The sequence below is a fragment of the Anopheles bellator genome, chromosome 2, assembly GCF_943735745.2.
Source record: "Anopheles bellator chromosome 2, idAnoBellAS_SP24_06.2, whole genome shotgun sequence".
NCBI classification, from domain to species: domain Eukaryota; kingdom Metazoa; phylum Arthropoda; class Insecta; order Diptera; family Culicidae; genus Anopheles; species Anopheles bellator.
In genome coordinates this window covers 71,156,136-71,223,116 of record NC_071286.1, presented here as the reverse complement: position 1 = coordinate 71,223,116, position 66,981 = coordinate 71,156,136, and the positions used below count along the sequence as shown (strand labels likewise).

General features: G+C 52.3%; 3 protein-coding genes across 3 annotated transcripts; 1 reads left to right on the top strand and 2 right to left on the bottom strand.

Annotated features, from left to right (window-relative positions):
- Positions 1-6,640: 6,640 nt before the first annotated feature.
- Positions 6,641-8,256, bottom strand: LOC131211605 (odorant receptor Or2). Its single transcript, XM_058205155.1, has 7 exons — positions 8,041-8,256; positions 7,818-7,901; positions 7,309-7,712; positions 7,146-7,245; positions 6,974-7,075; positions 6,803-6,910; positions 6,641-6,742 (listed from the first exon to the last, which is right to left on the bottom strand). Exons 1-7 carry the CDS (start codon positions 8,254-8,256, stop codon positions 6,641-6,643), a joined length of 1,116 nt encoding a protein of 371 aa, XP_058061138.1.
- An 18,098-nt stretch (positions 8,257-26,354) lies between these two features.
- Positions 26,355-27,833, top strand: LOC131211655 (odorant receptor Or2-like). Its single transcript, XM_058205226.1, has 6 exons — positions 26,355-26,567; positions 26,648-26,731; positions 26,800-27,215; positions 27,284-27,383; positions 27,455-27,664; positions 27,732-27,833. Exons 1-6 carry the CDS (start codon positions 26,355-26,357, stop codon positions 27,831-27,833), a joined length of 1,125 nt encoding a protein of 374 aa, XP_058061209.1.
- A 2,142-nt stretch (positions 27,834-29,975) lies between these two features.
- LOC131210961 (uncharacterized) lies at positions 29,976-34,892 on the bottom strand. The gene has a single exon (XM_058204295.1). It carries the CDS (start codon positions 34,890-34,892, stop codon positions 29,976-29,978), a length of 4,917 nt encoding a protein of 1,638 aa, XP_058060278.1.
- Positions 34,893-66,981: the final 32,089 nt, after the last annotated feature.

Below are 66,981 nucleotides of genomic sequence, written 5' to 3'. Positions count from 1 at the left end.
ATTTCGTCGAAAACCATTCGCCGACCCATTGTTCGACATTTTCCCATTCGGCGAAGTGCTGCTCGCTGCTTTAGTTGCTATGCGCCGATGCCGTGTCATTCTGAAGCATGACTTAGCCGTGTCTCCGGGCCCAGTCTGATCCGGGCCCTTTGGTTTTTAAACAATGTAAAATTACTGTTTGATACAAACTCAGTGTTTCTGCCCATTTTTGTTCGGATTGGTTTGGGTCCTTCATCCAACAACTCTTGCCATTCCTCGTCTTCAAAACATTTCACTGGTTAAAACGCTGAAAAAACAACTTACTTTACTTTTAACATATTTTTAAAGATAACTTGCAAGCCCGGTAATCTAACCTTTACGTAAACAATTTTGTTTCTCTGCCTCTCCATCATTTTTTATTTTGAAAGATTCTTTAAATTTTAAAGTTTTCCATACACATCTGTACAGAGCATTACGCTGGGTTCATTACGTATGTACCAGTTTTGTGTTTTTAGAATCCCCAGCATCCCCAGTGCGTCTGCGTCGTAATGCGTGTCACTCATGAACGGGGGCCGTTCATCGGGCATTCGTCAATCTTCAGGCTTCGCTGCATCTTCCGAAGACCGAAAGGTCGCCACGTGTCGCCCCGTGTCGTCTCCGTGTAAAGGGTAATTGATAACGATAGCCTGCGGTTTGATCTGCTGAGGTGCGGCATTTATGAATGAAAATCAATCCTACATAGAGCGCAATTTGGTTCAATAGAGCAGAACATGGTCGTCATTACCCCGATGAATGGCGTCGTCCTCCGAACGAACTGAAACAAACAGCGGGACAAACCGACGACGACGACGACGCAAATAAGTGACGCCGCCGCCAGTCTGGCGCCACACTGTCGGCTGGCGGTAGACATTCTTTTTCGTCCAGTTCCGCCGACCGCCCGCAAAGGGAAGCCCCAGACTAAGTGGAAAATCGTTAGCTGTCGGGTCGGCAGAGCGGCCGAGCGAAACGCGAGCAATCGACCTTCATCGCGGTGGAACGCGTTCGCTGATGATGATGATGATGGTGGATGATGATAGTTCCGTCGCCAGGTTGGCCGCGACACAGAGAGCGAGACGACTCTCCTGCGTCCGCACTGTTGCTTCCGTTTGCCCGGCGCAGCAGGGTGCCACCAGGAATGGCCTGCCAAATTGCACTATCGGCACGGAACAAATCGAATCATACTACAAAGAGATCGCACCAGGATACGTTCGTTGCCTCCCGACGAAGTAGATCAATGATGGCCTCTCTTTGTATGTGTGCGGCTTGTTAGGTCCGGAGCCGTCGGCCAACTCGCTGGCCGCATGAAATGATGGATGATGTTGTGTAAATAATGAAACATAAAACTTCGTGCCGTTGCACGTGCCGTTCTCGGAGTGTGGAAAATCTTCCCGAGGAAGCCCCGGCGAGTCCCATCTGTGAGGATTGCTTGACCGTCCCTCTCTTGGGTTGGAAAATACGATCTAAAATGTAATGCTGTTAATCCGATCGATGGAAAAGTAACGGAAATGGGACACCGAAGGACCCGAAGATTGAGGAAACGGTGCAGTGAATCTATAAAAAGCGGTCATCAGGACGATTTTCGGTACAGTCGAGCGCTGCGTGAACCGTAATATTTCTCCCAGCTTGGTTTATGATGGCAATCTAAGGTCGGAGTAGAATTTCCCAATCAGCCGGCTTTAGTCATCATTCGGTGCTACGTTATCTGTTTAATGAGAAAGACACAATTATCCTGCGAATAAACAAGCTTTTAAAGCATTCGTTCATGCGCCAGCCATATGGAGCAGGAACCCATTCCGAATGCTCGCTATCTTCCGATGCCCCCCTTCGTAACCACTTCCGGTGGGTTGGTGGGACTTAAACCCAAATTGAATTTCTTCATCCCCGAGATTCGGATGCACCACGATGAAGAAGGCAGTCGAAAATCGGATAACTCGAGGCGCGGGCTAGGAAATTGTATTCCACCGTTACGACGGAGAGAGAGAGAGCGAGAGACAGATATTGCCGGCCGACGTCGCGGGGGCCAAAGGAAGTGGGCGAAAAATCGCGCTGCAGTAACTTTCTTGCGGTTTTCCAGCGCCGCGAACATTTAACGCTGAAGGAGCGAAACCATAAACTGGCAGCTGTAAATTGAAATTTATTTCACTCCTTTCACGGCCGGGCCAAACTTCATTTGACGTAGTCACTGCGCGAGGCACCGGCACCGAGGCTCAGTGATCACCGCGAGGCAGTTGGTAGCGGAGGCCACAAGCGAAGTTTCAGGAGTGGCTAGTTGCGTTGTTTCCTCGGCTCGTAATTTATGATAAACAACAATCGAGTGAACTTCTGCACAATAGAGCGTTGCAATGTGGATATTTATAAACTTGCTTAAAATGCAGAACATTCATTCACGTCGTCCTCGTCGTTCGTCGTTCGGGTGCAATGCAACCAAGCGATGGTCCTCATTTCAATTCTGGTACTAGCTTCGGAAACGAAAGATAAACTTTCCAATCTTCCTTGCTTGCGTGAAGCTTTCCTTGGCTAAAACAGTACGGTGGATTTAGTTCAAGTCTTCTACGTAAAATCCCAATATCGGTGTAGTTTGTTTTAAGTTTGCTTGACAGTCGCCTTGAAGTGGAGTCTCTAAAATGAGAACGTCCACCGGTGTCAATGCGTTGATGACAGGCCCAGTTTCGAGGCTAGTTCCGACGATAGCTCTATCGGTGGGTGAGAATATTCAATCCCGAGCCGGCCTGGCTTTAGAAGCGCATTAGTTTGCTAATTTATTCCATCAGATCAAATTACATTCACTTCGTTTACAGGATTCTTACCAACAAAGTTCTTGGGGTGATGCTCCGAAGGCTTTCGGTGGCCGGCCAAGATTGTCACGGCCACGTTAAGTGTGATCTTCTGAGCTTCTAGGCTGAAGTGCTCTCCAGTGAAGTGCTGTCAGGATAGGCCCCTCACAGTTTTGAAAAACATACTTAATTTACGTGTCGAGAATCGAGAAGTTCAGGGTTCAGATGTTCCTTCTTTTCTTTTGGATGAAGCAGGCAGGGTGGTACTCACCGAGTCTTTGGAGGTGCGGTTTAATGCGCCAGCTAATTAGTCAAACTAAATTATTTATCCACACGGACGCGTTTCCTTCCGGACCTTCCGGTTCCTTACGGGCGCAGGTTAACTATTATTGATCTGTTGGATCCAGCGCTCCTACGGCATGCTATGGCAACTGGCCGGCCGGCAGCGATGGAAATAAATGCAAATTAATCATGCCGTAACCTACATCAATGCGGCCAGCAACTCAAGTTGGCGGAACGGAGAAAACAAATTTGTTTCAATTCGTCCGTATCTACCCGATCCAAGGTGAGAAAGATGGGATCCGGGACAATCCACATGGAATGCTTTCCTTCGCAAAGACGACTGAATTCCAGCGTGAAAATGTTAACTTTACAGATTTACTTACATTAAACTTATCCGACCATCCTCCAGCAACCATTCACCGTTGCTCTCGGGCCACGGTCATGATTCAAAAGCTGAAGCTGTACGTAACGCAGACCGCAAGGCAAAATTAAGCTCGCCGACCACTGCTTTCAAGCGAATCCCGCTGCCATCAGAAATCCTCCACGGGACCAACTTCTGACTTGTTTTTGCAGTAGTTCGTCCTTCGGTAGCCTAGCAAGACATCCGGCCGCCAGGAATCAACCTGATGATGGTCGACCATCTATTAGCCGTCGGTAATTAGTTAAGGGCAGCACCACCGGGTACTTCAGGACGTAGTTAACACGAAGCCCGGAAGCGTCCGCTAGTTGGTCCAAGTAATACTTTAAATATTCATGAGCCAAGTCCTGCTTGGGGTGTTGATAGCATACTGTGGAAATTGATCGATCGCGCGAAAAATACATCTTGCGAAAGTCGGGCCCCGGTCTAATCGGATCTCGTTTTCTTGCAGCTTCAACGCAGCTCAAAGACAGTCGAAATATTGTAAATAATAGTTTCTGTCCTCCAGTGGCACAGTGCACAGCGTGCCCGAGCGTGCTTTTGACATGCAAATCCGTTTACGTGTTTATGCTCGTTAGCGAACGGGCAAACAGAGGGGCCCGTTCGGGTTGCAGGTGCTAGTGCCTGCCTCATTAAGTCTCTTACCGGCATGCACCTGGCACGATTTGCTCGGAATGTGGTGTCCTTGCTTTGAAGTAAGAACCGCTCAGAATCCGCGGTTGAATCAGCGAAGGAGCAAGATGCTCAGCACACACCTTGCTGTGATTTGGACAGGGGCCCGCTAATGACAGGCATCTGGCGACGCTTTGAAATGGCTAAAATAAATCAAATTTGCATTCATTATCCTGCCTCCGACGGAGGTGAGGCTATCCGTCACGGGCCTCTAGCCTTCGGTGCATGCTTCCGGTCGGGCGTGCGAGACAACACCAGTAATAAAATAATCAACTGGAGCCAACGAGTTCAGGCAAGGCATTCATCTTGCGAGTCCTCACCGGACTCATCTCATCGTTGGAGCCACTTCGCGTTGCGACTTGCTTTAGCAAAGCTTAAAGCTAGCAGTTCAAGCGGCAGGGAGCTGAAAAATCTTACCGAAGCCATACTGTAATTATAGACTCACGTCCGTGCGCGAGTAAGAGCCATCGACATCACCCGCAACCCGTGGTTCAATTAGTCAAAACTCTCCCAGGAGCAGCGCGGTTTTGAGGTTGGCATCCATTAGTTGATTAGCTTTTCGGTGCGGCGTCCTTCAGTATGTGTTCGATTCGTTCCCGGGTCCGTGCTCCGAAGCTTCGAATGCTTTCTGCAGCAAGGCAAAGGCATTACAATATCGCACGCAGCTGCGGCTGTTGAGAGTGGAAACAATAATATCGGGGCCGGTTGGCCCGGGTTATCTTATCACACTAATGGCTGCTGGTGAGTTTTACACAAACGGTAACGCTGGCCTGTACCTACACACTGGGGCCTGTAAGCAGCATAAATTTGCAAAGGTATCCCTTTTTAGGAGCCCAGCCCGGCGAGGTGAAGTATTATGACGCCCAATCGATCACTCGGGCGGTGGTCGTAACTTCTTCTGGACCAACAGGACGTGTAGTTTGATGAAATGCAAATTATTGGTAGCGGTAGGGTTCTCAATTAAAATCCTCCAACCAACAGCAGCAGTCTAACGAGCGAACCTCGCATGTAGTTACCGAACGTACCAAGGATCCTGTGTTCTCTCTAGTGGGGAAGGCCAACTAACCAGGTCTTGTTGGCTTCAAAGCGATCCAAGTTGGCGCTTTGATGGGCGGACGTCGAAGCGAAAGCTCGATGCGTTGGACAGCGCAGCGCAGTGTTCCTTCATGCGTCCCACACGTCGATGGAGTTCCGGGTTCGCCGGGGCGGACTTGTTTTTGAGTTTGATTTAATATTCTGTATCGACCGCCGGGCAACTTGGATTATTTTTGCGAACCACGACGGGTAAGTGCAGTTGATGTGTCGTCTGCATCCGACAGCTCGAGTTTGGTATGGTTAGTCAACAATTTATTATTAACGCAGTGTGCGCTGCTGCCAAAGCAAGGATTAGCAGTGACTGTTTTTAGCAACTCTCGAAAATGGTGAATTGGTTTATTTGATACATTACTGTTGATAACTGTTTTCGAGCGCTCGTGAGTACCAACGGACAAAGAAAACGCGAATCATCGAAGATGCTAACAGCACCGGAAGTGGAGATAGAAATCAGTGCCGTAATCCGGTCCAGTGACCGTAGCCGTAGCCTTTTGCTGTTCGAGTTCAGCTGTCGACAATTACAGTTTTAATTAAACATTTCCATTTCGCCAACTTTCGGTTCCGTAGCTCGTCCTCGCCGGTCGTTATTGCCTTGAACATGGCTCCCTTCTGCACCGGCACCGGTCTCGCCGTCCTAATCCCGGGGACGAGAGCTCATCAAGTACACAACACCAGCGGAGCGGTTCGTGTTCATATTTGGGAGCTCACCAAGGCAGCTTCCACCAAACCGTGGCCCTCGCGTGGCCGACCTAGGTCCGGCTACCATCGTTGTTGCTTTCGAATTAGAAGCGAAACACGGATAAAACAATGATCCCAGTGCCGGCCACCGGACCAGCAGGACCATTGCATATGGATGCGCCATGTTCGGACTTTGGTGCTGGTGTTGGTCATGTTTTTCATAGTTGCGGCTGCACTCCGACTGCCGGCCCGCCCTGTGGTGGAGTGGAGGTCCGGGAAGGAATTTGTAAAATAAAAACAGACAGATCTAGATCTTGCCGGGAAAGCGACTGCGGAGCGGACGGACGGCGGGACGGCCGGATGGCAATCTATTTAGTATCACAGTTTGCAGCAGCAGCAAGCATTGCATTGTTTGCTGCTTTGTTTCAATTAAAATGGAAATGAAGTACGAGCTTTTCAACTTCCGGCAACCGTTGGGGTGCGAAAAGCGGTCCGATTCGATCGTGTTCCTGGCTCGAGAGACACAGAGAGACAGGGAGAGAGTGAGAGTTTAAAAGCACTTTACTAGTTTGCGATTTTGTGTTGTGCGGTCACCATCTACAGAGCGCTTGAGTTTGAAAGTTAACGTGATAAGCCAAACGTGATTAGCTTCATAATTGGTCCGATTGACGCGCACGGAAACAGTAGTTCGGGGTGTGACAGCAAATCAATTGTAGACTCGGCGGAGCAGCGTAAAGTATGAGTACGACACGTTCAGTAGCTTCTGGAACATTTCCAGCGTCATCGGGTACATGTTGCCGACTTTAATCTGTAAAAAAAGCGATACAAATAAGCAGGAACCAATGTGTCGGTCTCCCCCCGAGATTACCGTCATTGGTCGTTGGGCGCGGGCAATGATAAGGACCAGCTTTTTGCGGACCGGCTCGTCGAAGTCTGGCCACGCACCGTTGTAAATCGCATCCGCAATGCCGAGGCTCTGCAATGGTGCGAAACATATTAACGGCTTGTAATATTTCTCTCTCCAGTCTCTTGATTCAACCTGTTCCAGCACTTCGTTCCCGTGCCAGTAGAAGGCAAACATCTGGGAGAGGATCATGAAGATGTACGATCCTATCATTATCATCTGGGCCAATTGATTGCTCTATCGAGAAATGGAACAACAGAAGGTGGTGAGTCGAAAGCAGGACACTTACAGAGGGCCGGCCACTTACGATGCTGAGTAGAAATAGCAGCGCGCACAGCATCATACCGAACGACAGGAACTCCAGCAGGCAGATGTAGGTGACGAGTGAGTTCTGGTCATGGACGTACCTGGAAATGGGAGCTCCGAATGGAGGATATCTGCTGCTAACCGGCGGCGCCTTCTGAACTTACTGAATGATTTGTTTGTGATACTTCAGACACGCCTTCAGCTCCGTGAACAGGGCTTGCGGGTCATGGCGGAACGCTTTCAGTTTCGCCAGCCGCTGTTTGAGGGCCTCAATCTGGACCAGCGCGAACAGGGTGCAGGTCGCGTAGAAACTAGTGAAAGGGATGTACATGCAGCAGGCCGGAAACGTGAGGTAGACCTGCAGGACAAACACGGCCTCGTAGACCGGTGACGCGAGCACGTCGACGCCCGGGATCGTGACACCGTACGGCAGGCCGCGCCCCGGCGCAAACAGGGGATAGGTCACGAAGCAGCCGCTAATGAAGGCGCCCAGCCACAGGTTCGATATCGATAGCATCCGCCCGCGGCGCGTGTACCGCTCGAGGGTGGGTCGAATTTCATTATTTTTCTGCGCCCGAAACGAAAGCCAAACCAGGAAACCCGCCCATCCCATTTGTCACACGCGCTCCTTTAATGTGCATAATTTCGTCGGCCGTGCAAACAAACCGCGTACCTCGAGCCGCTCGTACTCGCTGGCAACGCCTTCGAAGAACGTCTCAAATTTCCGGCGGTTGCTGACGAGAAAGGATGTCCGTAGCTGCCCGGCCGTGTGGTCACCGAAAATCGATCCCGATTGCCCAGCCGGAACCGGAACCACATTAGCGCGCCAGCGGAAGTGGAATGGGCGTTCAGTTTTGGGGACAACTTGAATTCCAATGGGCGCCGTCGCAACTTACGATGAGGTTGAAGTACAGCACCGTAAAATAACCGTTGATGATGAGCTCGCTCATGTCGCCGGTCGAGAAGTAGAGCTTGGTGAACTGGAACACGTTCAGGATGGCCACCGGAATGCAGCCGACCAGGAACCGGGCGATCTGGGGCCGCCGCAGGTATGACCAGAACAGCCACACTTTCACGTTCACGTTGATTATGGGACACTCTTCGATCAGCATTTCGATGCCCGGAATGTCGGTCTGAATGGCTGTGGTTCGATTCCTTCGATTTTTATAACCCCAACGGGAAGGATTCCACAAATTTCGGGGGCGGCCACGCTGGCGGGTCGGCTTTCGAAATTGATTATAATCAAATTAATTGAGTACCCTGACTCGTCCAGCAAATGATAGGGCAGTCCAGATTCGGTGCGCCTGTAAATCGCCCGACGGCCGACGGCAGGTTAATGGGAATCGGAACAGTTGGCCGGAGATCGGAATTTAAAGCCCGGTGACCAGTGGGTGATCAGCGGGTTTGCGTGTGGGCATTAATATTGAAACCGAAGCGTTCGTCACGCGCGCAGGACGCAAGTTCGTGAAGGATGTGAAGCGAAGCGTTCTGCCATTCTGCTTCTTCGGTTTGGCCGGGCCGCTCGATATGCACTCTCGTGCATCAATAAGGTCACTCGGGGGAAAAGTCGCCCTAGCAGCAGCAGTGCTTCAAATCCGTGTGACACTCGTCTCGGCTTGTCCCCGGGGGGTGACGGCAGATTGCATCCGGCGCATCCGGAGGATTCGACACCGAGCGACACCGGAACACGGGGATGTGGGCTCCAAAAGAGCCCACCACACAGAACACGACAACAGGGACAACCGCAGTCGAGGCTCTGGCGGCACCACCGGTGCGGAAATAAGGAAATGAACCCGAAACGGACCCGCAAGGAGGATGGCTCGGATCCTGTTTTCCGGATACCGTGTGCCCACGACACGACGTGGCACGCTGTGGCCTTCGCTTCGGGGTGGAAATTCGCCTCACCAGCCCCAGCATCGGCACCGGTGCTTGTTGTTCGGTCTGTTCCCCGGTTTGACCAACCTTCCACTCATTTCCCTCACGGATGCATGCACCCCCCGGGTATGTGACTTTCTGTTCCGGGTGGCCATTCAACCAGAACCTATGGCTTGATTTTTTCTCCGTCACAGACCGAGGCACAGAAGTGCACCGAACAAACGTGGGAATGGGGAAGGAAAACCCAGGCCCCATTGGAAGCCTGCCAGGTCTCGGGCCTACTGGAGCGGTCTCCTTCCCGAAAAGCGAAATGAGAAAAGGAAGCCGTTTTTTCGTCCCCAATTTCCAGACCCGTTCCCGAGACCACGTGGCAGAAGTACGCGAAAGGCTAGCGATTCCCGGTTTTTTTTTCCACTCTCCCGCTGGCTCCGGATCTTATGGCTTTCCGTTTTCTCCTCTCAGCTTTTTTTGTCGGTCGCTTCAAGTGATCCTTCGGCGATCGGTCGTTTGGTCCCATTTCCCCGGGTGCACCCGAAACAAGGCCAGCAAGGCCAGCGCTGCACATGTGGCCGGCGGATTCGGAATCATTCAATTCAAATTACGGCCACACGGCGGGGCCAGACATATATGTGTGTGCACGGTGTGTGTCCCGTTGCCGCTTGGTTAGCCGCAGTGCCTCGGGGGGACCTACGGGGCCGTCGGTTTTCATATTCCTATAAATTATCGTTCGCAGCCATCTCGGCCCGGGCTGTCCCTTACAGCGACGGGGCAGCGGCACCGGGCCGGCACACCGGTTTGGGAATTTATTTGAAATTTATGAGAATCAATACGCGGGGCAGCTGCAGGCGCCAGCGATGGTTACTGGCCGCTCCTGGTACGACAATCATTAAATCGTGTGCCAATCTGGTGCAAATGTGCTAAAGGACTTTTCGTTTGATTATTTGCGGTCTGTTGGTGGCCGTAAAAATGTGTGCAACTCGTGTTATTTGGTGAACGATGAAGCATTTTTCGTATATCAAATGTGACCAGCTTGCATACCTTCAGGCGTACATCGCGTAAGAAATTTTACACTGCATACTTTCAGGCGTAAATGGCGATTTTTCTGATCACACCTAAAGGTATGCAACGGGTATGCACAATGTTTAATAATTTGATTGATTGATTACGATCAAAAAACTCTTTGCGTTTTCTAGAAACAAAAGGGACTCTAATGGCACAATTCAATGAGTCTAATTTTTCCGAATTCCCAATTATCCCTGGGATGCACATCGCGCCGTACATTGTGCCGGGACTTCATCCCAGGATCGGCAACGTGCAACACGCGCCGGACTCTTGCTTTGTCCACTCCGAACGCTTGTTGCCAGGTATCCGGATTAATTATAAACACAACAGTTTAGCCCACCGCCCGGCGGACGGTCTCCCGATTATTGTTTGAAGGCTTCAAATAAAACTACCCCCTTGCTATTTTCCTCCCCGTTCGTGCCGTGCCGCGGATAGCGTAACGATCTGCGGAAATCTGTGGAAAGTGACGTGCCAACGGTGCCCGGGGTTCGTCCGTTTACCCGGCGCGTGCAGCATTCCATGCTGTTCCATAATTAATTACATGCACCGCAATCGTACCCCGCATTCGACACAGACCGACAAACTAATCGCTTGTTAGTTTATTTGTTGATTCAAATTTAATGAAACTTCTAATGGGCAGGTGAAATTGAGCGTGCCGTTCCCCGCCCCGACTGACGCCCTGATGAGCTTCCGCTTCCGTGTGTCACCGAGTGTGCGAGAAAGAGAGAAAGGACCACGCAGGATTGTCCACTCCGGACATGAAAGTTTTCATAAATTCATATATAATGCACGAAAACACTCAACGCAGCTCCACCTAAGAGTGAGAGCGAGACCGGACTTTCGGGAGTTGCTTCTGTCCGGGGCACAGTTTTGGGAGGTCAATACTAAATAATTGATCGCACCTAACCGGCGGCGATTACCACCGGCGATGGATTGTGGCAAACAATAATCTTCCGGTAAGGATTCCCATCGTGAGGACCAAACACTGACCGACGTTGAAACATTCGGATCCTTAGGGAAAAATCCGGCCAGCTCCACGGAGTACGCTCGGTTAAATTTGGCATCGCGATTTTAATTGTCTGCCATTCCCGGGGGACCGGGGCCAGTAATTTGATTAGCACCAGCCACTTTCCGATCCCCGACCCGGTGCCCAATTTGCATACACGCCGGACTCGGGACCAGCGCGAACTCGTGAAGAACCGGGGCGGGCTGGCCCCGGGCTGGCCCGGGTTCGCGGTGTTTAAGTAGACGACCAACTTTTCCAATATACGCGCCCAAAGTTTGGCTCCCACCCCCTGTAGTGCGATGGTGGGAATATGTGTGCTCCGCTCCTTCCGGAGATCGCGCGGAAGGATCGCGGCGTGGCGGAACACGTACGCGAGAGTTGGTCTGTAATTTGTTTTACTCAAACTTTGGCACGTGCGTCAACCGACGCCACGAGCCACTGCCGACTATCAGTAGTTGCTCTTAATTTCTTTCAACCCCTTTGGACGGGCACGGGACAGGACATCCTTTGTGCGTTGTAAGTTTTGTCTGTGCATGATCATTTGCCGAGCACGAATGTTCACAGCATGAGTAGTTTATTGTGGCCGGGGGGGCCGGGGATACAAATGTGCTCTCCTCGCCCGTCCACCCACCCCCATACAACCCAATTCGTCACCGAGCCCCGAAAAAGCGGGTGAGTGCCGGCAGCCGACAAGAAGTTGGTGCATCGAAACACAAAAGTTCACTTTATTTCGTTAAAAGTTTCGTGATTGTTTCCATCACGGCGATAGATGTGCGCTTCTTGCGCCACACTTTCCAGCGGACGAAGTGGGAACTGTCTTGTTACTATCGCTCCGGCTTCCGGTCAGGGCCGAAGTTGAGTTCCGCAGAAGGAATGTGGCACTCCAGCCACCGCCGAGGGCGATGCACCATTCGATTATGGGCTGGCCCGGTGCACACAGCATCGTTCGGTCGGTGGGTTAACTTCTTCCCGAACCTGGAGAGACAAAAGCGGAGAAAAACTTATCGGAATTGAAATTTATATTTCCATACAATCCGCCTGCCCGCCAGCCGGAAACGTAAACTGTTCAATCAAAGAACCACTATCAATCTGCAACTGTGTAGATCTTTGCTCTTTGTGTTCTGCTCGGGATTCTTTGTCCGGGTCCGGGGGAACCAGTCGATCGATTGAATCGGAACGGCCAACGGCAACCGCATGTATGTTGTGTGGAGGGCACCTAATTTGGATATCTTGAAATGCGACACCCACAGAACAAAGCATGTCCAGCATAAACGGATCACCGCTGGGGAGTAGTTGTCAGCACCAGCCCCAGCCCTATGGCTACATACGCTATTTTCATGTGACCCACATTCAACCCGCCCATCGGCAGTCTGAAGATGACGCCTTTTGAGCGAGAGAGAGAGAGAGAGAAAACGAGAGACCACAGACAAGTGGCCAACCGAGCGTTGTTTGGACAAATCAATGTTGCTTCATTGATTTCCAACCAATAGAGTTACCAAATCCATTCCAACAGGGTACGAAATGTACTGCACTGTGCCTCGGCCATCGAACACCGGACCGTGGTCAGCACCGCACCGAACCCGGAGCTGAACTGAAACAAGAAAAGGACACGGACCAATCGAGTGCGATCGAAGCGCTCGGAACGGAACACGGCGCACTGGTATGGCGCGTAATGAGATTATTTAAGGGTTGATTTCCGACCCCGTATTCAGTATTCACTGCAGGAGCTCGAGCTCGTCGGTCGATTGTTTCGCTAAGCGACCATTAGGATGAGGTTCTTTTTGTTAAAGCGAGAAATCCGGGAACTCGACCGACAGGACTAATCCGAAGGAATCCCAGATTTTATGTCGCCTTTATCCCTGGTTGGGACAGAATCTCGTGAATGAATTTTCACGCGGTTCCGGATGGGTTTTTATGGTGTACTCCTTTTTTTTCCAGCGATAGACTCCCAATAACCAGTGCGGCACCGCGAAGGGTGCGATGTTTGGCATGAAAAATGAATCACCTATCGCATCGGAGGGATGCATTATAATCCATCAAATTTTATCACCCAACCGCGCCGAGGGTAAAAGGAACTCCTGCGAGCAAGGAAAAACACGTCCCCCTGTGCCACGGTCCGTGGCACAGGCATTGTGCTGTCGGTTACTATCGCAGGCGCAGGCAGCTCCGGTTTGTCTAACCGGAACCCTCGGAGGGATAAGCTTCTATCGAACGCACGCACCGAATGCCGGCCCGAGCCGGGCCCGTGTGTGCCAATCAACAATTCATGCAAAACTTCTTTCCACTCGATCAGGGCCACCATGCTGGCGGAATGCATTAAGCTCCGTGCAAAAACGGACAACGGAAATGCGGCCGAAACATGCGCAAAAAACGGAGGCCCGGCCACACCGGATTGCGTTCGCTAATTGTTTGGAAGCACACGCAAAGCCACAAACAGATCGTCGTGTTTCGGGGTGTTTTTTTCGACGGAGTCCTGTTTCGAAAGCTTTTTTACTGCGGGCACCGGAAAAGCCCTGTGGCCACTGTGGCCTAGCAGGTGGAAGCGCAGAGCAGACAACCATCATCCCCAGCCAAATCTGATTTACAGCCCTCGCAATCGCACGATCGGCTAACACGCGGCCCGCTCTGTGGAGATATTATTTTTTAGGACCCCCGAGATCCGAAATTCAATGAAAAACTCGAATCCCGCAATTTTACTCTAATATTGATTACCATGCAGCCGAAGGGTCATCCGAATGAACGCTCATCGAAATGAATCGGCGATGAATCGGATGCTTCGCGGATGCTGGCGAAAAGTGTCCCCGGAGCGATGCACTGTGTCCGTTGTCACAATCCGGGGCTGGCCGACGACAGCAGAATCAACAGGAGGGGCGGACCGGGCGAAGTAATCATAATATTATGCATTATTGCCAGTACTTATCCCACTAACTGCTGCGAGAGGGATGCAACTGGTTATGGGCGCCCCACGATAGTGAGTGGTCACGTTTTCGGAGTCTGCAGCGTCTGTAGAGTGCCCGCTTAGCCGCTTCTGGGTCGTGGTCGTCGCGCGAGTCACAAAGTTTGAAGTTCCCGTTGCGTGTTCCTTTTTTCTCCGTCCTCTGGATACGTGCACGGAATACACCGGCGGGTGACGGGTCGTCGGTCCGAGCGCACTTCACGCCGACCCGGACGGATGAGCCGGGCTTTGTGGTGCTGCCGGGAAGGCAAATGGAATGATTTGTTGCCTCAAACTGCGAACATCGTAAATTATGTTATACCGCGACCGGTACTCTCCGTGGGACTCTGGGACACCGCAGGAGTGGTCGCTGAAGATGGATCGCACTAGGGCACCGAGCCGGAGATGCCGGAAAGCCGGAAAGTTTTTCTAAACCAACAGTAAGCGAAAAGTTTAATTAAAATGCAGCACGAAAACGGAGTCACCGAAAGATTTCTATCCGAAAATGAAGTACATAAAATTGCAGGCCAAATAATCCACATTCCGACGACGGATCGGAGTCGTTTTTCGATTAAACACCGGCGGGACACGCTGATAACTGATTACGGTGATTCATCAAAGCGGGGCGACTGGAAATCTTCGCCCCCTCGTAAATACCGAACTGGAATTGAATTGAGGACTCCTTTCCAATACGGAGCGGGTTCGAAAACGCCAACCAAACATGTTCGCAAAGAATGCACTATGTTGCACTATCCGAACCGGCTCCGAATCGAATGCTCGATTGGAATTCCAATTGATGTCGGGCTGCCTTTTTGTGTCCCGGACTGACAGCAACCGGGCGCCCTGGTCGTAGGGCACAAGAAAACATTCTTAAAAATCTGCAACCTTCGGGAATCGGGACAGTCGGGACGTGCGTTACACCCAAAAAGGGTGCCGTTTAATCCTCGCCCAGTGCTAACCGTGTTCCGTTGTCGATCTTCGAAAACATAAACTCCTCGACGCAGCATAAAACGGCATCGCATCACTTTGCCGCAATCCTCAAAATTGAAAGATTCGCTTTTGCGCCCGGTCCGGAATTGTTTCATTCATCCGGAATCGGAATTCTCCGTTTGCACGTTGCCCCGGGTTTTCGGTGAGTGTTCGCCAGGTTTTTTGCTCCCGCCCCAAAGCGGCCATTCTGGTTCGCCTTTTTATAGTTTCTCGGCGTTTCCCTGGCACGGACCCAGGCACCTGGTGCCTGGTGCTTGGGTGCCCCGTTGCCCGGCCAAGAAAGGAGCAATTAATAGATACTGACTAAGTTGGTTTTTCACAGATGAGTTGGCAGCCAACGGAAATTACTTCAACGAGCCCGGGACGCGGCCGGGACTTTTTTCTGCCGCTTCGCTTTCCGCAGAGCCAGGACCCTTTTTTGTGGGTGCCTTTTTTCCACCCATTCTTTCAAAGGGAGCGGACGCTTTAAGTACAATTAACTATTTCTGTTTGCCGCTGCCAGCCTTAAACTGCAACTTCCGGTTGAGGGCGCTGCCGGGTTTTTAACTGCTGCACTCGCCGTTTGATGCCGGTGATATTCTGCATTCTTCTGCTGCACCGTTCGCAGTTCGCAGGTCCTCGGACGGGCGCTCCACTGAAACAGAGTGGTCCGATCAATTCGGGCCTCCCCGGGAACGGTGCAAAGTTGGATGGGTAAAGTTTTCTTCATGGCTTTTTCGTGACGGAAGACAATCATAATTATCAGCGAAGGTCACACCGGAGAGCACCTCGGACTGCACCATAAACAAGCAAAGTTTTTACATTTCTGTGACAGTCGCTGTGTCGGGCCACGGGTCGGTCGGTTCCCCGGGCGTGGTTGTCCCGCCTGTCCCGCTTTTTATTGTTGTCCTGGCGCAATGAAAAAGAAACTTTGGCGTGCGAAGTGGTCACGGTAGCCACATTAAAGCGAGCGTCCAATTCGCCCGATCGGAATAAGATTCCACGTCCGGTGCGTTTGGTTTTCATAAACTTTTCCCGGGAAGTCCGCCGGTCCGAGTGGTTTTGCAATCAACGCGGGTCCCAGCAGCTCAACAAGTGACTTTCAAAGGGCTTTCCATCAGGCGCAGTCGAGTGCCAGGACACGACGAGGCGTCCCGTTTGGTGTGGTTTCTCGGCTGACATTGTTGTCACTTAGCACGTAAATACCGGTACCGAGGCGTGGCTCGAGCATATCACGCAGCGTCACCGGGAGACCGAGTCACCGAGACGCGTCACAATGGATGCACTCGACAAAAGGCAGATTTTCCTCTCATGTTTGCCTCGCATTGTGCCGGGCAGGCACGGCAGGCACGGAGGGCCCTCGTCACCGCCCGGTTCCGGCTAAACACACACAGTCCACTTATTCGCATTCTTATCCACTTTGGCAGCGCCAGCGCCGGAGGAAAGGGATCCTCGAGGACGCAAGACGTCTCAATGCTGGGCCTGTCGCCTGCATCAACCGGGGTGATGGAAACGGAGCCGGTGCCTTTGTTTCGTGCATGTTGAGCTGTCCCAGGACCGTGACGGCTCCGCATTCGGAGTTTCAGGTTTGCAGTTGCCGCCGGCGAATGGAGCCAACGTTTCCTTTGGTCATTTAAATTTTTCAATGCTGTTATCGATATAATCCACATCCTGCAGGGTTTCGGTTCCGGATTCCGAGACTCCGATTCGGAGTTAAACTGTCGCAACGGATGCTTAGGCAAATGCTGCGGATGATTCGATGTTTGCTCCCCAACACCAATTCAACCGAAGGGTGAACTCCTCATGAACACCGGACATCCGGCGGTCGGTGCAATTCACGCGAATGAACTGCGAACATTAATGGCTTACGTTGGGCTTGTTTCGATCGATTTTTGCTACAATCTGAGGTCTAATATCCAGACTCTCTATAAAATGGATAGCGCAGATACATGTAACGAGCATTGTTCAAATTAGCCCGAAGGAAACAACGGTCGAAGCTTCCCGATCCCGCTCTACTCTCCCCCCCAATGCAAACAGCCCAATACTGCGCCTTGGCCTACGAACAATCTGCTCCTGCTCCGACGGGCGATGGATAGGTAATAATCGAACTAATTAACACCCTTCCCGAACCGAAATCCGCCGTTGAGTCCGGGATGTGCAACAATGTGGACAACTAATTGAACCGTCCTGTCAACACCGGGACCGGAGCCCCTTTTTTCCGCTCCGATGTCGAAGCGGGCGCCAGCAGATTTAATTAAGTGGACGGAACGAACCGGGCGAGCGCATTCAAATTGGATTCCGAAGCGGGGCTCAGGTCTTTGGCGATAGATTATCAATCAGAGGATCGAAGGACTTCTTCCCGGTGCCGGTAAACCGCGGGAATGTGGGTCAAACCCCGCCACCACCACGGAGCGAAAGGCGAGATCCGATAGGACCGCAACGATTCCATCGTGGCGGGCAGGCGCCTGGCGCCGACATCCTGGCGTCCGGCGAGCCCAGCACAGAGAGAGAGATCCGCAAAAAAGGCTGGCAACTGGCCCACGTGGCGCAGCGAAAGTGTAAACGTCAAAAGCAAGGCAGACGGCAGAAATATGAATGATGGCAGTTCGTGGGCGGATGACAGTTTGACGCCATGTCGTAGCGATTTTTATCCCGCAATCACTTGCGGGACCGACCGACCACCGGATTGCACCGCGCCGGAGGGCCGGAAATGGAATCGCACCAATCAACGGGACCCATCTTCCGCGGTCGAGTATCTCGCTGACAGGACCCCGGGTCCCCCGACCCGACGGTTTGGGCCAGTCGGTTCTGTGTTTACTCAGCAACGGACCGCAGCAAACGAGAGCAAAACGTGGGAAAAAACGCCCGGTCTTAATCCCTTTTGGGCGCCACCGGTCGGCCACTACCTTTCCCGATCCTGATGAGGACATAACCTGGCCGAGTGAAGTCGAGAAGAAAAGGATGCCCGGCACGGCACCGCAAAAAAAAGAACAAGATTAAAATTATTTTGTCCCATCCCACGCCGAGGATGGGTTAGGCGAACGTCGCTTGATGCTCCGCTTTCCGGTCCGTGCGCCATTTATAATATCGAAGATAGAGTACGGGGCGCCACTCAAACGTGTCCGGAATGGCCAAACGGGTGCTGGCCCAGTTTCGGAGGGGTCCTTAATGGACCGTATTCATCAACCCGAGTGAGCCCCGCGAGTGTGCGCTTCGGTTGCGTGGCTGCCGATCGTTGCCCCGTAAGCCTTGTAAAACAGATTTCCCACCCGCTGAACTGGTGGCCAATAATTTTAGGCGCTTGCCATGGGCGAGTGTATGTGGAAAACCAACAACAGCGCTAACGAGCACCGACCGCCCGCTGGCTGTTACACCACCACCGGGGTCAGCCGGATCGGAAGCATGCTGGTTTATCAGTGAACTTCCGATTAATTATAGTTAAACATTGGCCCAGCATTAGGACGAGGTTTTTGGCGTGTGTTTCGCGCTAACCCGGGGCCGGCAAAGCTCGCGGAGGACCGGGATGATTTGGTGGAATTTGCTCGGGCCCCGGCTCATTGGCACGGTTTTCATTCGCGAAAAATCAGGCCGCTCCCAACGGGCCGTGCCCGGACAACCGTTATTGATGTTATCATGGTTGGACCGGCGCGCTACATCCGCGGTACGTTGGTTTGGGTCGGCAATTTTCATATCGACATCGGATCACTCACCGCCGCCGAGCAAATAGCCGGACCGTGGTCTGCAGTCTGTGATGTTTGCAAATATTGAACTACCCCAGCTACCAGGTTGCGCCTGGGTCAGGGATGTACTGGGTTGTTCAATAGGTTTTGCGGTTCGGATAAGGAAGAACACAATTTTATGTTTTGAAATACATTATTCTGTATGGTCTTTTTTAACACTTCTAAAGCCTCGTCCATAGTATGAGTTTTCTCTATGGTTTTTTTTATATGCTAACGTCCACAGTAGCAGCTTTTGGGCGAAAAATTCCGTGAGCGCCAGTGAGTGAAATGACAGTTCGTTTGTTTTTGCTTTGATTTTTCAGTTTCCTTTCCTTCTCCATCTATTGCCATCTTTGTCAAAATCTGATCCGCTGTCGAAAAACTAGCCATATTTTTGGAAGGCAAAACAAACTTACGGAAATTTGGCTTCAACGTTCACATTGAAAAAATGCGTGAAATATTTCATGAACATAAGGCGCTCAAAAGCAACTCAAAGTAACTCACGGAACTCTAGCAAAAGATTAATAGTTTCTTGGCCTGCCATACATTTTTACCAAGTTTCTCATACTGAGGACACCGGGTAATGTAACTTTTTCCAACGAGACTCCAATTCATGAATTCGATCCCAAAATTGATTTGATGAAAATCGCTTTCCACAAATGGTTTTTTATGTTTGGAAACAGATGGAAATTGCGAGGGATCAATTCGGTGAATACGATGGACGTTCCTACAATTCGAACTTTAATTCATGAATTTTTGCCAGCAAAATTCTTTTTCAATTTCTGGACACGAACTCGTTTCGGAACCGTTCTTTAGCCCCTTGTTTTGATTCAGGATCATAGTGATAGACCCAAGCCTCATCCATAGTGCTTTACTTTATCCTTTCGAAAACGCTCTAAATGATGCCGAGCAAGTTACATTCGAATGTGCACACAGCTTTCTGAGACCCAATACTTCAGCCAACATTTTGCATACATGTAAGAAAAGGGGGGAAGGGTTTTTTTTTAGATTATACTTTATTACCCATCCACCATGTTCGGTTGTTCGATCACTACTGCCGATCGCTCTCTCCGCTCGCGATCAGCAGTCCCTGCTTCGTACTCGCGCTTTCCCTCGCGCTCTCCCTCGCGCTCTCTCGTGCTCGTCTCTCTCATTCCTACATACATTGCCCAATGAGTTGCTTAAGGTCTTCTTCTAAATCTCCCTCAGTCACTCGACGATTGTCCGATACGATATCCTATCTTTTTCCTACGATTTCAGGGGTTTTTGCTGTTTTCAGTCGTCCTTGAGGAAGATTGTTTAAATTCAGCAACACATCATTTTACTATTTATTGAGGACGAAGTCTCCTTAAATAATTTCGGCATTCGTTCATTAATGTCCTTCGCTTTGCAACCCTCCAAAAATAAAAATTCAACCCCCGCACGATACTTGATTTTTTCCATTGTAAAAAATACTGCAACACGTCGACACTAAATGACTTGTAAAAAGAAATTAAATGACCGATTGAACTTTCACATTCGTTCATATGAACGGTGTACCAACATAACTTACTGAACAACCCAGCATGTAGCAACACATTGGCAACTCGCAAACCACCCCTGGACTGTAGACTATGGACTTGACAAATTGCACCGGAAAGCTCAATGCAACACTCCGGGGATGGGGAGCTTGCCCCGGCCTGGGTAATCCGCACTCAGGAGGCCGCACCGTTGTGCAACCATAAATTACCAAAAATTATCATATCGCACTGGCCTCACCTCCGAACCGGTGTGGTGACCGGTTTCGGTTGTCCTGGCACCAGGAAATTTCCCCGAAAAGCTGAGGCCGCCGTTGGCTTAGAGGCCGTCGTTCGATTTGGTGCCATTCACAGCATTAAACAGCAATGCGTTCCCGTGCGTGCCGTGCCGTGCCCGGTATAAAACCGCACTTCCGTCGTAAACGTGCCAACGGCAACATAACCGTCGTAATGAACGCGCACGCGGAACGCGCAAAAGCACTTCGGCCGTATGCTGTTCCGGTGGGGGGCCCATGAGGGTATGTAATTTGTGTGTGAAGGGAGGGCTCATCATCCAACCTCGGCCGGGGCTGGGGTCCAGGACACTCTCTCTCTCTCTCTCTGTATCAGTCAACGAGACTTTTTTCCGTGCCTCGAAACGAAACATTTCGGTGCAATGTTTTATTTGTACCTTTTTTGAGCCTGTGCCGAAGCTTCGTTGAAACACGGGACACGGAACAAACATTGGCCGGTTTAAGGCACTCCCTAGCACAACATCAGGTTTCACCGGAGACCAAAACAACAAGTTCCGGTGAGCACACAATTAGTTAATTTGTTCAACGCGCTCACGGCGGACGGCGTAGGATGGGCCCGAGTTTAGGCACCGGAATCGACAGTTAAGAAGTTTTCGACAAGCGCACCGGGGCAGTGGATGGCGGTGAATTAGTCTCCGACGTCGAGCGAGCAAATAGACCGATGGATGGGTTGTTTGGAAAGTGTATGTTTAACAGTCTTTGCGCGACGATTACGACGACCGAGTGGTGGCATTACGAATTGTGGAACATTTTTATTTTGGCGCAGGGCTTTGGGGCATTAATTTACTTCTCCGTTCGCAGCTTCTTCACAGCTCGCAACAAACTTTGAAGCGAACTCGTCCTGGCTACAAAGTGGCAACATGGCGTGAGGTTTAAGGCGTGTGTCTAGTTTGTTACTGCCAGCGAGGATGCTAACCGCGGGTCTGGTCGCTGAAAGGTACATCACTCCGTCAGCCGCCGCCGCCGTTGGGGAGTCGTTCGAAGAAGTGGCAAAAATCTAAAATTAAATTTGCTGCTGCTGCTGCCACGGGCCACGTGGCCGTCGTCCATCACAACCGCTGCGTTGCGTTTGGCTGGTGGCGTTTTATGTGCCCACCACCATCAGCAACATCATCGAAAGCATCGCCCGTCCGTCCGTGGCACGATGATTGCGGTTTTCAGGACGACGCCCATGGCGCCTTCGGCCAGCCAACCCGTTTCGGTAGTGCGTCAAGTTGTAAAAGTGTGAATAAAATTCATTTTGGTGGCGCTCGTCGCGTAGGCTTTAGAGACGACTGGCGACAGGCGAACACTCCATATTTCATGTCCTCCCCGGAAGCCGGCTGTGCACGGACTAAAGTGCCACTCGGGCGACTGACTGGCCCCAGAGCTTTTGCTCGACGATTTGTCCCTTGATGGGCCCCGGCGATTTGTTTCGACTTAATCCTCTCTCAGTAGTCGTGTAGTTCCTTAGCATTTATAGACCAATTGGTGGTGGGTCCTAGGCGGATATTATTTCGTCGTAAGCACCCAGCAGTGGAAGCGTAATCTGTGGCCCGAGATAGATTTTTGTGGTATTTCGTAACACGATACTTAAAACTGATGTAATTTCCCCGACCCGACTTACTGTGGGGTTTCAAAAGATTGAATTGGCCGACGATGGGACGTCGGCCATCGCGGCAAATCCTTTCCCGAACTCTCCCGAACTCAGGGTGCACCCATTAGCGCTGGCCGAGAGTAAATTAAAGAAAACTTTTTCCACAACTTTCTCGTTTTCCGGATTATGCCTTCCGAAGTAATTCCCATTCCGTTGTCGTTGTCGTCATCGGTTCGGGAGATGAGTTCGGATGGAATTTCTTGACAACTTCCAGTTGCTGGTCGGTTCGGCTGGACGCATTTAAAGGCGAGCTTTGGCGAGCAAAAGTTTCCTGTTTCATAATTGAACTTTGCAGCGACTGACTCTCGGGATGCATTCCACCGAACGAGAGTGTTCGGGAACGCACTTTAACGGCATCGTCCAGCTTTCACAGTAAATGACCCGTGCTAATGACAAACTATTTTCCCGGATCTAAACTTTTGCAGAACTTTTTGAAAATTGAAACACTGTAAAATTAACGCATCACTCGGACTTTGCAGAAAAATGTCAGGTCTCGCGAATGCAAACAGTGGCGGATATTGCGGCCCAAAATGCACAATGCACTCATCATAATGCGTATCGATAATGCGACACGGTCGGGCGTTTGGGGACTAATTACGATTGGGGAACAAAGAAAAGGGGAATCCTGCAATTCCGTCGCACGAAAGCACACACCGATTGCGTTCAGTGTCACGCGGTCCAGAGCAGCGCGCTGGGTTTACGTGATGATAATGGTGATCCGACTACCATTATTCCGATCATGGACGAAGGAAATACATTGCCAGTACTTTGTACATAATTATCCGCCGTTCGATTGGCACAGTAAATGGGTAATGCATTCGATTGGCACTACAGATGCACTATGCTTCGGTGCGGCCACCAGCGGCCGGAAGGATAATAAGATTGTTAAAGCGCAACCCCCAGCACCTTTTCCTTTGTGAACTATGCTGGTGGGATTCAACAAAGCATCGTAGTTTCGAACAAGATTGGAAATGGCAATTCCTTGTAAATTCCTATAATTGCCTCTTCTATACAATTACAACCCAAAATATGTTGCTTAGCATAAAAGTAATAATACTTGACTGAAATATCAGCACCACTTAAAGTGGTTTCAATTCTAATCATAAACGACGAAAACACAAAAAAGCTATGCCCTTCTGCCTAAAGCCAAAGGATAATGGAACTCACCGCACGGGACCGGCAATTATCGAATAAGGACCGGGAAGGCTGAGGATGGATCACCGGTGACGGTCAGTGGCACGATCCGCTTGCCAGCACTAATTGCCCGGCACCTATCCCTTCTGGAGGGAGCCCATTTTTCGAGGATGAAATATGACAGTTTTTACGTACGACGAAGCCACAGCAGGTTGGCCGCCCGAGGACCAACTTTAATTTCCCGCCCCAACTGATCCAATTCATTACTCGGACCACTCGGGTGCTCCACAATGGAATTTTCTCTAGTCCTAGGACAAGAGTTAAACCGGGCTAAGGGTCCGTGGCGTCCGTCGCGTTTTTAACGTAGATGAATTTTTTATACCAGCCATCGCCGGAACGGGCGCGGACCCCACAGAAAATTCGTTTAAAAGCAGTCCGCGGGAACACTTTCCGAATCATTCTCTAAGTGGTTTTTAATAACTTCATTCGCTAGAAACGAGGACCCCATCGGGACATTCGGGACTGTCCGCTGTTATCGGTGAATCGGTGTGTGCGTGTTCGCCGACCAGGCGTGGGGAAATCATCAATACCTATTTTGCGGTGCTCTACTTTAACGCCGTGGCCACTGCTTTGATTGGTCACTGTGGCTACGGTAGGTTGCGGTTCATTAATTTGTGGTTTCCTTCTCTCTGTGGATCGTTCCGCCGGTGCGTACCAAGTGGACCGGAATTCAGTTTGTTGAACAATCATCGATCGTCCAAGCCCAAACTTGCTCTTGGTTCAATCGGGTAGTTTTATTGGAAAATTCAGCAAAACAGGGAAACTCATAAAGCTCGAAATGTAATATTTGCAAACTCACAATGATTATGTACGATGTCGATTATTCTACATGTTTTTGAATGCTTCTACACAAAGTACGATAATCTCTACCGGGTAGTCGATGTGTGCTGGTGTGGTGTCCTAATGGCGTCCGCCGTCGCAGGAGTCGGATAATTTGATCAAGGAAAACCTTCTGGAGAACTCTCCTCGCGCGTGCAGCGATCCACTCGGAGCGAGTGTTTGAAGTGGCCATTGAAATGCACGCTGTACCAACGACCGCATCCTGCTCTAAACCGCAATCACGGTTGGAACCGTTTATTCGACGACTTTGGAGAAGTTGCAATCGCGCTTCTGAACGCGTCCTACTTCACGCTGCTCAGGAGAGTTTATAATTGAAACGATCGCTTGGGCAACGCCGCTCTTCGGTGTCACTTCCTGCGGGGACGATGAGGTTGCGGATTCGAACATTGACTCTACAAAGTGACGGCGAAAGGCGAGAAACCACAAAATCGTGATTAATCATAGCATCGATTCGTCACCGGCGATGATGGGATTATTTTAAGACCACTCTTTTAGCCGCCCCTGCCGGGCGAAAGTTTGAAAGACTTTGCTCCCCGCTCGTTACTGTTGAACCGGCCGGGGGGATTTCTTTTTCCACCCCGAACACCATCATAATGTGCCACGGATTATTGTTCATCATGACGCAAAACTTTTCGCTTGCCGTTTGTGCACGCTTCGGTTCTCAACACTCGCACAACGCCAACTTTTAATTGAGACTTACTGGAGTGGAACTTTCTTGACCGAATTATTGATTTTAATTAGGCTGTGAGACAAAAAGTTCAGTTCATGTTGATCAAACATTTGAAAAAAAAAGACGTGATTCACTCGAGCATAGGTTCCGCTGGGAAGCTCTATTTCGGGAGTACTCTTTAAACTACGAACCATGTTTTCTTTGTTTGATTGCCAATTAAATTTTCATTCCCTTCCACAAAACGATCAATAAGTTTCAATAGCGTTTTCCAAAATCCTCAAATAGTGAATAATAAATTGTTTTAACATGCAACAAAGGGTGGTGAAATATTTCTCCGAAAATTTTTCGAAAGAGAAATGCGGTGTGGAAAAATACTCGTTGAAATATTTCCACTTTTCACCAAAGACCTTGCGCCTCCATCAAGTTTACCGGTTCGTATCCGAAAGCAAACAAAACTTCTTTTAAATAATTAAGTCAATATAATTTGTTAAATTAGGAAGATAAAACGAACACAACGCATTCAAAATGGTATGCCCTAGACTTTCTATGTGCTTTCTGCCATATTATTATCTTGGTTTTTGCTGACACAGCAAGTCTGTTCAATAACGAAAGGATACAATCGATTCATCCGGTAATAGCAAAACTATGTGCAGAAACTGATTATTTGATTTGATTGTTCAAATTACGTGAAACAATTATTACACACTTGCAAAACCCTCTCGGCGCTCAAGGACTGGCACCGTTTTCTTTGTTTCCCATACAACAATTAAAATTAGCTCCCATTGCAGCGTTCCCCAGAGCTTCCGATGCCGCGTGTGACTTTCTGTTGAACTTTCTCACGTCCAAACACATATCGGCCACCGCACGCGATCCGGTGGTGACATTAATTGCCAGGTTCGCACCTAAATCATACACCCCGAGGGAAGGTGTGCCTTCGCCGGCGCGAGGATTAAAACGACAAACAGGCTAGCACCGTTTAGCGTGGTTCCTAAGTACCGTACCGCACGGAACCGTCAATTATCGAATAAGGATACACGGCCGCCCGAAGGAAGGACGATGGATCACTGGTAACGGTCAGAGGCACGATCCGTTTGCCGACACTAATTGCCCGGTAGCTATCCCTTCTGGAGGGAGCCCACGAGGATGAAATATGACAGTTTTTACGTACGACGAAGCCACAGTAGAGTGGCCGATGGGAGGGCCAACTTTAATTTCCCGCCCTAACTGATCCAATTCATTACTCGGACCACGGTGCTCGACAATGGAATTTTCTCTAGTCCCAGCACAAGAGTTAAACCGGGCCAAGGGTCCGTGGCGTCCGTCGCGTTTTCAACGTAGATGAATTTTTTATACCAGCCATCCCTGGAACGGGCGTGGACCCCACAGAAAATTCGTTTAAAAGCAGTCCGCGGGAACACTTTCCGAATCATTCTCTAAGTGGTTTTTAATAACTTCATTTCGGTTGGGTGCAGCGGCTAGGACCCCTTTCGGGAGATGGATATTCTGGACTGTCCGCTGTTATCGGTGAACGTGCGCGTTTGGCGCTTCTGGTCGTTTGTCCTCATCCACAACTGGCGGCGGTACATCAGCATCATCCCCGTGACCATCCTGAACGTGTTCATGTTTGCCGACCTCTACCGGGCGTGGGGGAACATCGAAGAGGTCATCATCAATGCCTACTTTGCGGTGCTCTACTTTAATGCCGTGGCAAGTGCTTCGAATGATGATTGGGCCGTTGGCCCGGCTGCGGTTCATTAATGTGTGGTTTTCCGCTCCGATCCGCTCAGCTGCGTACCCTCATTCTGGTGTATAATCGGCAGAAGTACGAACTCTTTCTCGATGGTGCCGCCAACGTCTACAAACAGATTCGTGTAAGTATTGGTGGCCGTCTGGCAAGTGTGTGCAAATAATGTTAAACGAGCCCAATGCTTCGTGCCAGGACATCGATGATCCAGTGATAGCGAAGCTCATCACGGTTTACACGCGTCGAGCACGGGTCCTGTCCATTTCCAATCTCGCCCTGGGCGCCTTCATCAGCGGGTGTTTCGTCGTGTATCCGCTCTTCACCGGGCAGCGTAGTCTGCCGTATGGCATGTTCATTCCGGGCGTCAACAATTTCGACTCTCCGCAGTATGAAATCTTCTACATTACCCAGCTGGTGCTTACTTTTCCTGGCTGTTGCATGTACATCCCGTTCACTAGTTTCTACGCGACCTGTACCCTGTTTGGCTTGGTACAGATCAAAACCCTACAGCACCAATTGCGTACGTTTCGGGCAGAGAAAATCTCAAAAGCCACACCGAGACTCGATCGGCAGCTGGAAAAGTTCATCGAAGATCACAAGCGGATAATTCGGTAAGCAGGATACCGGGTGAAGCTGATCAAGCCTCGGAACAGGAAGCTGGAAGAACCGTTTTTTACAGTTTTATTCAAGATCTAAACGGCCTGGTGACGTACATCTGTCTGATAGAGCTTCTGTCCTTTGGGTTGATGCTTTGTGCCCTTCTTTTCCTGCTCAATATTGTAAGGAGTCGTTCGCAGCCTGCAAAGTCAGTTATTAACGCCGGTAATCCTTTTGCAATTGTGTCCCTCAGATTAGTGTGATGGCGCAAATTGTGATCGTTGGCGCCTACATCTTCATGATCCTGTCACAAATATTCGCCTTCTACTGGCACTCGAACGAGGTGCGTGAGGAGAGCATGGGAATTGCCGAGGCGGCCTACAGTGGACCGTGGCTCGAGGTGGATAATTCGATCAAGAAAAAGCTCCTGCTGATCACACTGCGCGCCCAGCGACCACTCGAGGTGAGCAGTTTGGTAGGTTTTGGGCGTCACGGGTAACTTTACGTCTTCTTTTGACCCACAATCGCAGCTCACGATTGGAAACGTTTACCCGATGACTTTGGAGATGTTTCAATCGCTGCTAAACGCGTCCTATTCGTACTTCACGCTGCTCAGGAGGGTCTATAATTGAGGGTCTGCGGCAGGGACGTTCTAGTTGCTATTTTCTTTATTGTTATGTTTGCAAGTTTCATAATGAAAGTTGTCATAATGTCAGAAGGCAAATTTTGAATGCGGAATGAAATATTTCAAACCAAAATAAAACAATAAAATAAAAGGTGAAGTTTGATTTGTTTGCTTCACTGTGTGAATGTTTCACTAAACACTGAAATAAATGCTAAATTCTAATCTTACCTCTAAAATCGCTGCATAACGATGGAAACCATTTCTTTCAAATGTTTGAATTGACAGCATGTGCCACTCACAGCATGAGTATTTTGCTGCTGTTTGCAAGTTATTCGTTGTTTGTGAATGGTAAGGAAGTATCAATATTTACTTTGAGACGGAAACATACCAAAGTCTGAATGAACTCTTACCGATGGTAGAATGAAAAGCACCATTTTTTCCCATAAATACATGAAAACTATTAAAAACTTAAAATAGAATCTGGAAAACCAATTGATTCGAACGCATCGACATACAGCGTACGTCGACTTTTGAATCCAGGAAACATTTCACTCCACCGTCGACTCTGACGCATCGAAATACTTCCCTCGGCGAAATCTTTCAACTCCTTCCTCTTAAGCACCGTGCGTCTCCATCGTCGTCGTTCTGTTCGAATGAAACCCCGCAAGCGGTTGATGTTTGTATTATCAAAAAACAATACGTTTATTTCGATATTCTCTCCTCGGCTCGCCACTCCGCACTCCACATTCCGCACTCGCGCACTATTTTTACTGATTACAAATAAAATGACACACTCAAGTCCCGACCCTGGGCCGGCGGCTGATTCTGGCTGCTGCTGCTGCTACTGCTGAATGGTTGAATAATAATTTTTACTAGACAAGTATCATACAATCTCGCGAGGGCGCGGCCACCATCCTCCGTCTCTCTCTCTCTCTCTCTCTCTCATTGCACAAATTCTCAGCGGTAAGTACTTATAGTTCGGGTGGGGAGGGACCAAATCTCTACCTCTAACGGTGTTCTGGCACGGCAATGTTGGCTAAAAAAGGTACGGGCAGCGTGCGGTGGACGTGTGAGCGTTCACGTTCACGTTCGCGTTCGCATTCGCGGCCGCGTCCCTGTTGCCTCCTTTTTTTTCTCTAAATGAAATCTAAACACACAAACAAACGCGCGGCCACAGCTGCCATTTTGTACGGCCCGCCCCAAACCGGGTAGCGATCTGGGCCGACGGCCAAACGGGAGGCAGCCAACGGCACGCACCAAAAACAATAATGGCGGACCACAAAAACTAATGGAGATAAAAATAATAGAAAACGAACGAACTTAGCCTAGTTGGGTTGTGTGGGGGGGATTGTGGCACGTTAATCTCTTTTTACACAGCGGGGGACCCCCCCGTTCTGTATGTGTGAGGAGGCGCCCGCTCGTGAAATGGCGCCGTTTCCGTGCGTCAAATGGCACATGGCCGTTACATCGAACTCTTATCGAGCTCTACTAACACTAACATTGCTGCTGCTGCACGGTCAGACACGGATACAAAGCATTGGCTGTGTGCGTGCGTGCGTGCGTGCACTGGCCGATTGAGCGTAACATTCGCACTGGATCACCTGGAATGTCCTAGGACAACAACAACAGTCTGCAACCGGAGCACCGCCTCGCGGCCGTCGTCGGGCTTTCTTCTAAATATTAATTCACGATATTTACAGCTTGCGGCTCACGCACGCACGGAGCAATTGCGGAGCGGATAAGTACAGAGCCCGGGCCGACCTTTTCTCGCTCGGCACAGACACGCACGGCGCACTACTGCTGCTACCTCCCCGCGATACACCGATACACAGTCACTGGGCTTACAAGTGTCCTACGGGGCCCGGGACAGGACAATGATTAAATTCTGACAGTTCGCTCACACTTCCGCTACACACGTCCGCCCCGTCAGCGTCGTCGTACAAACACAAAACAAACAAATACATTTATGGCACATCGTTCCGCGCAGCCTTCGGCAGACCCGGCGGAAAGACTACAAATAAATTAAACGCGGGCAACGGAGGCTCCTCCTCCGCGTTCCCTCTCCGTAAGCAATAGAAAACAAAACAAAAACGCCTCCCGGCGATGGCAATAAATAGACGGCCACCAGACTCCACTGTCCTGGGCTAGCTTACTCCTCGACGAGGCGCGCCTCGAGAAAGTGGAAGATCTCGTCGTAAGCCCGAGCCCGTGCGATCATGAGCGGGGTGAGCCGCTTGTGGTTCTGCGGGTTGCGGCGCGCCCCGTACTTGTCCACCAGCAGTTTCACGATGTTGATATGGTTATGCTGCGTCGCCACGTACAGGAGCGTGTTCCCGTGCGTGTCCTGCGCGTTCGCATCAAACTGGCCGGCGTAGTGCTCGAGCAGGAAGTCCAGGATCCGCTCGTGGTTCTCCTGCACCAGGTACAGCAGGACGGGCGGGTCGCTGTTGCGGAGCCGCTCGATGCTAGCGCCGCTCGCGAGCAGCAGTCGTACCAACGCCAGGTTATCGCTGACCACCGCCCGGATCAGGGGCGTCTCGCCGTGATAGTCCAGCTCGTCCACCGAGCAGCCCCGGTCCCGCAGCAACACCCGCACCGTCCGCACGTGGCCCCGCTGTACGGCCACGTGGAGCGGGGTTTGACCGAAACGATTCTTCGCGTTGATGGCGGCCCCTCTGGCGTGCCGGAGTAACTCCTCGGCCAGCTCGTGTTCGTCTCGCTCCGCACACACGTGGAGCGCTGTCTGGCCAAACTCGTCCCGGTGGTTAACGTGCGCAGCGGTCCGCGCCACCAGCAACCGCACGATGTCCTGCGAACCGACCATCACCGCGTTGATGAAGGCGAGCGGTGCCCCGTTCACGTCCACCCCGTGGCGCAGCAGCAACTCCAGCAATCGCACGTTCCCGGTCCGGATCGCCAGGTTGAGTGGCTGGGTGTCGGAGGTGGGTGGGTTCGAGAAGGTGGCCCCGTGCCTCAGCAGGACCCTCACCAACCGCACACTGTTCGTGAGCAGGGCAAAGGCGAGCGGATTGAGACCGTACTCCCCGGTGGGCTCCGTACTCGCTCCGCCCTCCTCCAGCAGGATACGGGCCGCCCGTAGTTGCCGCTCCTTGCAGGCCACCGCCAGCGCCGTGTTTTTCACCAGGTTCCCGCAGTCCACCAGCCGACGGAGCGAAGGCTGCGACAGGAGATAGCGCAGGATGGCGCACCGCCCGAACCCGGCCGCCACGTGGAGCACGTTGGCGCAGTTCGAGTAGACGCGCGCAGGATCAACGGCCGCGTCCTCCAGCAGGTACCGCACTACGTCCCCGTTGTCGTACTCGATGGCCCGGTGCAGCAGGCACAGTTCACTCGAGAGCGCCGTCAGCTCCACTCCTTCGAGTGCCAACCCCACCACCGCACGCTCGTTCCCGTACTGGATCAGCCAGGATGCCGGAAGTCGCTCATCGTCACCGGCCAGCGTCACGTCCACGCCGGTTTCCACCAGTGTCCTTACGATCTCGGTGAGATTGAGGCGGGCGGCCAGGTTCAGGGCGGTGTAGCGGGCGTGGCAAGGGGAGTTGAGCTGCTGACGGGACATGCGTCCCACCAGCACCCGGACCGCACCCACGTTGCCCGCGTTCGTCACCTGCTGCAGCACCGTCATGCCGGTCCTGGGGTCCGTCCGGCCCCAGTCAAAGTCCGCCGGAAGCCCCCCCAGTAGCCGCTCCACGAACCCGTGGTCGTCCGAGTGCACGAACCGATGCAGCTCCCCGTGTGCCCCGTACTGCACCAACAGCGCCCCGAATAGCTCCACGTCACCCGCCAGCGCTCCCAGGTACAGCGCCAACAGTCGTCGCTCTTCCGGCGCCAACCGATCGATGCGCGTCGCGACGAAGTGTGACCGAGTGGTGCGTCGAAGGAGATACTGGAGCAGCTGGTGGCGGGGTGAGCGGGGACCGGAAGCACGGTCCGTTAGCAGGTCGATCATCGCCCGGAAGTCACCGACGAGCGCGGCGTCGACGAGCGCGTAATGACACGGCTCACCGCCGGCCAACGAGCCGAACCTGCGGCCGGCGAGCACCTCACTAGCACCCCGCAACCCCTCCCGGAGTGCCGTCAGATCGCAGTCGGGGTGGTGGACCGCATCGAACAGGGCGCGCTGCTCCGCCAGCCACTGCAGTCGGTCGGTGAATTTCCGCTCGAAATCTGACGTCGCAGTCGTGGGACCGTCGCCCGGCTCGGAGGCCGGGTACAGGCGGAAGGAGTGCCGCCGGAAGGCGATTGCGTTCAGGAAGAGGGTCGCGTTCGAGGGGAGTGTCAGGAGTTCGAGGACCAGCGAGTCACTGCTGCCGCCCAGGAACGTCCGCAGTCGGGAACCACTCAGGATCGGTGTCGTCGATGCCGCCGCCGACCGAAGCACCCCGACCGACGCCAGGATTTCGAGCAGTTCGTGGAGGGCGAACTCGAACGCGAACTGCACGAACGCTGGAAGGGCACGGATCGCGTCCGGGAACCCGGGCGCTTCGGCTGACCCACACTCGAGCGTCTTCTCCACCAGCTCCAGCAGGTCGTTGACCTTCGCATCGAACACCTCCTGCAGTAGCTCCTCGTCGTCGGTTTTAGCTCCTGCCGCCGGGAGTTGGAGGCCCCGGGTACGGAAGAACCCCTCGACGGTGGCGTGGCGCTGGGGGAGCCCTCGGAACACATCCTCACAGTACACGGAGTGGAGCTTGCAGTGCAGCTCCGCAAAGTCCGGCTCGCTGAGCGGCGGGGCACCTCGCTCCTGGAGCAGCCCGCGGGTCAGGTGCTCGTAGCGATCGGTCTCCGGCTCCGTCGACACCTCCGGCTTTGGTCGGGTGGAGACACGGATCCCGAATAGGCAGTTCGGATCCATTAGGCGTTGCAGCTGCTCCAGGTGTCGCACCACTTGCCGCGTGTCCTCGTTGCACTCACCGACGATACCGGCGTACGGTCGGAGGAGTTCCTTCAGCGCGAGGTTCGCGTCGGAGATGGAGATCGCCCGTGAAATGTCGTACCGGTGGTAGGTCTGGGTGAGGTACGAGTGGAGCAGCCGCCGCGTCCGTCCGTAATCCCCGTTCGCCCGCAAAGCCCGATACACGACGGCGAACTGGGCGAGGGTGACGCGCAGCCGCGTCTGATGGTACTGCAGGTGGTAGAACCGGAAGTGGATGTTCTTCTCGACGAACGACAGCAGCTTCAGCTCGTTGGCCATGCCGCGGTAGGCGCGCTTCAGCTCACCCACCACCCGTCCCGTCTCTGGCTCGTCGTGGAACGCGTGCTCGAAGCGGAGCGAACTCAGCGTGTGCAGGTTGTGCTCGCCGACGTAGCGGGCGTACGAGCGGAGCTGCGCCACCGTCCGCAATCGGTACGCCGTGCCGAGGAACGTCTTGAACGCCGCGATCAGCTGCAGGTGCATCACGTACAGGAGATACCGGTACACCGCCCGGAGCCGCGTCTGAATCCCTCGCGCCTGCTCGATCGTCAGCAGGGACGCTGGCGGCTGTCGTCGGCCGCCCACCGGCAAATACTTGGCCGCCGAGCAGCGCGGTGAGAAGGCTTCCCGCACGTTCGTTGCCTCGCGAGCCCCCAGCGGTTCCAGCAGATGCCCCAGCAGACTGTCCATTAGCCGGGTGAACCGTGGCCGATGGCTCCGGTCGGTGGCAAGGAACTGCAGGACTCGTTTGATCGCCATCAGGCCGAGGGTTTCAGTCGGACGGTCGTCCAGATCGATTACGAGCGCACCCTCGATGTAGTGAGCCGCCCGCTTCACCGTGTGCAGCTGGCGGACCTGTTCGTAGGAGCGCCGAAGGCAGCGGAACGTGGTTCGGTCGCGGCGACGCACCCCACCGCACAGCAGTTCACGCTTGGCCGCCGCATATGCCAGCTGTCGCTTCGAGAGGCGGAGCTTCGGGTGCCGTCGGTGCCAAAGTTGGCCCACCGTCAACGGGTGGTCGCTCCGCCGCAGATGGGCCACGAACTGCGCCACATCCTCGCCCTGGGACAGGGCCACAAACTCGGGCCGGGCAAGCTCCGCGCGTATCCGCTCATCGTCCTGCACATTTCCTTCAGCGATCCGTTGTAGTTCGGGGCAAGCCCGTCGCCTGCGAGCCACGTACTGGGCCAGCTTCTGCTCGGCGATGCACTCCCCGATATCCTCGAGGAGCTGCGGCATCCACTCCGTGGACCGAGCGCGCACCCGCACCAGTGTCTCGCCCACCGCCGTCAGGTAGCGAACGATCATCGGGCGGTTCAGGACGAGCTTGTAGATCTCGAAGCCGGCCCGCTTCTCCAGGATCCCCAGAAACAGACTCGCCAGGTAGGCGGCCTCCTTCAGCGGGATCAGGTCCTCGGGCATCCCACTGTCGCCGAGCACGTGCAGACACTCGCAGATGGCCCGCAGCCGCACCACGAACTCCTCGTCCAGGTCGGCCAGGTTGTCCCCGTCGTACCGCTCGCTCAAGTATTTGGTATAGCTTCGCACTAACTCCACGCGCCGATCAGCCTCTGTCTCGCCCTCCACGGCCGGCGGAATCCGCTGGCCAGTCGCGTCGCACTCGTAGCTGTGCGCGATCAGCTCGTGCTCGAGGAAGGCACGCATCGCGTCACCCACCTCCACACCACGCACCACCCACAGTTCGTCCAGGGCTCGCGTCATCAGTTTCATCTTCGTGTGGATGTCGAAGGCGCGCTTCTCGAGGAAAATGCGCAGCAGCTCGACCGACCCTCGGGCCACCAGTCGCCGGAAGGCCCGGTCGGCCGGCAACCCGTCCAGCTCGCGGCCCACCATCGCCTCGGCCACATGCCGGCAACCGGCGGCGAATGCCTGCTCCGCCGGTGTCCGCTCGTGGTGGTTCCGCAGCCCACAGTCAGCGCCCGCCGCCAGCAGCAGCTCGATCAGGCGCATCTTGTTGCGCTTGGCCGTCACGGCCAGGTGCAGGGCCGTGTTACCGTCCCGGGCCGGATCCTGGAAGTCCAGCTCGATGGCGGCGGCGCCCCGCCGTTCGAGGGCCGCACGCACCACCTCGCACTGGCCCGCCTCGACGGCCTTCAGGAAGGATTCCATTGCGACCACCATGACAGTCCTCCTCCCGTGTGTGTTTGTTTGATGGTGTGTGTCGGGGGCGGTTTGGTTCACTTTCTGACCAACTCCAGGGGCAGCCGCTCCACAAGTTACGACATGCCTACGACTCGTTCCGGGGAGTTCTGGAAGGAAAGAAGAAGATTGAAACGTCAATACAAAGGGTTCTGTGGGTTGATGTTATGCAAGTAAGTTAATTTATCTAAACTAAAGGACAAATATCTATTCGTCAAATATGCGGTGATAACGATACCGAGCCGAGTGTAGCGATTTTGACGGACGGATTTCCACTGACGGACTGTCAGTGGACCACGAGGCATTCGATAAGAAAAACAAAAACAAACAACAGACGAGCTGTCGCATCGCCTATTTGAAAATCATCTACAACTTTATCCTGTAAAACCTGCATGTCCTTTTCCTTTTGTCTTCTCGTCCTTTCAACCTTTCTGTTTTATGCGTAGATATACATTAAATGTTGGGTTGTTTAGCAATAGAATCTCTAGCCGCTGAAGAAACTATAAACAAAGGCTACGCCCCTTGAGCGGCATCATCCACAAATACAACCGGAACAGCAGCTACTGGCAATAAAAAGATCCACATTCAGCCATCTGCAACAGAAAACAATACAACAAACCAAACCCGAAAACAACAATAATGCAAACAACCCCGGGATAAGGCTATCCTGTAGTAGAGGAGATGCCACATGCATCTTAAGTTAGTCTTGTTAAGTTAGATTTAGTTAACTATTAAGTAAATTTAATAAATACGGCCAATCTAAGATAAAACGGTTATGCTCATCTGCTTAGTGATCAGATACACAATAAAATTAAAACTTTCAATAACTCAGCTTCAAGTTTACAATAACTGGCAATCATTAAATGACTGTAACTTAATCCTTGATGACTTCAAAGCATTTTAAAAGTTATGACTGAAGCATGCCAAATAAAATAATCGGAAATAAATAAAAAGTGCTTAACGAATGCACAAACAATTATAAAACACAATCAGTCAATAACTTTATCACCTTCATCGCTTATGCAGACGAGGTCGGTTAGTTTAATGACTAGTCGTTCTTTTCTGGTCATATTTCACTTCGGTCAATACGACTTGAATGTTTCATATTTTTAATACTTTCAGGTAATAATGACGAGAAGGGTTCAGATATCGGCTCGCCAATTGACTGCGCAGTTCAATATTGCGATAACGGTATGCTATGATCCTCAACTATGTTTGCCTGTACGTCATCCGTCTATTAATTCGCAAGTGTGATAAAACGTTCCTTAATATCAGTAAGTTCAGTGTCATATCATTCCGCGAGTTGATGTGATCCACGACTCTGGTGCGAGGGACCTTAGATGCGAAGTTGAAACTTATTACGCATTACGAGGACTTGATTAAGTATGAGTTTTTCTTATTCGCGTGAGCTCTAAGTTCCGGGATGTTTTGTGTCCAAAAGCTATGCCGGGTCCGCTTGATCCTTGAGTATGCTTATGTTGTAGATCGATCGGATCAAGTCATTTACGCATTCAAGATTTTGACTTCCCGTGTTGACTCTCCGACACTCGTTGCTCTTCGTTAACTATTGTCGCTTCGTCCCGATATAGTTGTAGCTCGATCAGTTGAAACAAAAAATGACGACCAACATTACACCACTGCCACTGCCAAAGTCCTGAATTAACTTGCAGGGATACAACACGACGGGTCCAATTTCAGCCATTTGAGGTCCATCGAAAGATGCGCCCCAAAACAAGGCCACATTCGGTCGCCAGCAACCGATCCGAGCACTTCCTGCTCGGTAAGGTTACATTGGGGGAATAAATTTCTGCCGCCTGCGCGGTTCTGGTCCTGCGGTCCATTCTCCGGTGTGCCGTGGCCCATTATGAGCGCTCGTTAGCGAGGTTAGATAATTCGCGGGCCACCTATTTTTACCGACGAGCGTGCGCGAGTGTCAATGAACTGCAGCATCATCGGCAGCATGGTGCGGCGATCCCAAAACCCAGCTGCAGCCGGCGAGCTCCAGAGCACGGCCATCCCTTCATTCAGCACACGGGGCGCGTTGCGATTCATTCAACTTTTGCTCTCTTCGCAGCATGAGCACCGGCAGCATATCAGCGTCCGGGTGGAGGACCCATTAAGTATCAAAAATTAAATTTACTCCACCACTGGGCGGGCAAGCAAGGGACTGCGGTGGAAGCAAGGGACCCCAGGCGACGGCAGCGACAGCGCCGTCGGGGGAGAGAGCTGGAAAATCAACGCACTTCATCATCGTTTTCCACGCTTTACGCACTTTTGGCGAATGTGGTTCGTCGCCCCTCCCCGTTCACCACGCCAGTGGCCACCTCACGGCCGGGGCTACCGCCGAAGAAGAAGAAGTCCGGACCGCGGCTGGTATGGTTCGCGAGCGCATAAATGCAGCATAACCGTACCGGTTGTAAATTTAGCCCTCCGGGGCCCTAACACGGGCTGCAGGAGTTTGGCCTCTCCGTCGATGTGTCGGCGTGTCGGTGTGTATGTATGAATGAATGGGCCAGTGCCGGTGGAGTTGAATGAATCCCTGGCTTGCCTGGCTGAGGCGACGTCCGACAGCTGCCGTTCTGTGTGCCGACCCGAGTGGCCATGTTTACGCTTCCAAGTAACGCACAGGACACGAACGACATGCACTTGCGCAACCGTCACCTGTCAAAGGTAAACCAAACAACGCGAGCCTGTCAGAGTTGCGCTTCTCCGCGGGCCGGCCGCGAAGGAACAAAAGAACCGGACCTGGATGTGGACGTGGCCTAGCGGGTCTGGTTTGTGTTCTTGGCGTAGACACGGCCGCCGCTCGCTGCTTCGTCTTCGCCCCCAAGTCCCAAGTGGCAACGGATCGCCGTGGAGGGCACTCCAATTTCCACTCGACATCGCTACGCTACGCGTCACTCTTCTCGTCGCGTGGCTCGGCAAACGGCAAACATCTGTTTTATGTAAGCTCCTTTACCGAAATATTTCCGGTTCGTCGGACCAGAAACGTGGGTGACAACGACGACGACGAAGGCGCGGGTGCCGGGAGCATCGGGCTGTATTGTTTTGCACCCAACACAGGGCGAACAGACGCGAAGAGACAGACAGACAGAGAGAGAGAGAGAGAGAGACAACCAACAGACAGACAACAACGAAAACAAACACGGCCAGGCTGGCCGGGCTGGAAGACAGTTACATTCGTTGAACATGCTCATAATCACCCGTCGGGCGGGCGGGTTGGATGGACCATTTTGCTTTTGTCACTCGCCGCTAAATGGCCCACGGCGATGGCCGCGGAGTCTTCCCGATGAAATATTGCTACCCATTGTGCCGGCTGCCGGCCGCGGAATGCACTTCGCGCGTCGCACAAAAAAACACAACAAAAAAATCCCCCACAACAATACCCGGCAGTGTGTGCGCAGAGTGGAGACCGCCGGCGCGTCCCCTGGCTGATGCTGGATCCGAGAAATGGTAACACCGTCCCCGCACCGTTCTTTCCATGTCTCGCCCGGGCGAGTCCTCGAGTTGTTTGACAAGTGAAACATCCGCAGATCCGTCGCCCAGGGCATGCGGACCCGGCCGAGAAGAAGTAGAAGCAAGTAATACATGGGTTGAAATGTCCCGAGACTAACACATAGCTGGCACAAGTCTTATTGCGTTCATTGCTTCATCAGTTAGTACTAACCATCTAAAGAAAGCTGTTAAAATTGCCTGATATTTCACTCATAAGTTTGTGAGTTATTCAAACCAACGGATCAACAACAATTTCGTGTTTTAAATTTGCTCTGCTTCTTGCTGGGAAAAAATACCAGTTAAAATACCAGCTTAAAAAGTGCTATAAGGACTCCGCTCCATCAGAAACAACAATAAAATTTTGGTTGGTGCTGACTTTAAACGTGGTCGTAGAAACAGGGGACGTCCAAATGAGACGGCGAAACACCAGAAAAGAATTTAAAAAATCCATACAATCATTTTGAGTGATCGAAAATCAAAGGTGAATTAGCTGACGTTGTAAAGATATCAAAAGAACGGATTAGCATTAGCATTTGACTTTGAGAAAGCTCTTCTCAAAGAGGGTACCGAATTTGCTCACTGTTGACCAACAACAAGAAATTATTGATGATTTAGAAAAGTGTTGGGCCATGTTTATGCGTTAAAAACGGATTTTTTACATCAATATTTGACTATAAATGAAACATGGATTCATCATTTCACTCCGGAATCAAAACGATCCTCATCTGGTCCTCATCTGTAATATTCATCGAGTATCTTGAGAACTAAACAGTAAATATTATAAGGAGTTGATTGAAGTGTTTGAAGGCCGAAATTGCACAGAAACGAACGCGCATGGCAACGAAACAAATTTTGTTTCATCAAGACAACGCACCGTATTGCACGATGGCAAAACTACAAGAATTGAACTCTGAATTGCTTCCTCATCCCTCCTGTTCGCCAGATTTGGATCCCACTTACTGACTGGCTGTTTGTAAACGTAAAAAAAACTGCACATTAGTAAGAAATTGTCGTTCGAATGAAGAGGTTATCACTTAAAATGTGACCTATTTTAAGGCAAAACATTAATCGTTCCACAAAAGGGGTATTGAAATTTTAAAGAGCCGTTGAATTGATTGTGTGGCTCCTGATGGAGCATACGTTGATAAATAAAACCAATTTTGAACAACAGGCGACCCGTTTTCTTTTTTAAACTCGGGACTTTTCATCCCATCTGTTAAAAAGAACGTTCTCTCCCGCGAGAACACTTCACGAGCCCGGAGGCCGCGACGTGCTGACGACGCGGAGACGACGCGAAAATAATAATAATCAACACATTGTCCTGACGACGACGGCGGCGGACTCACCCGGAGCGCGGAGTCTGCCGTTTGATCTCGTGTCCGGGGGCGCCCTGATCGTCAACTGAGAAAAATGATGTTTTCGATCCGCGCGTCCGCGCTCCGCCATCAAAAGGGGTATTTTGCTATCAAATGAGATGTTTATCGAGTCCAAGATGCTCGCCTGGCAGCCGTGCGTCGCACATAAAAACAAAACAATGGGCCACGTTTGTCCAACGCATTCCACTCGCTCGTGTTTTGTGTCGGAGTTTTCTAAATAAAATGTAAAAACTTTGGAACTTGGCCTGTGTCGATCGGGTGGCCAAATTGATGCGAGTGCCTCCCGGACGGGCGAAAATAAACAATCTTCAAACGGGGGCCGGAACGGGTGTTTTCGTAAATCACAGGCAACCATCAGCCGACGTGCTCGAGTGTGAGCGCAATTAATTTCGGCAGAGACACCTCCCGCCGGGGAAGGATTTAATTTCCGCCAAATTCGGCCTCACAGTTGGAGGACGGCATCACGGATCACGGTCACGATAGTTTTGATCCAATCAGCACCAATCGACACTTGCCGGTCGGATCAACCGAAGGGCACCGGAATCCGATATTGCACCGACGATCACTCCCGGATGGGCCCAGCCTTTCACTTTCTCACCCCGCTCTGTGGGGGGCTTCTTCGGACCGAGAGAGCCACTCAATCACACCCGGAGAGCTCTGATGGCGAGAAACAGGAAATCGATTCGCTCGGTTTATGGCTACAAATGACCACTTCGGCACACCGGAGACTGGGAACTTACACCGTGCTGGTCGTCTTCATCAGCTCATCCACATGGCGTCTCACTCTCGCTCACTCACTCACTCACTCACTTCGGCCACCCGGATGGCTCCGGTTATCGATGGTCAATTGGTTTCCGATTATGGCCACACTCTCGGGGGCCCATCCTCGGCGGTGGGCCCACCTCTATTATTGCACCTCGAGCTGCACCACCCACCACCCACCCACCGATGAAATGAATCAAAGCGAGAACCGCACACCACTCCTTCTCTCGTTCGCTCGCCACGGAAGGCACTTAGCGACCCACAATTAGCACAATTTATGAATATTCCACAAATTATGTCCGCCGCACGGCGATGATTCACACACTCGCACCCGCTCGCGGGTTCTTTATTATCCTTTCTTCCCCCACTGCATCCGGGGTTCACCGCTCCAGAGGGTTTTGTTTTGTTTCCTTTGCCACCGGTGCGGCGGCGAATGCACTTTGGGTTGCAGCAGAAGCGCAGATTGCAACGCGGACTCTTCATGTGCGCGCGCGCACTCTCGCGATCGGACTGGCGTGCCGCGAGCGCGCTCCCGGAGCCAGGACCGCCCGCCAGGAGAGTGACAAGGACAGCGAGCACGAGAGAGAGAGCGGCTGGGCGCGAGAAAGGGTGCACGAGTAACGCGAATGAGGCAACGCGAAGAACCGTGGCCGGACGGAGAGGCCCACAAAAACCAGATCCACCACCACCCCGTCGACGGCATTGTCATCATCGGCGTCTAAGCACCTGCAGCAGCCGCGGCCCCCACGAGGATCCATCTGAGTGCAGCGCGCACAATGTACGGCATTGTGCGGGTTTTGCGCAACGCGCTCCTACCGCGTGGTCGATGGCCTCTCTCACTCCCTCTCACTCGCTCACTCTGGCTCTCTCCCTCTCTCTCTCTCTCGCGCTGGCTCACTCTCCGCGCTTTGTTCGGCGCCCGCAGGATAATCCGATAAATTGCAATTCAAATGGCCTCGCCGGATGCGGAGCGAACGAGACGGAGTGCATTAATTTATACGCGCTTAAGAGCAAACGTGAACTCGCAAACTGGTCCCATAATCCCCTGTGCTGCGCTCGGGACGGCCACCGAAACCCGATCGACCCGGGGAGGAAGTATTAAGCATAAAACATAAAATCCTTCGCCGGGCGATAAGACGCTGCGCACTCTAATTAATAAACACTGACGATGGCCGGGGCCAGAGAACCGGCTTCTGCTACCACGGGAGACAGTCTGTGGGGGGGTTTCCCCATTCCCGGTGGATGGGTTTGACGCCACAAAGTAGCCGGTGACGGGGTCTCACTACTCTTGATTAGGCTGGCTGGATCCATTATTGCCCTTGTTTAGGGAAGCGACCGAAGCGCTCGGGGCTCCGGCGCATTCCCAAACCAGGGCTCCTAGTGCCGTCCGTTAGATAACCGTCGGCTTGCGTTGCGTGGCAGACCCAAACGGTGCAATCGGTGCAACAATCGGCGCAAAGCGGTGCATCGCCCGCCAGGTGCGCTGCGCGCAAAGGCTCCTGGCTCCGGCTCCGCGCGATGTTTGCGCGATTGCGAAAGCGGTCTCTATTCATAAAACTGTCGCTCGGATCGTTCGCCATTATTCGTAAGCAGCGCCGGTGCAGGTGCATCGTAGGTGCAACGACGCCCAACGGGGGCCTAACCACTCACGGTTGCGGTTCGTGCTGGGTGTCTCCACGTAGACTTGGAACTTTGGTGGGAAACACAGGGTCATCCAATTGGTAGTTTCACAAATAAACTTAAAAAACAACACACATGAAAAATTAAGTTCTTAATGAAATATGTTTTAATCATAAAGTTATGCATGAAATGCAATATCGTTCAGATGCCGCCTCTAGATCTACGGCAACAGTCGATTCTGATAAGGTCATTTTTAACTTGGTGAATGTTACATTTTAAACGCTACAAAGTTGCAGGCTTCTCAGCATAAACACGATCTTTTTCGTAGCTCCAGAAGAAAAGTCCAACAATGTCCGAATCGCATGATCTCGGTGGCCAATTGGCATCACCAAAAAGACGAAAATTTAAACCAAACAATTTTGTTATCATCTGGCGCTCGGAATTGACAGTAGTGGTCCTGCCTTCGTCATTTTAGAAAAACTAGGATCCTATGACGCCGCCAGCCCATACAGTCTCTGTTCCTGGCCTCTCTTCAATCGATCGATGGGTTTCAATGCCCCAGACGCGCCAATTCGGTTTATTTTCGTATCCGATACGAAGGGAAAAATGTGCCTCGTCGTTGAAGAAAATTTTGCTGGAAAAAATTGCGTTTTCGAATCCCCATTTTTGGAATAAATTTTAATATGTTATTTTACGCTTTGCTATTTACGACTCACTTTCTAAAAAATGGTAGACATTTAACTTGAGTTGACAGATATATTTGCAAACTGTAAAAAACCAGCCCTGTGATTTGGAAACTCCGAAATGGATGACCCTGTGTTTCAACACAAAAATGAGCATCAAAAGAAAGTCACTTGCTTTGCACGCATTTTTTTCGAGAACTTTCGAGCCGGCTTTGGCGGACTTTTATCAGTTTCTCTCTGCGCCGCGCTCGGCTTCGATACCGATCCTCGCAGCATCGATCGCGCATCTCGCAAAGGAAGGAACACTTTGTCTAGGAAAGGAATCGGGGCTCCAAGCGCCCCGTTTTGGTGCCGTGGCATCCTGGGCATGATGGACGCACGCACCGCCGTGCCGCTACTTCTCCCCCGACGCCGACGATAAGATCTAGATATGTATTATGTTCCCGTTTGTTTCGTCCGCCATCATCGGCCAAACACGATGCCATCGGATCGCAGCGGAGAAATGCGTGCACGCCGGGCGCAACGCGTTGTCGGGCTGCATGCGCGATAAATAACGCAGCCGCGGACACAAGAAGCCCTGCTGTTGCGTGAATGGCGGCGGCATGTAGCTCTAGCTGTAGCCCCAACACGGGCCTGTCTTCGGCCCGCGCTCTGTTGCCGCGCTGCTGCTGCGGTTGCTGGACGATCGCCGCACAAAACAACAATCATCATAACGACAACCACATCCCCCGGGCCAGCCCCCGAGGTTTCGCAATCCGCTTGCGCTTGCGGGTGATAGTAATAATAATAATAACAGCAGTAGCAATAGCAGCAGCAGCAATAATCCCATCGGCGCAATGAGAAGAAAATTATGGAAAATCGTTACAAAACCCACCCGACACACGAACGCCGGGCGCACGAAAGGTTTCTCTCCTGGCGCAGCATTGGAATCCAGCGCAGGGGAGGGCGGGGAGGTCCGTGCGGCCATCGCGCAGTAGTGGCCGCTGGTCCGTGCGCACCTGCGCGTACGCCCCAAAGAAGGCGACGCGGCTGCGATGCTGTGGCCAAAAACTAACGACGCTCCATTGCGAACAGTTGACCAAATCGAGTGACCACCAGGAAGGGGATAGGGTCGGAGGGGCACGGAAACACGGGGGTCCACACGGCACGGCACGCGGGGCACGGACGCGCGAACTTTCTCTTTCGTGCAACAATTTTTGTTGTTTAGATTTTACCACTCACATCTGTAATTATGGCTGTTAATTGAGAGCCCCGCGAGGTGGCCGAGGTGGTGGGCTGGGTTCCCCGCACCGCACCCCACCACACCCTACGCCAACGGGTGATTGTTGGCGGGCGAAAGAAGAAATTAACCAAAGACACATACAGCATAGAGGGCCGCCTCGTAGGGTAATGCAAATGATTACGCGCCACACAGGGCGGTGGTGACGGAAGCCACAGAGCAGAAGCCTGCGAGATGGTGGCCAGTGTCTCCTATTACCGGCGACTCATTTGTCCTCGGGGAGGGCCCGGCACACGGCAGGTAGGCGCGATAGGTATCATCGTTTCCGGCATCGTTCTACTTCTCGGTACCAATTACTCTGCAGCACGTCCATCAACGCGAACGACGGTTTGGCGTGATCCGAGCCGAGAGATCCAGAGCTGGGGCCATTTTGTAGCTTGGAGGGATACGAATGTGTAACAGCGTATGCTGGGGCTGATCAAGATTCCCGCACTTCACGTTTTGTTAGATGACAGTCGGTCGATGTCCAGTTGTCCAGCTGAGCTACGTCAGCAAAAGCAGCATCCAACGCGCAGATAGCTTTCTAATGCCTAAATATTGATTTTAAAAATCATAAACACGTGTCCAAAGCCTCTCCTATCTTTCTCACTCATTCGGCAATATTTGGGCGTCCAGAACGTTTATCATTTGCCAAGCTCTTTGCCATTTGCCATTTGAATTTACTTGGCTAAAATTTCACACTTTTAAATGATGGTACAGAACCTATTTTATTTACGATACACAGAACCCATTTTATGTTTGATTTTCGTAGGGGTCCCTAATTTCGGAAGAGCCAAGCAATTGAAGAATTTCGTGAATTCAATTCGAACTTTAAAATTCAGCAGCAACCCCAAGAATTCAGCGCAAAGCAGCCCTTAGCACACTAAACCAAACATAAAAACGTTCTGTATGATCGGAGTCGGATGCAATTCAAATTAGTTGAGAGAGCAGCTTCTAGAGACTGACGTCTCCGACTAAACTCTGGTCCAAGGATACCTCCCAAAAGTTTCTGAGCGACGGCTCCCATCGCGTAACTCTGTCTGTCTAACTCTGCACCATAATGATGGCCCACCAACGGCAAACCGAGCACCAACCGATTGCTGGCTGCCCGGATTGTTGAAATACCTGCGCCCGTTTTGCGCGAAGATTGACCAGCGCGCAAAGGCGCACACGCGAAAGCCCATTCTTCTTTTCTTTCCCCCTTTTCTTAGGTGGCGTTATGCAAAATACTTTCGCAAGACCCCGGCCCGGATGCGCCGCGGTGTGCAACGGCTAAGAAGAACAACGCCGATGCACCGATCGCCATCGCCCAGCCGCGCCCCAGCGCCCACCCAATCACACAACAAAAGAATTTTATTTCCCTCCCCCAAACGTCCGCAGAACCGCAGGACACCGGAGAGCCTCTCGGAGGAGCCTCACGCAACGCCGCGCGAAGATGGTGTGCCATAAAACAAAAAATAAATGATCGCCAACCGTCGCTGGCCGGGCCGGGGCGGGAATTAGCGAAGCCCGGGCCTCGGTCCCGGCTCCGGTCTCGCGTTGACCAGTCGAAGATGTGTAAATTGTCCTTCCCGGGGCCTGCCCCTTCGGCCCGGGACACGCCACTAAAATAGAGAGATGAACTAAGACAGTAAATTCAAACGAGCGACTCTCGCATGGTCCCACAATGACAGGCGAACAACGGAAGGCGCAATAAGCGCGAGGGGTCCCGCAGCAGCCGCAGCAGATCCAGTTCAGGTCCGCGGGCCTCTCGCCGGGGCCTCTGCGAACGGAATGGAGCGAAAGAAACAGTTTAAGGAAATTGAGTGCGAAAAGATAAAACTCTGCTCCGGAGGGTCTCTCCACGGGGCGAGTCTCGCAGTCGTCGTCGTCGCCGTTGCATCTTCGTCTTCGGGCAGGTGAACCCTGCTCGGTGCCCCAAGGTGCACGGCCGATGCCCCAGCCCCACTGCATGTGTGTTGGTGTGCGTTTTTGCTTTTATAAATAGATAATCATTTCGCTGTAAACGGGATTATTTCATGACATGACGATGGATTAGATCCCGCTCGATAAAGCTTGTTGTGCTGGGCCCCGGTGTTGTTGTTCCAGGTCCGGGTTTCCCTCGGTCCCAACCTCGCCGCGGGCGACAGCCCGACACACACTCTGACACGCAATGCAACCTGCGCCGATGCACCAGGTATGCAGATGCCAGCCACGGACGCTTTGGGCAGGCTTTCCAGCGAGGACACGCTAATGGCCCCGGCCCTCGGCCGAACGAAACGTTGCCCGAGTTAATGAGAACGAACATTCGGAAATGTACGTACGTACGGACGTACGGACGGACGTCCGTAGCGCTCGGGACGTGCGGACTGGTTAGTGCCGTTATCTCGATCGCCGAGGAAATTTCTCCGCTCATCGATCACTCAGAGATCCGCCCGGCAGATGGAGCTGCTGCGGAGTGCAACTTTATGCAAAATGTTTTCAACTTTGTTTTCCCGTTCAACTGCCCGGCCGGGATGGAAATGGATTGTGGCACGTTGGCACAGAGTAAGTGGCACATTGTGGCACTCCGGCGAGAGCGCATCCTTCTGTGCGGAGCGCGCGTTACTCGGTTGCCCATCAGATCGCCACGGGGGGGGGCTGACGTTCGAACAGCGTCTCAAGAAGTTCGCGGCTATTCATCAACATCCCTTCTAATCTTTCCACAGCCTTGAGCCTTATCTTCCAAGCTAAGTTTCAGTTTCCGCAACACAAACAATGTCCACTAGACGACGATGGTTATCAAACGGTGATCAGTCACAGTGATCTCCGGAACAGTATCCTCATGACCCCACTTGGAAGAATTTCCCATAAGTCGCAGCAAAACGACTTACAGAATTTACAAAAATTAGTATCAGGGACTAGGGAATCCTTTATGAAACCGGATTTTGCTAACACATGGTTTTAGCTATCGATTTTATTGGCCCCCTAATGCTGTATTTGTCACAGTCACTTGTTTCAATATCACAGAGCTTTGAGTAGTTAAAAAAAATAAAAGCAGAGATTTTTTAACGAGCGTGGAAAACGTTCGAAAAATCTCAAGGACGTTGAGCTGCACAACATGTGGGACAAAGCTGAGATCCAAACGCAGCAACTACTCGCGGATCAATTGATTGTGACTCTTCGTACAGAAAGCCCTCTTCCTATGTTTGGAGTGCAAGATCCAGAAGATCGAAAAATCGCTTCCAAATGAACTGATCGAACGACAGCGGACTCACTATGCCCAAAAGGAAGTCATTTCTCTATAAGATTGTGACTAATGATGAAAAGTGGATTCGTTTTCAGAATCCCAAACATAAAAGATCTTGGGTAGGTCCAGGTTCAGAACCATCAACATCGGTTCAATGTTTACAGAACGTTCAATCAGTACACTTATAACAACACACTTATCAAAACGGATTACGAGAAGCCGTCCTATGTTTGGGTTGATTGAATACTCTAGAAATTCGTCCTCTAGTCCTGAGCAACTCTGCAATATTATTAGAGCATATAATAATGCTTCATCTGCGTCGAACTTCGACATGTCCATTAACCAGGGTTAGAAAGGTACCTACTTCTTTGTATTTAGCTTTATGTTTTTCTTTTGTTATATTTAAATGTGAACTAAGTCACTTAATCCGGTGACTTCAAAATAAATAAATCCCCATCAAACGAGCCATACGAGCGTTACTGTTTGATCAACTGAATTTAGTGTTGTCTCTCTGAGAGATCTCGACGTAGAGCTTATCTCGTGCTACGATTGCTTGAACGAAACGCGGAGCTCAGATAACTGGATTCAATACAAGAAAATGGCCCTTACAGTAGCGACATTCACTAGTAACTTCCGGGAACTACCACTTCTCCCGGAATCGATCAAAATGATGAAAATTCGGACTGTTCAAAATAGGTCCTTAGATTGGTTTTAATAGTTTGCTGAGCAAATAAAAGAAGCGGAACGAAAAATGGGCGGAAAATGAAACAATAAAGGCCGCTCGTGATCGAGGAAAATCATTCATCCGTCCCGTGTCCCGCGTGGCCGTTGATCGTCGGCCGTCGGCCGCCGAGTTTTCTTTCAACTGTCAACTGTCGTTCGGTTCGCCGGTTAATTTATTTCTCGAAATAGGCAACGACAATACCCCGGGCTCGGAGAACGGGGTTACCGCACCACCGCCTCCCCCCGCCTGCCTGGCTTCTTATCGGGCTAATAATTGAGCCTCGCCAGTCGCCTGTCACCGGTCGATGGCCATCCGCCGCCTCCTTCCGCCGACGGACGGACGGATCGGCGAAAGATGGATCAGCGAAAGCCACTCATCTACACCACACCTCACACGGGGGGGAAGATGGGCCAGCGATGGGCCGTCGATGGGCCACCCGATCCATGTACGGATTTGCATACTGTCCCCCGCCGCCACACTCCTCCCCAATCCCCGCTACGACTCTGGGAGCATAAAATCCATAATCGCCATCGCGTCGCACACAAAGCTTCGCGGCCATCATGATCTGCCTCGCGCCGCGATTTAATTCCTTCCTCCCTCTCGCGCACTCGTGGGAAGCGGTCGGCGGCATCCCGGGCGGCACCGGGTCCTTTGAAGTTTATTTTCTTGCACTCGCATGCACCCCGCGCGCAGTTCCCGCGCGGTCCCCGGCGGCGGTCACTTGACAATTCCCTTTTCGGCTTCGGGGCGACGACGCGGATCACGCCACCGCCCCGGCGGGGTGGAAGATTCCGGCGGTCCCTTTGTTTCGGGTCCCATGGGAGGACAACCCAACCCAACCCAACCCCCGGAAGCTTCCCGCCCACTTCTAGCCACCCGGCGGCGGCGGTGGCGACGACGACGGATTTCCGCGGCTAAGCGGTGGTGCTTCAATTAAATTCAATTCAATTATTGAATGATGAATGCGGCCTATTGTGTGCGTGTGTCTGCGTGTGCGCGGGCGTATGTGTGTGTGTGCATGTGTGTGAGGGAGTGTGTGTTTTATTATAATTTACCTTTTTGTATAATTGGAAACATGATGTATCAATGTTTTGCGGCCATACACATGTCCATTAGGCGCGGCTGCGGTTATTGCCAAAGGGTTGCCGGGCCCTTTGAGCTTTCCGCCTGCCCCGGGCCGGGCCGAGCCGCGGGGGAGAGCATTCGGACACAGGGACACCGACACAAACACACAGCCCGAGCACACCCGAACGCCACGGACACGTTGGACAAAAGTTTAAATTATTGTTATCACTTGTTCCCGTCCATCCCGAGCGTTCAGTGTGTATGTGTCCTGTCGGGGGGACAATCGCCGGCAGCGCGGCTCTTTCTGTGTGATTTTCCCGCAATATTTATGCCGCCCCCGGGGCCGTGACGTCACGCGGTCCTGGGAGGCTCGGTGGCAGAGAGTGGCAGCAAGTTGAACGATTTAGGAGACAACTCGAGCGAAAGACATTGTTTATTGTGTACCGGGCGTGGCGCGGCGCACCCCTCGTCCTTTCGCCCTCTCACACCCCACCACCCACCGCTACCGATCCTTTCGTCAAGGGGCCGGGCGATCGGAGGGCGCGCGCGCGCGGCAATTGACAATCACCCCGATAAAGTCCCCGGCGGGAGCGTTGAGCTCCTTCGCCGGGTCCTTCGCTGGGTTCCGATCGTCGTCGTCGTCGGCGGTGCCTTTGTGGTTGCTCTCGATTCGCGGCCCCAGCCCTTTGCCAACGCCGCCCGCTGCGGATAGAATTGATGGCACCATACAAATGGTGACAGTCGACGGTCGAAGAATGGAATGGATAGGATTAATTTTTAAACACTTATAATTGCGCCCGTTCACGTTTATCAATTCAATACGCTGTGCGGTTGGGGCCAATTTGCAAACTAGGCCCCCCTCGCCCCTACACAGCCCGGCGATTGATACGTTTTCGAGTTCGAATGAACAAATGAACGATTGGCCCGCCGAAGACGCAGCCCTTTTCGAATGAACGCAGCGAGCCTTAAATTAATGGCCACCCGTTGGCCACCGGCAGGCGGACCATTTATCGGCTACCCGGCCCGGCTCTGACACCGACGGCCATCGCTCACATTCAGCTCGGTTCCCATCCTCGCGAAAAGATCAATCTAAGTCATCTGCGAGCCCCACGAGGAGATGATGAAGATGATGATGGAGGGCGAACTTACCCGATTTTCCCGCAGCTATCGGAGCCCCACACGGTGACGGAGGCCGATGGAGTGATCCTTGGGCTGATTGGACACCCGAGAGAGCCCCGGCCTGCGAATGATAGACGTAGAAAAATGGCATTCTTTGAGACGAACCGGACGGACAGTGGACAGCGGGCAAAAGGTTGAGATAATTCTTAAAACAAACAGCAACGAACCACCATGGCAACGGGCAACAACAATTACGAGGGGTCATAAAAGATTGCCAACCCGGTCCGGCCCGACCAGGCGCTCGACTCATTAATCAATGTGCCAGCCACCACCACCACCACGGCTCACAGGGATGGCCACTCGAGTCCCGCCTCGTTTACAATTTACAAATGCACAAATGACTGCGCGCCCGGGAGATGAGCTGGGAAATCAGTTTTCCACCCAACCACCCCCGGCCACATAAAACAAAACATCCGCGAAAACTATGCACACGCAGCACGTCGCGGACCGGTTCCGGGGGGCTCCTTTCACGGGCACGCACGGGTTGCGCGCGTTTCGCGGTTTTAAGCGGCGTGCACGGTATCGGCCCCATGAATGGCAGGGATGATGTGCCGTGTCGGTGCTATCGGTGAAAGTATGCCCCCCCTCCCTCACGACGCTTTCCGCATCGGAACGGCTTTCCGATGCACCCGTTTTTATCGTGCATCGTGCTTGACCGCATCATCACATGGCGACCGCTTCGCGCTGTGCTTATTGCTTCCTTTCTATTGCCATTTCCCGGATGCCCGGATGGGCGATGCTGTTACGAGCGTGCAGCTTCCCAGGGACGCACTCAAAGGCAGGCTAGTAGTTGGCGAGTGGGCCACATTTTGGGCTGTGAACAAACTGGTTGACGCCACCATTTTGCGTTGCTTGCGTGAATCCGCACCAGGAAAATAATTAAAAAATTATTAAACCCACAGTCTAAACTGTGTAAGAGCTTCTTTGTTACAATCTTTATTCTGCTTGATGTTATTCACGCAAATTTTAGCAGATTTTATGTAAAAATCGTTTGAGTGATAGAGTGAATTTTGGTAAGCTAAACCATCATTAACCAGTACGAAATATTAGCAAACTAAACTTAAACGTGGCCGTAAGAGCTTGGCAAACGAGGAACGTTCTGGAGGTCCAAATACCGCATCTACCTACGAAAACATAGCCTAAGTTCACCAAATGGTGCTGGACTGGAATGGTGTTTAATCGATTTAAACAAATCAGCCAGATTCTGAAACAGTCGATGCCGTTTTAGTCATGGATAAATTTATGCTATAAAATGAGCTGTAATTGCAGCGCTCTACATTTAAAGTAATCGTTCAACAGTGAAAATGAAAAGGCAGTCACCTTAGTGAATTAATTATTTAAAACAATATTTGGGCCGGTTACAGAGATGAGAGCATCGCTGGGAAAAGTGTCTGGAGTTACAAGCTGACTATCTGGAACAAAACTCAGAAACAATTTCTTGTATCTTGGCCGAAACCTTCCCCGTGCTTAAGGGGTTTGGGAAAACACCTCGATAGTAACCAAGCGCCGCACGGTCACCGCAAGTCGCATTCCGGGAGTTCCCATCTCGATGAAATGGGATACATGCGTTTAAAGCATTGATCACATAACAAACGAGAATGTAAAAATGTTCTTCGAATGAAAAGGAACTCGTTTAAAGCGAAAATAATTTCAATTTCCCACCGCTCGGTGCTATTGTCCCATTTGCTAAACGGCACCCGGAAAATGGTGGCTCCGGGAAATGCGTTAACCAGCATCTCGCTGCGATGCCACCACGGCACCACGGATTGTGTCGCGCCCGTGCGCTGTGCGAAGTGAATGGCCGCCAAGGAAACTGGTTTTCTTGGGGCCCATCGAAACAACAGAAACACGCGAGGCCGCACCGGCGAACAACAATTATTCACACACCGCACCGCACTCGATCCTCGCATTGTGTCCCGCGTCCGGTTCGGGACAAAAACCGCGAGCGAGCAAGGCTAGGCCATTTGGAAAGTAATATTGAGTTAGTGCGCGTCCGTTCGCGGGGCGTTGAAAGCCATAACTTTTGAGAGCGCCCAAACCTAATTAAACGGCCCAAGAGTTATGCGAGGCAAGTGCACTTTTTCCAAAACCTCGCCCCTTTCGTCGCCAGCCACTACTCGGGCCGGAACAGGGCTGATTAGGCTGATCCTCCGGTGGGGTCCTCTTCTGCGCAAATAAAATGCACCGTTATCCGGCACCGTTGCGTGGCGCGCGTTTGCGTTATCGTGCGCACCGGGGCCAGCCTCTGCAACCTGACCGGGCCGCCGGAGCCTGGAACTGCATTTCCTGGCTGGCGCGAGCGATAAATTTAATTACTCGCCGCGTAAGTAAATTTGCCATTTGCCAGCATTCGAACGCTGTTTAATTAAAGCTGCCCGTTCCGGTCCGGGTCCGGTGTGTCCGGGCGAAAAATTGTGTTTCCTCCGGCTGTCGCCGTCCCCGTCGTCGCCGGTCGTTGTTGTCGCTGTTTGCTGAACAATAATAATGAAAAACGGCCTCACGGAGTGGCCCATTTGCGAGTAGCGTCCCACCGGCGTCTAATTTACGTGCCGTGTCTCTTCTTCTAACGATGCTGCAGCCGTGGCAGCCGGGCATCGCGGGTCGAGCGAGCTGGAGAAGAAACAAGTTTTTCATTAATTCGCCCCCTCGCGGGTTGGAGGGAGTTGGTCTGGAAAATGTTGGCCGGCGGTCGGCGGTGCACATGCTCCGCTCCCGGTGGCACTCGGGTGTGCTTTAAATACGCACACTCGTGTGTTTTCTTTGCGCGCAGTCACGAATCACGTGAAGCGCCACGTCGCCAGCCGGCCAAAGAAAGCGGAAAGCAGATCGCGCCCGGGACGCAAGAAGCGGCACACGGAGTGGAGTGGTTGCCTCGCCTCGCCGTCTTGGGTCGACGTTTTTCAACACCGTTTCTAATCCGAATGCGATTGAATGGTCACTTAGGCCGCCGCTGGACCATTATTTCGAAACTGACTCCGACCGACCGACCCGGGCCGAGCCGGGCATCGACGGCTGGCTGTCGGAGAAGAAACTATGCAAAAATCAACCGATAAAACCAATTTCAGTATCCTTTCTCTCTCTCTCTTTCGCTGCCTTTGAAGGGCCCACAGCACTGGCGACGGTGCACTTAGACAGTGTGGCGAACAAGTTTCGGTACCGACACTGGCGATGGGAATATTTGGAAGTAATTTTGTAGAACTTAATGCTGGAAGTTTTATGGAATCTTAGGTTGAAAGTTGATCGTTTGTTATTTTAATAAAAATTCCAATCATCGCGATCTGTTAAACATGAATCCAAAGATCCCAGTTTGATCGGTGAGGTCGTTCAGAATATTTGGAGAGATTTCAAACAGCAGCAAAGAAGCAGCGCGTGCAAATCTGAAGGTGGATAAATTTCATCCTTTTCGTCCACATTATCCGAAAGGTGTAATCTAATACGATGGGGCATCGATTCAGACATCGTTAATTTTTGATCATGTATTTTCTTTAATGTTTTGTAGTCAAATTAACGTCAGTCGAGACACAAAGAAAAGGGATAGGTTGATGCCAACCACACGTGGCGTTCCCAAGTGATCACGAGACTTGAAAATATTGGACGAGGCTATCAACAATGAAGCAATTCGAATAATTTTGAAGATGTCTCTATTACGACAATGCATCGATTCAATCATCGTCAATGTTGGATCATACTGCAGTCGTTTTTAGCTTGATTTGGCACCAAGTAGATTTATTCCAACTGATCGGACTTCGGATCGCGGAACTTTCCGGCCGCACCGTGCGTGCACCCATCGCCCGGACAGGTTGCAGATGGTTGCCGCAACCGCATCAGTAATCTCGGGCTCGGCACTCTCGCTCCAGACTCACTCGCCGACGAATGGCTTCGGGTTGCGCCAAGTTCAAGTGGAATAATAAAGAAACTAAAATAATTAAAATAGTTTTTTGCTGCCCCGCTCCTTCTTAGAGTCCGCGGCCTCGGCGACTCTTAACGGCGTCCCTGGCCTAGCCGCCCGCCCCTAGACCAGCGGCAGGTGGGACCGACGAACGGATGGGCCAGGTGGCGGGGAAACAAAACCGGGACCCCGGGTTTCGACATAACATACGTACAATTATAAATGATCGTTCCACTGGAACATCTTTCTTTCCGCTGCACCGGACCCGACGAGAGCGGACCGCTCCGCGCCCCCCCCGCGGTGAGGAATGCTTCTCATTTGCACCACGACGACGCACTCCTAGGCCATTGTGGGGCCACGGTGGTGGTCAAAAAAGGAGATTATCATGGAGCTGGACAGACCCGGCGAGCCGGCTGTGGCTGCGAATTTATTCCACCTCGCGGAATGATTTTATCTCACCAGCCGCAGACCTGGGCCGTTTTATCGGTGGGCTTAGCCCCGCTCTGCCGGACCCTGCCCTGCCGCCGCAGGTCCTGCGCGAGAAACGGGACCTTAGACCCACGGCCACGGCGATTGGCGCAAATATTTATAATTAGTTTTGCCCGTGCCCGTTTGCTGCTTGGGTTTGCGCGAAGCTTTATTCGAACCATTTTCATCATTTTCCGGGGGCCTCGGACAACCCACTCGGGGTCCCGTTGTCCCGTGCTCCGGGACCAAACTGGGACCGTGCCCGTCGTGGGTCTCCCGCGGGAACACATTGTTACAACAAATGATGGAGAAACAATAAATTTAAACGCGGACACGGGACGGGGGACATGAAAGGGAAGGCGAGCAGCAGGACCACTCTCACCGCACCGCGTCGGTGTCAAACGAGAAAACAACTTTTCTATCCCTTCCCTGGGGCTGCTTGGGGTGCAAGAGGACGGCCCGCGCGTGATGCACCGCACCGCGTGCATCTGGTGCATCTTGTCCGCTTTGTTGTTATTGCTGTTGCGTATACATTTTCTTCCCCCCCCCTTGCAGTCGCCGCCCCTTGCCCTTCTCCCCCCTGCGACACGGCTCCCTCTGATCCACTTGTCACCCAAGAGTCGCCCCGGGTCCGCCCGAGTTGGCCGCGCGCCGGAGCGGAATAAATGAATGCGGCACAGGTTGATACCGGTGGGTGGTTGGGTTGGGTTGGGTTGGGTTGGGTGGCGCGATTGTCCATTCAAATCTTCATCCATTCCAGGGAGGGGAGATGGGACCGTGGCGGAAAGTGGCACGCACGGAAAAAATAACGGACCCGGGAATGCTGGGGCTAATCAAACCGTTTGCCATCCGTGTCCTCTTCGAGGAGTCGGATCCGCACCCTTATCAAATATCCACAACTTGGGGGCTGCTTTGGGTGGTTGGGTGAGCCACACACTCATTACTCACCGCACCGCTCGGCCCAGTCGGATCGGATCGGTCAGATCGTCCTGCGCGAATTGTCAACCATCAACCATCAAGGCTAGACGCGCGCCGCGCCCCGGTGCTTAACACCCGCTCGCACCCCACGGAGGGCGGATTAATTTCCTTCCCAGGGCCCCCTTCAACTTTGGAGTGCAAAACGAAACCTGCACCGGGCCGGGGCGGGCCTCTCCGCGGTGTCAGCGCGCGCGCCCGTCTTATCGCGAAAGCCACAGAGAACAATATCTCCGCGCAGAACGCGCCCAACCCGGTCCGGAATAAATCACTCGCGCGGCCTCGTGGCCTCACGAAGCGCGACGCGCAAGAGAACGAGCGTAAGTCAAACGAGAGCACCCCGAGAACGCGACGGAAAGGACATAAAACAAAATGCGGAGCACACGCCACGGTGCAGCGCGGTGAATCAGCAGCGTCCCGGGGCCCTAACCTTCGGGTGTCCGGTTGTCCGGTGCCCTTCCTTCCCGGATTCCTCAATCGCACGCGTTTACGATTCGATCAGCTCGCCTTGAACACGGTCTTTAAATGCGCCCTCAGCATCCTCGATGGCCTGGCCCTTCAAGGGTTAAGTGAGTCAAAGACAGCAAGGTCCACTTGGCGGGGTTCGATTGTTCGGCCACGGAGCGCTTCGGGAACAGGTTGTGTGCGCGAATCTCGGCAGCAAATCTGGCGGCCGGGGCCGTGTAAGCGTCGCCGGGACGCGTCGTCTCCGGGGTGATAAGGGCTGCTAGAATGCAGACCGGCAAGTGCCCTTCCCGAGTGCGGAGAGACGGATGTTCCGCTGATGTCCGGTGTGCGATCTCGACGCACGACGACTCCTGCTCTGATCACTCATTACCCTGGGCCGGGCCGGGTGGATAGACCCGAAAGCTCCTGGCGAACTCCGAAAAGCCCCAACGCCTGGATAGACTCGCGAGGAGCATTACATAAATAATGTAAACAAACACATTAATCAATTAAAAACCGAAGCACGCCGTGGCCTGGCGTCTGGTCGTCCGATGCTCCGTGCGCAACGCGAACGAGAGAAATAAATTATTTGCCGTTCAAAGCGGGCGAAAATTAAAAGCCTCCACGACCGGGGCCCCCTCCCGGACGCAGGCAAATGATATCTCTCGATCTTCTTCCCGTGTCCCGTCCGGGTTTCTTCTCCATCTCCTCTACGTTTCGTTGCTGTTCCGTGGTCAGTAACTCATTTGGATGAGGCGACACAAGGATGCGAGTCGTCCGGCGAGAGCATATCTTCATCGCGCCCCGGCTCGCGGGTCATTGCATGTTTTTGGTCGCCATCCCCCGCCTTGGTCTTCGAGGGGATTACTTCTTTGTCTTCAACCCCCGCGCGACACACAGTTGCAATGGGCCCTCGGCCGGCCTTGGTGGATGGGGTGGCCAAGGCGCCTCCTCGGTGGCTCCAGAGGTCATTAGCAAAATCAGAACGATTAAACAAATATTCAGCACCCGGCGGTAGTAGTTGCCAGGCACACCCCCGGCCAACGTGAACTTTCAGGCGTCCCAATTGAGTCCCAAGCGATGAGCAGAAAGGTCATTTCGGGGCCCGATCCAGAATTCCACTCTAAGTTCGAGGTCCAGCAATATGCAACATACTTGGGCTGTTCTATAAGTTCGTAGCCTCAATAACCCATGGCGCTGCCACGAGTCTAATTTTTATTTTGTTATCGTTATGGTACACTCTTCATATGAACGTATTTGACCAATCAGTCACTTAATTTTTTTAGCCATTTTGTATCGACGTCTCACAGTATTTTTTACAACTGAAAAAATCAAGTATCGTGTTTTACATCGTCGTTATCTTGGAAGGTTTAAAAGCAAAGGAAATTTATGAACGAATGTTGAAATTGTATAAGGACTCTTTGCCTCCAAGGACTTCAAAAAACAGCAACAATACCAAAATATATCGTATTGGAAAATCATCGAATTACTGAAAGAGATTTAGTATAAGGCTTAGCTATCTTATTGAGCATTATAACCAATATTTTAAGTGAAGTATTTATTGGGTTTCAGAAAGCTCTTTGTAAAATAGGTGCCGCATTCGTTAAAAGTGGAACAATGCAAAGTGTCACAAAAGCATTTTGAAAATGGCAAAAATCCATGAAGTAAAATTCGAATTATTGAAGTATCTTCCTATTTATCAGATTTGGCCTTCAGTGTCTTCAATCTGTTTTCAGACTCAAGTAAATCATGCATGACAAGCGATTTTCATCAAATGATGACGTCTTAACCGCTGTGGAAGCGTATTTTGAAAGTCTTCCAATATCTCACTTCAGGGATAGAATTTATAAATTGGAGTCTCCTTGGAACAAGTGTATTGATGTTCTGGGAGACCATACTGAATAATAAAGTGTATTTCAAACCATAAAATTGTGTTCTTTCTTATCGAGACTATGCACTTATTGAACAACCTAGTAATGTAATGGCCTTGCCAAGGAAGCTGGCACTCGGGGCTTTGGGGAAACAATATGCAAGCAGAAGGAGGTCGCCGTCGGAGAGTCTTACGGGATGCCATTATATGCAGATTGCATTGCTGGCCGACAGGTACGTGGGTCGACCAATACCGGGTGGCATCTATATACAGGAAGCGATGGGAAATGCTGGAGCTCCGAATGTTTCACGAGGCAAACTGCACTTTCTCCCGCGTGCCTCGCGTGACTCCCGAGTCCGGCCCCTAGTCCTCGATGTCTCGTCGATCCGATTGTCATTTTCCACCTGCCCCATCGCAGTGCCCTATGTACTCCACGGCCGACGTTCAACGACATCGTTGACAGAGAGAGCGAGAGAGACCCTGGAAACCTCTCTCCGAATCGAGAGAGATCGTCCACCGATTTGGGTGCGGGAAATCGGTGCCCCTTGTCTTTGCCTGTGTGCGTCATCGGTTGGGGAAAATGGACGGTTTTCTTCTCCCATTTTGGCTCCCCACTTTTCGGCACTCCGTTTGTCTCCCTCGCACTTGTGGGTGGCACTTTTCCGGACGTGCGCTCCCATTGTAGCGACACGCGACTCTCGCCGTCTCGCTCTTTTCTCCTACGAATTTTCGGCCACAGCTCCCCGGTCCACGAACAATTCGTTTTTCCATTCTTCTCAGTTCGGTCGGACCGGTTTTTCTCCACCTTTCGCGCCTTCCTGCTCTAACCCGGTCGTGGCCGGCCGGTGGTCTCTTTTTTGCCCTGGCTGGCCTCTTTCTTCTTCTGCTTCGCTGCACGTGGCTTCTTGGCTGCGCAATTTTCCTCGAGAGAGTTGCAGAATGTTGGAACGGCTCGTTTCCGCGGACCACAGCGTTCCGGGGTCTCCCAGGGCAACATGCCAGCCTAAGACCCGTCTTTCTCTGGATGGCATTCGCAACAAAGTCAACCGCCTGGCCGCTCGGTCGATAAGAGAAAAATGGCCAATATTTGCGTGAAATATAGCAAGGTACGACCGAACGAGGAGCAGGTCTTCCCACTACAGCCGTTTGATCAGATAAGACCTGGCTCGGCAACTGGCAGCAGCGACGCAATGACAAAGTGGTCAACTTAACAAAACTAACGATCTTCAAAACGGCCACCGAACCGCTTTCGAATCGGTCCTCTGTTGGGCCGACGACGAGTTTCCTTCGCGACATTCTGGCCAACGTCTTGCGCAACACCGTGGAGGCGCACGGTGGCTACTAGGAATGGGCCACTTTCGGCTCGGTGGCTAGTTGCAAAATGTTATTCCACTTTTCATTCACACGAGAGGCCGCCGGAGGAAGCTCCGGTTGTGCCGCGAACCTTTTGCGCCAATAAACATGGCTGAAAAGCTGCCCGTGCGGCCACTCCGCTCCGCCATCCGCCTCGGCCTCGGTCTCGGTAACACGAAAACCTGCCCACGAAGCTCTCATTTCCACCCCACCTGGGTCGCTAGTTGTGGGCCATCACGGTCCGAAGTGGGAACCGCGCCAAGAGATTAGTTTTCTCCAAAAGGAACGGCCCGCTACGTGGATAAAAACAAATAATAATAATGATGATAAAACCGAAACCGGGACTGGCGGTGAGTAGGGTCTGAGGCCCCGGCAAAAAAGCACAGGCTCCGCTGGACTAATCACCGAGGACCGAGAAGGAGGAAGACCGCTCGAAACGTGAACGGAACACGGGGCCGCCAGCCAAACAACAAATCCGCGCGGCTGAACTACATCAGCATAAAACCTGTCGCGCGGTCAAAGCATTTTGCGCCCGGCCGGAGCGAGATAGGCCAAACTGTTATTAGCACTACACACATGCAGGCACGCACACAGCCCACGGCAGCGGTTTTCGGCGGCGGTGGTAATGGCGCTGGCGGTGGCACTGGTGGCGGTGGCACTGGTGGCGGTGGCAATGAGAGCACCCCTTCGCGGGCGACGACGACGCGAAGCACTTATTTTCATTTTTATTGCCATTTTTTATGGGACCCTCCATTCGCTGTCATAGCCGGCCCCCTTCAAGCCAGGATACCTCGCGGCCGGGCGCGCTGGACACGCAAAGCCCCCCGAGACCGAGGGCTCGAAGATGTCGATAATCTCGTCTTTAAGCGCTGGTTGTCGTGATAGAGGCCCCGGTCCTGTCCGACTGAAGAAGCCCTCGGAGCCGGGCCGGCCCACAGACTGGGACAGCATCCACGGCAACAGCAGCAGCAGCAGCAGCAGATTGTGAATAGATTTCTTCACTAAACGTCCACAATCAGCCGGCGAGTCCGCTCCGCTCGCCGGAGTCTGATGAGCCGCCGGACGGACCCACGACCCACCGCTCTGACCACAAAACCGGTGAAACCGGGGCACCAGCGGGGGCTGGAGAGGGGCAGGAGGTAGACAGGCGGAGCCGCTCTTTCCGCTGGTGGTGGCCAAAGTAATGAGCTATCACATTAACTATGCGTTTAATATGAAGCGAGTAAATTGCGACATCCATCTCTTTACTTATGAAGCAATAAAAGTGTACGAGAAGACATTTTCGCAACTGCCTTCGATGGGTGTTTTGCCACGGCACGCCAAGACAAATGGCCAATGGCCGTCGAACTGATGACGACTCTACCCAACGACGACGGCGACGGGTGTTACAAAATTCCTTGTCGACCGTTTCGCTAAGTCCCGAAGCCGAAGTGACAGTTGGGCCACCGAAATGCCCCGAATCGCCAGGCCAGCTCAATCCAGAAGCTAGGTTGTTGGCGACCGACATTTAGTACTCCAGTAGTAACTATCAAGCACCACTTTGAGAAGAACTCGAACTCAGCTCGGCAGCTGCCTCCCGATGATGGACACGTCATCCAAGACCAGTCTGGACTAGTAGACTTATTTTGAACGAAACCCTATTGTTTTATCAATTCAACTATGAGTATGTAATTTTAATAGTTTTATTCAGTTTAAGTAGAGTTCATCTGCTGTAGGCCTTTGAGTTGATTGCTGAATGAAACTGAATTTAAAAGTGACTTATCAACCTTGTTGCTTAGGTCTCGTGTAAGACCCATAGTCAAGACTGTTACTTCAGACTGAGCCACCTTTCTTTCTTTGGGAGCCCTCGGTTCCTGACTGTACCCTGGAGTCGCTTTACCTTTTACTTCAATTTGAGTCACTTTCTTTGTCAGTTCTTGCCGGCGAACCATAGTCGCCGACTCCCTCAGAGTAGGGACTTTTCCACTTCAAACTTCCCTACCAGTGGAAATGTTCGGAAATACCAGGGTTTGAATTGCCCAGGAACCTCAACAGACAACTGTCACAAAACTAAGTTAGAGTAAAATTAGTTTAAAGTAGGCTTTTTTAAAATGTAGAAAGAAACGAATGTAAGGCGGCTATTATAGCTCAAAGTCTCTATAATACAAGAACATTAATGGATCTCGAGTTGCTAACAATATTGAAGTAAATCAGCAACAACTAAGAAGACTTTCCGGGCTGGTTCGTCCTCCGTCATTCTCATATCGGTATGCGCATTTCCTCTCAGAAGGTTTCTTCAGTTTTGGGCAGAGTCCATGTATCAGATACGTGAGTACTGCTTCGACCTTCTCGTTATGAGATACAAGCGAACCTGTTGACTGTCTCGACCAATCGAAGGCGTTTGAGTTGATTGTTAATAAAGAGGAGTTGAACGATAACCCATCCAGTTTATATGACGTCCCTTCAAATTTGAATTTTTGAACTTTCGAATAATTTGAAGCAAACTAACTAAGCTTTAGTCCCCAGTCCTTATAGCGAGCCAGCTAAGGTGCCCAGTGCTACTGCTTAGTAACCCCTCATATGGCGTACTTTAATATTTCGGTTTGGAACTCGGTCTGAGCGCCCCCCCGAAAAAGAGAAGGCCACCGGTTGAAGGTGGCAGCATAATTAGCCCCACAATCTGCGCCGCGCCGTGCTCGGCGTGTCCCATTACGAAAGTGCGCGCCGTCCCCGGAGAAGACCAGCCCATCGGGCGACGATGGTGGCCATAAAAAATTAGCTCCGGTGACACGCTTAGCTCCCGCCCCGTGTTGATTGTTTGCCGGGTGTTCCGACGGTCTCGGGCTACATTAAAAGGCAAAAAGAAGTTCGGATGCCATAACCACGTTTCGTGTGTGTGTTTTTAGAGCCTTTATCTTCCTGGCGGTCGTCCGGCAGCGGGGGTATTATCATTTCATTTCCTCCGGTTTTTGACGGAGCCCGCGGTTGACCGGAGGCCACGGTCCCCGGTTCCCGGCCCCCCCCCCGAAGACATTCCCATTCCCCAGTGGCGAGGTACGTCGTCGATAGCCGGAGCCGCGCTGATTGAACGAACAAAAGCAAACGGTCCGCGGGCGGGCGGCGATGGTGGTGACCAGTGGCCAAGGGGAAAAATCCATAAACGGACAAATGAACCTAACCTCCTTCTGGGATGGGGTCCGACGGAGACGCGAGGAGTGCGGGCAGCGAAACACAAAAAATGGCCAACACGACGCACCGTGGCAGGCATCCATTAAACGAGGAAGGTGGCTAAGCAATGCTGGGCGAAGGAACCACCACGACAAACGAACGCCAAGACGCGTTTAAAACAAAGAATTTAATTATGTTGACAGTCGACTTTTTTGCCCTCTCGTTCTCTCTCGCTCTCTGTCTCTCTCATGTCACTAAAACGTTATCGCTTCCCACTACTGCCTTCGACGCGCGTCGCGCTCCGCGCGTCGCGCTCCGCGCTCTCGGTGTGCCCTTAATAAAACGCGATTTCTTGTTGTTGTTGCGTGCCTTTCTTGCCTACTTCTTGGGCCATTTCTTCACCGTGCACGGTCGCGGGCTACACTACATCATTCCGGGCCGGAGTTCGCGCGTCTTCTCATCTTACGCGATCGACATCTCGCTGCGGCGTTCGCGCAGCCGATCATCGAATTATGCGCTCGCGCAATGCTCCGGCTCCGCGTGTTGCGGTGCGTGTGCTGGAGCACCCTCCCCCCCGCAGCACCTCTTCCGTGCCGTGCCCTCCAGGAAGAATGCGCCTCTGCTTCGCCTGCGCCTCGCAGCGCACCAAATGAGCGCCGGAGGATTAAGAGGCTTCTGACAGGCGACGGGATCGCCAGGCAATATTTGCAAACCCAGCCCGGCCCGCAACCCGCAGCCCGCAGCCCGCACCACGATTGCATTGTCCGCCGTGCACCCGGAAAGTGCAATGACGCCGAAGAACCGCAAGGAGGACCTCATAATCCGCGGGAAGAATTAAAACAAGTTCATAACAAATGGTGCGCGGCGGATCGTGGGTCCAGCCAGGACGGCATTCAACCTGCCAGCGACTCCTGCGCGCTTAATTAGGTCCCACAACCGGCTACCGGCGTCATTTGACGCCAAAAAACCCCGAAAGCAGCATAATGACCACTTTTCGAAAGGAGGGCCAAATAATGGGCCCCGGAAAGGTCCATTCGTTACTCCGGTTTTCTAACGCACGCTGCCCGGGCAATGGCCAACCCCAGGCCAGGTCGGAAAAAAGAAACACAGAAAATACAGTTCAACTGCAAGACAACACCAACACAAAGTGTACTATTAATCACTTCTATTTTCCAATTCCCTGCCACCCACTCGCCCCGAACCAGTTACCGCGGCCCCGGCGAAGTGAACGTGAGAAAAACGGCTTTTTCTGCGGTCCCTCGGAACGAACGCGAAATGGGCGAAACATCATCCCGACGACGACGACGACGACTCCCACCCGAGTTTGGTTGGCTGATTTTCTGTTTCCCTTTTTCCACTGCGTCCCCTGGGCAACTCCAGGTCTCGTCGCGTGGTCAGGAAAGCGACTGGCCGAGTGCGGTTTGCGCTTTGCGTGCCCATTTTGGGGCCGATTCAAAGCGAACCCGAAAGGCCGACACGATCGATCCCTCGCTAGGTGTCGAACGTCAGGGGCATAACTAACGCGCGAACAATTTTCCGTCCGATCGTCCGGCATTTGCGACACCTTTCTCTCGTTGGGATCGTTAATATTTGTGACGCGTTCGGGTCGCGCTAAACGCACTTCCCTCTTTTTTTTGTGTGCGGTCGTTTCGGTAAGGAGTTCGTTAAGATCCCTCCAGCAGTAACTCTTGCGCCCGGTTCATCAATTACAACCCATTGTGGGTTGCACGACACGCGTAAACAAATTGTGGAACTCGTAAACACTGCCCCCGGGTGGGCCTCTTTGTGGTGAATCCGATGACTCCGGGCGTACGGGGGATCGGAAAATCGATCAACCTGCTCGGATTGACTGCTCGCGACTCCGTCTCCGGGGCGATCACTTTACCTTCTGTCTCCGGCGCGCGCTATAATTTACGACAGGGCCCGGCCCGGCTTTTCCCCCATTTTCCGAACGGCGCACGCAGCATTTCATGCTCCGTCGCCGTCGTGTCCCAAAAGTCCATCATTCAAACCGCTCCGGCTCCATCGCCCCCTCCGGCCGGTCAAACACGACACGATTCATCTGTCCGTCCGTCCGTCCGTCTGGCTGGAAAGACGTTTCCCGAGTTTCCCCCACGGGGGCGCACACAATGCGAGATGATATTTTCTACTTTTAATTGACTGTTACATCATATTCGGTATTCGGCCCGGTTCTGGGTTGCGTAAACCCCGGGGAGGGGCAGGACACGCAACAAAGCGCTGGCCGCTGGCGGGCCATTAGTTTCGAACGTGAACGAGCACTGCTTGCATGATGATCCACTCCGGAGCACTCGGAAGCCACTCCAGTTGATCAATCATGATCGCATCCACAGACGCTTCCCTCCCAGGTTCCGTCGCTCCCACTGGACAACATTTTACCCGACTCAAGGAGGAGGCACAACCAAAACAAAAACATTTAATCGCTGGTGCAAATTGATTGTTTGGAAATATGAACCAGGAACCAGGGCGCTCTCTCGGGTTCGGGGGAGCATAACAAAAACAGTGGAAAAGATCACAGGATTACGGCGCTCCCTTGTCGGTTCAGGGGTTGGGGGGGTGGCCACTAAGTGGCAAACGGTGGCAACAAAACCAGAAGCGGAAGTGCGGACCTTCGAAACCGTTACTCCGTTACTAAGCTCCAGCCACAACGCACAACGTCCACAACAACAAAACAACCGCCGCCGGCGGCCGGTGGGCGTTGGGTGGGTGGTGCTGGAGCAAAAGCTGGCGGGGTCGGGCGGCGGCAGCAAGTGGGTGATGGGAAAATGTTGTTTATAGTACGGCCTCCGAAAGAGTCCGTAAATAGAAATATGCTCGCCGACGGCGCGCGGTCCAACTCCTTCGCGCCGCGATCGATCCGTTTGAAGATCCACACACCGGGACTGGGGGGGGGGGCGTGTTCCACGGCGTATCTTATGACACATATTTTCCAGAACAAATATTTGCTCCTCTCCACTCCGGCCGGCCGACCGATTGTGTGGCCGATGAAAGCGAAGCCCCGTGAAAGTGCGTCCCGCGTGTGACGCAATGATCCGCGACGGCAACGACGACGACGATGCCACGGACCACAACAATCGCCACTCGATGACGGCGGGTGCGATGCGACAGAGTCACATCATAAAAGGGACATAAAAACGGTTTACTGTTCCCCCGTCGATGGCATTAAATCGAAATTAAAGCTCTCCACTCCCTTTTACAGACTTTTACGCCGGAGAGAGAAACCCGTGAGAAGTTGGCGATGCAGTTCTTGCAATGCAATCAATCGCACTGGCGATGTGCCCGAAAATAGCTTCAAATAGCTGGTTAATGTACGTGTTGTTCTACACACTACACACCGGGAAAGGGCCGTACGGTTCCCGAGCCGACCGACGAAGGAACACCTTGCGCGGTGCGCCGGGAGAGAGTGCAACACGGCCACTCTTTAATTGCCCTCGCGGTGTGCTCGGGGTGTGTGTGCTGGTGCTTCACAAATTTGTGGCCCTAAACGATGCGATACTTAAAATCTCTTCCGAATCAAACGGAAAGCTCCACGGAGTGGCCGGCGCGAGTTTTTACGATTATCACACGCGCGTAGCGTTTTACATTTTCTCGTACTTTCGTTGCGTTGCGTCCCGTTTAAGTGCCGACCGGTCGTGGCCGTGTCGTGTTCGTGTGATTCGCCAATTCCGTGCCGTTGATGGCGCGAGCCTTGGCCTTGTGGCAGTGCCCAAAAATGGCCAAGACGCGCTGTAATTTATGTAAATTTTCGCCGACGCTGACGAGCGCCTCATCCCGTTCCATCCGGGCGTCGGGCAGACCCGTGCCGCCAGACGGGTCGCTTTAAAAAGCCATTTTAATTAGGGTTAAAGGGTTCCGATTAAGAACTCCCGCCCGCCCGCCTGTCGTTGGCCTTTTGGTGGGGCCGTTTTTCCCATCATCGCTCCGACGGCCATCATTTATCCGCCTTTCTACACCAAAAACGTAGTGAAATCTCTTTTCCCGAGTCCGGGCCACGAGAACACCCCGAACGGTCCTCGGACAACTCTCGTCTCACTCGGACTGATGTTATCTGTGTGCCAGCAAACAAAAAAGTGGATGAAACCACGCACCGCGAACACGTTGCCGCATTTTTTCGGACATCACCAACGGTTTTGGCCGCCACTTTCAATGGCGGCTTAAAGCGAGCAGCCTCTCGGTGGGAAGTAAAAAATCGATAACCACCCCCCGCGGCCAGCGAGTCCTTTTTCCTCGATGTGCGACGCGGTACGCCGACGCCGACGCAAACTTTACGCAGCCGGCAGGAACACGAATTTCCCGCGATGGGAGTGAGATGAAAGCCGACACCCGAGAAGGTTCCGAGAACGCGGGGACGAGACAAATGATGGACGGCCGTCCAGAGGTCGTAGATCGAAAGTACCTGATAAGGAACCGAACCACGGTCCCCGGGTGGCACGGTCCGGACGGAAATGGAAATGAAAAATAATGGAAAACAGATAACCGTAAATTATTAGGGTAAATGGAAATGGATTAGGGAAGAGCGCGC

Coding starts and splice junctions, on each gene's coding strand:
- LOC131211655 (XM_058205226.1), top strand. CDS start 26,355: ATGGATATTCTGGACTGTCCGCTGTTATCGGTGAACGTGCGCGTTTGG. Junction 26,568..26,647: donor TGCTCTACTTTAATGCCGTG/GCAAGTGCTTCG, acceptor CGATCCGCTCAG/CTGCGTACCCTCATTCTGGT. Junction 27,384..27,454: donor TTCTTTTCCTGCTCAATATT/GTAAGGAGTCGT, acceptor TGTGTCCCTCAG/ATTAGTGTGATGGCGCAAAT.
- LOC131211605 (XM_058205155.1), bottom strand. CDS start 8,256: ATGCTGATCGAAGAGTGTCCCATAATCAACGTGAACGTGAAAGTGTGG. Junction 7,713..7,817: donor GCGAGTACGAGCGGCTCGAG/GTACGCGGTTTG, acceptor TTTCGGGCGCAG/AAAAATAATGAAATTCGACC. Junction 6,911..6,973: donor GGAACGAAGTGCTGGAACAG/GTTGAATCAAGA, acceptor GCACCATTGCAG/AGCCTCGGCATTGCGGATGC.
- LOC131210961 (XM_058204295.1), bottom strand. CDS start 34,892: ATGGAATCCTTCCTGAAGGCCGTCGAGGCGGGCCAGTGCGAGGTGGTG.